The sequence below is a fragment of the Mytilus galloprovincialis genome, chromosome 11, assembly GCF_965363235.1.
Source record: "Mytilus galloprovincialis chromosome 11, xbMytGall1.hap1.1, whole genome shotgun sequence".
In the NCBI taxonomy this organism is placed as follows: Eukaryota; Metazoa; Mollusca; class Bivalvia; order Mytilida; family Mytilidae; genus Mytilus; species Mytilus galloprovincialis.
Genome location: NC_134848.1, coordinates 58373893 through 58445981, shown reverse-complemented (window position 1 = coordinate 58445981; position 72089 = coordinate 58373893). Strand labels below are relative to the sequence as shown.

The window sequence follows — 72089 nt, the reverse complement described above, 5'->3', positions numbered from 1 at the left end:
TTTTAACTCCCTCAGGCAAAGATGGCTTTAAATGAATTTGGCTATTTACTTTAGGTATTTTTGACATATAGCTCTTTAACGGTTTCGATTCTTATACATCTTCGGATTTCGAATGTTTGGTCTTGAGCGTTCCTGATGAAGGTAAATCCAGAAAAGCGCTTCGGATGCACGAAATTTTTAAACGTGTTGTTTTCAATTTTCAAGCATTAAGGATTAATTCACCTTGGCAATCGTAATTAAAATGGTCATGCAAAAATTAGTACAGTCAAATACTTACTTACACTGCTACTTTCAGACGTTTTTCCAATTTATAGTGTTATTAACATTGAAGGATGCTAGAATCAACCATTCAACTAATCAAAATGTCAATAATTTGCAACTTCGATTCTTTTTCTTACTCTACAACCGAACTTTATTAGGTCTTTTTAGCATTTTTTATTTGTGCGTTACTGACGAGCCTTATGTAGACGAAACGATGGCGAAAATATAAAATTTCAATCTTGGCATCTAAGATGATCAGTTGAAACTGACGTAAACACAATTAACTGTTAAAGCTTATTTTTCTTTTTAGTAATTGACTGTATTGTTGAACTCATTGTATAGCCGTACTCATGGTTTAGTCATACTCATGGTGTAGCCATAATCATGGTGTAGCCATACTCATGTTGTAGCCATATGTAAACAAACCTCATCAGGGTGACATGTTATTGTCTCTCTGCACATAAAAGGGTTAGATATACCGTTACATGACAGACACTGTTGTCCACAATCTAAATGAATATAAACAAAATTGCATTTGTAATCACAATCTAAGCAAAATCATTAAGTATGTACTTAGGTGAAGTTTTGGAATTTGTGTCAAATGTTCGGACTCCTTGTGTTTTTTTCTATATAAGACAATGTAAAGTATTTTGTCTCACAACACCCGTTTATCTTTTCCTATAAGACTTTATAGCTCATAGAGGGCCAAAATTTAAGCATAGTTTTTTTTCTTTTGATTTGAGATCCAAATAATACAATTCCAAATATAAGGTAAACGTCCGAATCAGCTTTTTCTCGCCATAGATCTCGAAAAGCAGCTCAATGATCTATCAATATTTTAAGCTGATGTTGTGTCTTAACAAATGCTCTTCTGACTTAAAGTATCAATTTCAAATTCTAGATATTTTGTATTTCACAAACTCTCACGTAAGTACATCATTAATGTCACATGTTGTCCGAAATCTAGACTAAGACATTGATATGTACTAACAGACATTGCTATCCCTTATCTGAATAAATCATGTATTCGCATAGTCTAATTGTATAGTTGTATAGATAACAACTATTTTTAACATTATAATGTACATTTCATGTGTGAAAGAATGATGTAAGTTTACCTGGAGGATTTTCAAATTAACACCTTTGAAATACCAACATTACTATTTTTGAATTTATATATTACTTGGAGAAAACAGTTTATATAAGTGTAATATATTTGCAAACGTTCAGCATAATTCTAGAAAGTGTTTTTTCGTTCATATTTTTGAAAGGAAATTATAGTGATTCTCATCATCGATATTAGCTGACTTGCCCTGTCTCCACACGTATATGGGGATTACTACATAACATATGCTGGTACAATAACTTTACCATAAATCAAATTGAATTAAAAAAAAATACTTTAGGTTACACTTTACTCTCTTTTACTTTCAGACGTATTTCTTATACTGTCAAGAATATTTTTGTTAGGTTGAGATGTTCACATCACCCCAAATACATAAAATAATTCTAAAGTATCACGTTACTGAGTTTAATTGGTTTTTTTGATGAATGGACATATCTAAGAGGTGCAGTTCGAGTATTAAGATCGCCATGAAAACAAACATAATCACTGTCTTAAATAAAATTTAGATTTTTTTTATATCGCATTGATTAATTTTAGTAGGTTTACGTCCACTTGTATTTTTTTCTATCTGATGAGTTATAAACCTTTTTCAACTGATTATTTTTTAGCTCGTTCTTATGTTGTACTGTTATACCACTGTTAAGGGTAAGGGGAGGGTTGGGATCCGGCTAACATGTTTAACCGCGCCACATTCTGCATGTATGTACCTGTCCAAAGTCAGGAGCCTGTAATTCAGTTGTTGTCGTTTATTTATGTGTTACATATTTGTTTTTCGTTCATTTTTGTACATAAATAAGGCCATTATTTTTATCGTTTGAATTGTTTTACATTGTCATTTTGGGGCCTTTTATAGCTGACTATGCAGTATGTACTTTGCTTATTGTTGAAGGCCGTACGCTGACCTATAGTTGTTAATTACTATGTCATTTTAGTCTATTGTGGAGAGTTGTTTCATTGGCAATCATACCTTGTCTTCTTTTTTATATTGTTGTACACGTGCTACTCAAATACGAACAAAACATACATTGTTGGCCCAATTATCAAAGAAAACATAAACACGGCGTATATTTCCGTTCTTAGCCCTGACAAACATAGTGCATAGTGTACATACAAAAGGCCGTTAAACAAACACAAACATAGTGTATAGTGTACATAAATAAGGCAGTTGTATCGTTTGAATTGTTTTACATTGTCATTTCGGGGCCTTTTATAGCTGACTATGCACTATGGGCTTTGCTCATTCTTGACGGTCACCTATAGTTATTAATGTCTGTGTTAATTTGGTCTTTAGAGGACAGTTGTCTCATTGGCAATCATACCACATCTTCTTTTTATATTATCCATATTATAACAAACATAAACAAACAGACATCGTTGTCCACGGCATGAAGACACATAAACAAAGACATTGTTGTGGACAGCTTAAATAAACTTTATACTTCATATTCTTTTTTTTTTTTTTTGTTATATTTTCAAACAAGATATTGATGCCCACACCAGAAGAAACTTAATCACAGCATACATGTCATAAACAAACATAAGCAAAACAGACGTTGTTGTCCACAGCCTGAACAAGCATAATTATAACATACAGTGCTGACCATAGCTATAACAAACTTAAACATAGATATCGTAGACAGTCTAAAACACGAATGTTTATCTGAAACATGTAATTATTTAAATAAATTCGTTAAAAATACGAAAAGGAAACTGTGCAATAACAATTCCGAAAATATATTAAGTGTGGCAAATGCACTAAAATGTATTCAGGCTTTGAGTGCAGCTAACCTTCGTAGCTTTATGATGTGTTTGATACAATACAAATCAACTCCGTATTTTAAAACGTGAATGGGAATCGATATTAATACATTATCAATTGGTTTGTTGATTCAGGATTGCAAAAAACTTATCTATAAAAAATGCTAAAAAAGTAAGTTTAAAGATTTTTCAATGGCACACCTACCTAAATATATTGAACGATAAATCAAAGTAACAAAAATATTCAGATATGAGAAAAACATTTTCAATATATAAATATAGACATGTTACTGTAGTTGCTTCTGTTCATCCTTTAATGGTATCAAAGCTCCGATTTCCCTAAATGTTTTCAAAAGTCTCATATTTAATAAACATGCGTCTGGCGTATTATATAATTAGTCTGTCACCTTTGATAACAACTAAGGCATGTTCAACATAAACATGACACCTCGAACATGACACTGATATTATTCTGTTTGATTTATTCCCTGGTGTTGTTTGTAGTAGTCTTGTGAGGGGACGATTTGCAAACGTCTGTGTAGTCTTTGCTCAATTGCTTTGTGCAGCTTAGTAAAGTTTTGATAACTCGACACAATAACGGTAATATGTATATCGATGATTATAAAATGGCGGAAATACAGCTTTAAGTGCTACATTTCATATAAAACCTTCACCATTTTCAGTATTTCAGTTTTTTGTTGTTTTTTTTACTTTTTTCATACTTTATGACTGATTAATAAAGAAAATTCCGGAGGAGGAGGAGGAGTTTAAACTTGAATTGATAAGGTTACAGTATTTAAAACAAACATAACTAATGGGTTTGATGTAAGAGTGACCAATGATGAAATTAAAGCTGATAACATTTCGATATTCAGATGCTTGGTCTGTTTCTGTGTGTGTAACATTTTAATGTTATGTCGTTGTTCTCCTCTTATATTTAATGCGTTTCCCTCAGTTTTGGTTTGTTACCCTGATTTTGTTTTTTGTCCATATATTTACGAGTTTTGAACAGCGGTTTACAACTGTTGCCTGTATTTAACATTGTCATGTAAGAGCGAAAGTATGATCATGATCGATTGCATGTTCATTGGCCAGACTGTTTACATTTGTTAAACATATCTTTTTTTCGTAGTTAACATACAAATGTGTCGATCAACCTTATGCAGTTATTGCCCCCTAATGGAGGCTTATACATAAATAAGTAAATAAATTATAAATTCTCACTAAGTTGATTTTAAGTCTTTTTAAATATGAGAAATCGTTAAAAGTTATAACATTTGATATTAGAAATATTACAAAATACCACAATAGGCCACATAAAACAACTGACACCTCACTCCTTCAACATTAACATGACGACAAGGAAAAACGAAAAACACTTAAAAGAGATAGAATGATTCGATGAAGTCACGAACTATGATGGAGTTAAACAAGTTTTATATTTCTGAATTCCAGAATCCGAACGCACGAACTTAACATCGATTACAATGTAAGTACCAAGGATTTACCCGAGATATTTAATTTTATGAAATACACAACACATTGTGGTTCATACACTTAATATGTTTACAATGCAGTTTTTTAAACGTCCAGCATGTTAGCAAACGCTGTACATAAAAGTCAAATTGCTTTGTTTTATAATTATACATTTTCCTCAGTGTGCTACTGATCCTAAATGGTATCATTATTTATAGATGACCAGTTCAAACTTGTAATCTAACACTTTCCTGTTGAACATTTTTTCAGAGAGGTGTGTTTTATCTTCACGAATCAAATCAGGTCAAGTAATTGTCAAATTGAAGTCTGTATCTGATTTTACGATATTACAACCTAGCTTTCAAAGTAAGGGAAATATACTTATGTTCATTTGCATAGAGTTATCCATAGTATTATATATATTTCTCTGATTTGCAAAAGCTAGTTCAAAACTTTGTTTTCATGGATATATCTTCTTGTACATTTTTTTTTTATATAAGTTATTACGAAAAAAGTGAAATCACAAAAATACTGAACTGTGAGCAAAATTCAAAACAGAAGGTCCCCATTCAAATGACAAAATCAAAAGTTTCAACACGTGCACATCAAACGAGTGGATAACAACTGTCATTTTCCTAACTTGGTACAGAATGCACATTTTCTTATGTAAAACAACGTTAGATTTAACGCATTATTTGTATAATTAATCATTAATAAGCGCAGTTACTTAAAGAGATTTCTAGCCTCAATAAATGTATTGTCGGTAAAAATTCTTTGTTATACATTGTTAAGTACCAATTGCAATTTGTCATAGCAAGTATAATTGCGTGAGTAACAACATTATCAAGGAAAACATTTATTCTGAAAATAAATCTACCATTTACAAACTTACGAATATATCCCACCAGACTGGCGATAAATAAAAACAAACTTCCTACAATTTATATAGAACATTTAATGAAAAAGGATAGATATGTATTATTAAATTATTTCGGATGATATATTGTACATAATCGACTCTGAATCTTAAAGTTCTAAAAGCTGATTGATGTTAGTGTATATATATTATTGACTATATACTACATATGCAGAAAGACGTTTGTTTAAAATGATATAACTGTGCTTAAAAATATATTACTTTTCAAATACATGTACTTTAAAATGAAAACAAATCTATATATCTATCTATAAGAATAAATGAAGTTCAAGGAAACACTGTCTGGTTATGTATGTGGACCAAGGAAGACACTTTCACTGTCTAGCATGACTAATCAACTTCATACATTTTATTTGACATACTTAAATCTGTGGTATACCATAATAGATCAATAAGTGGTGATATACATGTACTAAATATCATTTAGTATGATATAATGATCGTAGAAAACATCTGGAACTTAAGTGCCAGTCTTTGTAAGAATCAGGCAATTTAGGTAAAAATTAAAACATGATTAAAAAAAAACCACCGAGTTAATCATGCTACTTAATACTAACCATCATCTTGAGTGAAAAAGTATTTGTCTTTTGTTTGTGTGTGTCTGGTAATATCAAATAACTTGGTTGGAAAATTGGTTAGAATGATAGCAAATTACAGAGTTATCTCTCCTTATTCATTAATTTCTAGTGCATTTCAACCAAATTGTATCTTCTATTACCAGAACAGAAAATGGAAATGAATGTTATTTTTGTGCATAACTACATATAATGAACTGAAATCAATGCCAAATAGGGCGGGGTTTTTTTTTGTCATGTTTTCACCACTGCCTGATTCTTAGGCAGACTGGCACTTAAAGAAAAAAAATGTATTCCCCATATCCTATGTTTTTTCTATTACTTAACTAGGCCTCGGTGGCCGAATGGTCTAAGTAGTTACTAGCCAGTCAACACTGAGGTTGTGAGTTCGTACCCTGCTCGGGTGCACTCGATTCAAATCTTAATTGACTGGGATAGTCAGTGGTTTTCGCCGGGCACCCCGGCTTCAACCAAGCATCAAATATATTACTTAACTTGCTGTGAATGCGATACTTGTGTAGGTTTTATTTCTTTTGTGAGCTTTAGTTGAACATTTCATCAGATTAAAACAACATATTTCATTGATACATTGAATCTCCATTGAGTTTAATTCGTGTTAATCAATTGGATCCAAATTCTTATATTGGATTGATAACATATTGAAACATATATTTAAGGTCCACAAATTTCAAACGAAACGATGACCAATGTATATGGACTCTCTATAACATGTTAAATGTATCAGTATTTTGTGCATATTTTAGACTAGACGCTGAAAAGATTTGTTACAGTCATTTAAAATAAACAGACGAACAGATGTAATCTTTTTATTATGATGGTTCTGGTACTGGGTCTGTTTTATTATATGTTATAAATTAAAAATATTTGTATATCATCGTTTTAACTGTATAAGGATGATTTTGTTGGCAGGATTAGACAAATAAATGTGTATTGCTGGTGTCTTCCTTTTGTCATTTTTGATTTCTTTTTATGAATAACATATGCATAACCCATCTCCACTGAATGTCAAACTAAACGTTTTATAGCCACGGAATTTAATGAAGTCAAATTATTGACTTTGTGAATAATACACCAGCGATGTTCGAGCTTATTGTTTCGAGATTGAACGAAATAGACTGATAATAACTACACATTATTTTTATTCACTGCTTTTATAAATGTTGAAAAACTCACAAATCTTATTTCAATTGTTTATCTCATTCGTAGCTAATGCCCCTTTAATGAGGGTTAGAATGTTTTTTTAGTCAGATTTTAAACTCCGCAAATTCGCTATAGAAACATCAACCTAGACTGAATGTGGTGTCATCATTTATTAGATAGTTTCGTTTTGATCGATTTTTAGCGTTAACGTCAATTGATTTAGATACGATACAAAAATGTAGGAATGACACCAAGATAACGCAATAAGTGTACCGGTCCATTAAAACAAGTGAGCTACACATTCGAATAATGTTATTTTTATCCTTTCGTATGCATCAAGTCAATACTAATTAACAGTACTTTGTGTTTATTTATTGATTGGTTGGTTGATGTTCAAAATCTCTTTCAACCCTTTAATGCTAACTCGTGATGGTCGGTTTTTATAAGTGGAGACAGCAGGACGGCCCGGAGAGAACTACATGTAACTAACTTCGGTAGAAAAACTAACAATCCTAATCAATTTAAATTGGAGTTGAGTGCACCTTCACCGTGAGGGATTCGAGCTCAAAACCTCAGTGTCGACTTGCTAGGGATATGGTACTTGAAATGTTTAGAGCTTTCGACCACCAAGACCCCAACACTACTGTTCGTCTCAAGAAAGTTACATAAAAAAACGCCATGAGTGGTTAATGCAATATTATTGTAAAATAATTAGTCCATAGAAAATAAGATGATGAGTTATGATTGTCAATGAGACACGCTTTACAGGAGACTTAATGACAAAGAATTCAATATCCATGTGTCCCTGCACGGCCTTTAATCATAAGCAAAACCCATACTAGATATATTTAAATTGTGCATTATGTTACTATTGGACATAAAGTTATGAGACGATATCATGGCTAGCATGAACAATACGATGTTGTTATATGTACATTGTAATAGATATATCAACATGCAAGTATAATAAATTCTAAGATATTCAGGCGACATTCCTTTTGAATATAAAGACATTTTCAGAAGAAAAACAAACATTATTTGTTTACTTAAAAAGTCATCACAAACCAATACAAACTTGTATTTAAAAAATTGAGAGATCAACTACTACATTTGTATCCTAAGTTTAAAGAAAATATAAAATTTCTTACCCATCATTTTCATTTTAACAAACGTATTCCTATTTTGAAATCACTAGATTCCTCTGATATTAATCTGTTCAAAACCTTATCATTAAAGTCTGCACTACTTCGTGTTATATAAGGTGCTAACGTGTAACTTTTAAGCCAAGTTCGAGAGAAATAGTGAGACAAAGTGCGATCTTATGTTCAGTATATATAATATATATATATAACTCGTCTAAACATCAACCCAACAATGTTAGATCTGGTTTTTCCCTCGCCGGGATTCGAACCCATGTTACTGTGAAATATATATATATATAAATGCGGGTTCTTTTTATATGGCCTTCCAAATACCGTTTCGATCCCTAACATCACTGAAGAGACATTTATTGTCGAAATCCGGATCTGGTGTACTAAACAAATATTGACACCGTATGTTTATGGCATAACATCGTGGCCACAAGTTAAAAAAAAATATTTCTGTTTAGTATTAAATTTATATTAAGATCCATTTTGTTACATGTTGTGATCAATTTTATTTGGCAATCGCCGATGGCAGTCAGCAGGGTTAAAGAACATCAGTTGTTCGACCTGTTAGTCAAATGCGTTTTGTTTAAATATACTTTTTCAATTTTTTGGTCTTTTGGAAAATGTTGTTTGTGCTGTTTTTAGACCCTTCTACAACGAAATTTGTTTTACATGCACACGTATAGAAATTGCGGTTTTTATCCAACGCAATCATAGGTTTGAACGTAGTTTTCAATTTAGACTCGTTTATATATATATATTGACTTTCATCTCCGACCACACGTAGAAAATTTACCATCATATATACAAGACACAACACATTATCTTAAAAAAATTGAATCTTTGAACCCTCTCCCACCTGAAACGATCCTTGTCTCGCTTGATGTTACCTCCCTCTATACTAATATCCCCCATGACGATGGTATTGAAGCCTGTATGGAAGTCTGGAACTCTCGTAACACCTTACATCCACCAACTGAATGTCTCATCCAGCTTCTAACTTTGGTATTAAAATGCAATAACTTCAAATTCAATGGTGAACACTTTCTCCAAGTTAATGGAACAGCAATGGGAACAAAGATGACCCCGTCTTATGCCAATATTTTTATGGGGAAATTAGAACAGAGAATTCTCAATTCTTTTCTTTATCAACCCCTCTCTTGGTTCCGATTTATTGACGATATTGACATGAAGTGGGACAATACTGAACAAGAACTAGATTTGTTTATTCAACATGCCAACGATGCCCATCCCTCAATAAAATTCACATATGAAATCTCTGACTCTAAGATCACATTTCTTGACACTACAACGCAAGTGAGGGATGGAAACATATTTACAGATCTGTATTGCAAGCCCACAGACAAACATCAATATCTGTCTCCTTCAAGTTGTCACCCTAAACATTGCACCAAGAACATTCCCTACAGCCAGCCAGGCCATACGCATAAAAAGGATTTGCTTCACCAACGATGTTGCCAAAAAACGACTACAAGAACTTCGCGGTCACCTAAAACATCGAGGCTACAAAAGGAAATACATTGATAACGGTTTTTCTCGTGCTAGCAACATCAGCCGAGATGAACTTTTACAATATAAAGTCCAAAAGGTCAACAGGAGGGTGCCTTTTGTGTTAACTTACCATCAAAAATTTGACAACTTGTCTCACCTTATCCGCGAAAGTTGGAAAGATATCGAAAAACATCCTAAACTATCCAAGATCTTTCCCCAGCCGCCTGTACTTGCTTTCCGCAGGCCCAAAAGCCTTAAAGACTTGCTGGTGAGAGCTGAGTTATCCTCTCAAGCAGGCTCTTCGTCAGTGGGCTCTTGTAAGGGTTGTGGAAACAAACGATGTCTGACTTGCAAACAAATACTGGATACCCAGACTTTTAACAGTCACTCCACTGGTACAGAATACACCATATTTTGCAATGTTAATTGCAAGACTACAAATGTTGTGTATCTCCTACAGTGTAAATGAGGTAAACAGTATGTAGGCGAGTCAGAACAGCCGTTTCACAAACGAATGAACGGTCATCGTAGTGACTACCAATGCAAGCCAGACCTCCCTCTTAGTCGACATTTGAGATCCCCTGGTCACACTAAGGCAGATCTCAATCGACTGACCATTACTATCATTGACCACAACTCTGCTTGGTCTAGGGAGGATAGACTTACTCGGGAAAGATTTTGGATAAGAAAATTAACAACTTTGGCACCAAATGGGATAAATGAAAAGATGTAGTTCTACACCATGCAGGGCTTCACATCTGGGTTATATTACTTATTATTACAGTCTCCGTTTCTATTTCTTTACCTTACTCATCTCTAAAATAAATCTGTTGAATATAACAATTTAAATTGCTTAATTTTTTTAGGGATGTATAAGTACCAAGCAACGTCCAACTATTATACTTTAGTCAAAATTTGTTATTATATTTTAACGGCCGTTTGTTTTAAACATCGCAGACTCTAATGTAACTACACTACAGTTGTCAAATCTGAAATATTTAGAAATTTAGACCGTTCAGTGCTGTTTATTTGGAAGTCTTATTGACGCAATCTTTCTTGTAACATCATAATATCGACACCGTTAAAGCTTTAAAATTGTGCTAGTTCACATCGCACATTATTATTTTTATTTAAAGCATATATTTGAACTCTCTGATGTAATTAGTCATATAACCTATGTCATATTCAACGAATTTTTAGAATGGTGCAAGCGTCTTAACTGATGTTCGGTTTGCCTTTTTTATTGTATAAATTTCAAGATTTAGTAAAAGTTTAATCTAAGAAGACTTAAAGATGATTCATTTAACATCAGAATCTGACTGACGAAGGATATCTGTTATCCGAAATATTTAAAATAATTACATTTATAGTTCCTTTTTATATCATTGGTGTTGTTATGTACACTTTTTTAGGCGTTTATAAAATTTATTTTATTGTGTACATGTATCGTTACTTGTAACGATCCAGCTCCCACGTGGGGAAAATCGTTGACTATTATTCAGACGTTTGATATATATATATATATATATGGTGACCAAAGAACAATAAAAAGTAACGCTAGTGTTAAAGGTAACTCATATTTGTTCCTCCTGTTACTGAATTTTTGTCAGATCTTTCGGAATTCTCTAGTTTTATCCATGTAGTGCCTGTAATTAAAATTGCCGCTTACCCCAATTTTCCATTCATAAAATTTAATAACATATAGTTGAAAAAGCCTTTGTCTGAGTTCTTCTTACATCTTTGTTTTGTTTTCATATGTTTTGAAGGAAAAAAGCTCCAATGATCTATGAAAGATGATATAGAGAAAATCATTTCCTGAAAATGTTCAATTGCGTTTCTAGAAACAAGCACACGGATTCTTCATTTTTTTCTGCTTTTGAAATTCGTTTACTTATATAATGTCAACTTATAAATATGTTTTGCGTTTTATACATCAGAAATGGATTACATAGCAGTAGTTGGCTAACCATTGGGAAATTGGTGTCATCATCTTTTTTTAAATTCGTTATCTATTCGGGCTTTACAATAAAATTGAGAATGGAAATGGGGAATGTGTCAAAGAGACAACAACCCGCCCAAATAAAAAACAACAGCAGAGGGTCACCAACAGGTCTTCAATGTAGCGAGAAATTCCCGCACCCGGAGGCGTCCTTCAGCTGGCCCCTAAACAAATATATACTAGTCCAGTGATAATGAACGCCATACTAATTTCCAAATTGTACACAAGAAACTAAAATTAAAATAATACAAGACTAACAAAGGCCAGAGGCTCCTGACTTGGGACAGGCGCAAAAATGCGGCGGGGTTAAACATGTTTGTGAGATCTCAACCCTCCCCCTATACCTCTAACCAATGTAGTAAAGTAAACGCATAACAATACGCACATTAAAATTCAGTTCAAGAGAAATCCGAGTCTGATGTCAGAAGATGTAACCAAAGAAAATAAACAAAATGACAATAATACATAAATAACAACAGACTACTAGCAGTTAACTGACATGCCAGCTCCAGACTTCAACTAAACTGACTGAAAGATTATGATTTCATCATATGAACATCAGGCACAATCCTTCCCGTTAGGGGTTTAGTATCATACCATCATAACATATATGAGAAGAACATAACCCGTGTCATGCCAACAACTGTTTTTAGAATAAATGTGTTTAGTTCCGATGCAAAGACCTTATCAGTGACTCAATATTAACGCCAAAATATGCAATCTTTAATGACTTGACAACAGTATCGTAATTATAACTTTTTTTTTTCGAGCGTCTCTAAAGACGAAACGCGTTTTAAATTGTAATCCTGATGTATCTATATTGATTTTATTTTTTCGTTTTTTCATACTGATAAAAAGTTATTTCGCAACCTCAATCATTTATCTTTTTAGTTATCTGTGCAATTAAAAGAAATTATCGTTGTATACATCAATGACGTAACACCTAACGATTAAATAAAACAAAAGACATCTAGAAGGCAACACACATTGTTCAACAGTAGAAATACAATATGTCAAAGTTGTTCAGAGGGTATAAATATATACATCACCAAACGTAATAGTGCCATTAGCATAAAGTTTTCTTATTTCATTTATTTTTTGGATTCATTTGATTATTGCCTATAAAAAGCTTAAATAAAGTATCGAGTTAACCGACAAACAGGACACATATTCTAAACTTTGTTGTATCAGTACTGTTCTTATCAGCTGAGCGATCAGATACACGTACATTGTACGTATACCTTGTATGTGTTGTTTCCACATTATGGCATTGAATCGTAGAATTGTATTTGTGTGGATCATACTTGTTTTAAAAACAGAATCACAAATTATCAATGAGAAGCGAATTTTACTGACTGACCCCGATTATGCTGATAATCAACAGATACATCGGGATATTCAGTTACTGAAGGCCACTGTGAGTCAGTTACAAACTACAGTCAATACGCTGAATAATAAGGTCATAAGTCAGGATACACAAATTCAGAGTCAGGATCGAAAAATTCAGAGTCAGGCTTCAGTTATAACAACTTTTCAAAACAGTAAGTTTGCATTCATCTTAAATTTACATATTTATTGATCATATCTTCAACAATAATGAAAAAATCGGAAATGTATCTAGTGCATTCCATGTAGCATATTTGTATTATGTTATACAAATTATGACAGGTATTAACACAAAAAGACTCACCTTCCCATTCATGTTGGTTGTTTGTATACAAACTAACATCACTGTCCAGAAATTTCTTATTTCACTGCTCGTCAGGTCCATTACAGATGATGGACGTATGTTTTAATGGCATGCGCTTGAAGCTAATTGCTTTAAATCATGAAGTTCGAAACTTTGAAAGATTTCCATTATCTATTTTCTATTAGTCTGAACCTGTTAACACCTATGAAACCTTGAAACATTTCATTCTGATGATTTTTGGTTGAAGCGTTCCTATACATGTAGTACACGTTTAAAAGTCGGCCGTTTTGTTGATATGCAATCATCGAATAAAAATAGTTCTCTTTTGAACATGTTCTATAGATCCGCTTCCACTGAACAAAAAGCTTAAAATTCGTTATACGATTGCAATAATTCTTCTGTGGCTTTAAAATGGATAAATTTTTTTGTCGACATTTTCTGTTAATTTCCTGTTAACTTATAGCATTTGTTTTATGGTGAAGAGCAGTCACAAAATCAGGATAAGGTCTTCTCTTACGCCATAAATGATTACTTAAGATAAACTTAGATAGTTAAAAAAAATAGCCAAAACGTCTGCTTAGGTGTTCATCTGTATATTTGTAGATCCATCCGGAAGTATTTACGTCAGATGGGGAAGAAAGGAATGCCCAACAAATACAACCGAAATTGTTTACACTGGTAAGATGTAATACCAAAGCATTTATCAAATGACATTCACATCCCCCAAAAGTATACATTACACGATTCAGCTCAGTTTTCCATGGTAGATATAACAAAATATATCGAAATTGGGACTTTAAGTTCAATGCCTAGTGCAGAGATATTTGCAAAATGGGATCAGTTGTTTGTCAAACTTTGAAAACTAAAAAGATGCACCTATCCAAATAATCCTTATTTCAAGTGGATCCGTTTCACAAGACTGAGTTCATTACAGTGAAACGTTTTGTAGAACATCTGTATTTCATTTATTGTTATTTTTTTCTTGTCTTAAATTTGCTTGAATCATTTGCAACTTTAAGGAAAGCAAACAACGGCCAATGAATAAATATGTAGATAATTTTCTCCAAAGTTACATTTGATACGTTCATATGGGATCAATGCAGATGTAACCGTAGAGAAGAAGAAACAAACAAGCTGTATTTCGACTGATAATTGATCATAATTGAATATCCAAATGTATTTCGATATTCATATTTATGAATTATTCTACTAGACGACTTACTGTTATTATTAGATACATATTGTGTAAGTCACCTTATACGATATATAAGGGGTCAGTAAATTCCATATGGAGTGAGAGCGAATATATCGTATATATCGTATTAGGTCACTAGCACACTATGTAACGAATTTATCTTACCGACTATAATTTTTTTGTAGAATTTAGATTAGAGTTGTCTCATTTGCAATCATACCACATCTTCTTATTCCTATATTAGAGTATTCAAGTGTTCCATTTTAAGAACCTATTTCCATTTGTTTGAACACAAAAAACTAAGGTCAACAAAAATAATTTAATATCAACAACCTTGATATAACAATATTAAACAGAACTTTCAATCAAAAAGAGCCAAATTTGTAACTCCACTACTAACCGTGTATTGAAATAAGCCCGCCTCCCTACAAACCTAGTATGGATTATACACGGTTTCCACGCGGACGCTTTTAACTAATCATATTCCTAGAAATGTATAGGATGTTAGATAAAATATAATGCCTCTAACCTACAGACTGCTTTGATTATATCAAGGGGGGAATATAATTCTATAATGTATATTTTAGTCTCGAAGTATCTTTTTAAAAACAAGAAGAGTAGTAGGACGGAATTCGAAATGTTTAATTCGTACAAGTGATGAATTTGCAGGTATTGCTGCAGGCGGCCATTACAATAATCCTGGACGAAGTAGTAATCCAATTTGTGTTCCACACGACCCTGATCTTGGACAAGTTAGTCACGAATCAACATTTGGGGCAGTATTTGGGATGGAGTACGAAACCAATGATTTTGGTAGTAACCTACAAGACAAGGATGTACCATGCGCTGTCTGTCGTGTAAGTCATGCGTCGACAGTATTAATGATTCCCGGGAAATCACATTGTTACTCTGGCTGGAAAACCGAATATGGTGGAAATCTGATGTCAGGATATCATGCCCATGCCGGTGCATCTAAGTACCTATGTGTTGATAGTATTCCAGACGTATTGGAGGCTGGTTCCCGTCATGACAATGGATACCTTCTGTATGGAGTCAAGGCGTATTGTGGATCGCTCAAATGCCCTCCCTATGTACAAGACACCCTGTTCAAGTGTGTGGTTTGTTCGAAGTAGAAGAATCTGTCATTAAAGGTTATTGGTTCTAATTAAAAATAACAACCACATCACTGTGTCTTTTCTAATCAGTTGTCAAATATGCCAATATATCTTGACGTTATATGCCAATGTTATGATAATCCATTCACAAAATATGAAAACATATCTTTTGCATTTTAAATATCTGTGCTTTGGTATGAAATACCATTTCCGCCGTTGTTGATTCGTCCACTTTATTTATGTAATCTTTATAATATACACAGGAACAAGATTTTCAGATATGTCGATATACACTGTAATGTGGTGGTTGTCGATTGTTGATGTGTACATGTTTTTTTTTCACTGTCCAGAAATTTCTTATTTCCACTGCTCGTCAGGTCCATTACAGATGATGGACGTATGTTTTAATCGCATGCGCTTGAAGCTAATTGCTTTAAATCATGAAGTTCGAAACTTTGAAAGATTTCCATTATCTATTTTCTATTAGTCTGAACCTGTTAACACCTATGAAACCTTGAAACATTTCATTCTGATGATTTTTGGTTGAAGCGTTCTATGCCTTTTTCTAACGCTCATAAATAAATAAATCGTCTATTTTCCGACAATGTACATATATTGTTTATTTGTTTAGGACAGATAAAATAAGCATCTCTGTATCTCTTTGTTATTCTTTTTAGTCATGTATGTTGAACATTCTAATTTATCTATTAGTTATCACGATGCAATGATTGATTTTTGTGTACTTGTATTTGATTGCTCAAAACCATTTCAACAAAGAACGGTTGTATTATTTTAGGTCAATAGTGGATATTCACTCTGGAATAAGTTTGTGTCTGCTGTGGCCCTTGTGAAGATTATCTTTCTTCTTTTTCTTGACATGCCTCGTCGTTGTGGACACAAACATGATGGTAGTCTCACATATACAAAAATCAGGTGCAAATCTGGAGGCGTATAGAAATAAAGTCTGTATAACTGTGATTTTTTTCAACAATTTATCAAAGTCCAAAGCCTGTAATTTCGGCAAAAATTAGCGGAGAGGAACAAAACTTACACTTGATCTGTAACTCATCATGGTTAACTCACATACTAAAAATCAGCCTTATATCTGCAGGCTTTTAGAACAAAACTCTGTATAATTGTTTTGCGGGTGACGGAATGACGGAATTACTCAATTTCGGAATTTCGGAATTTCGGAATTACGGACAAGGGTAAAACTATATGGCACCGACAACTTCGTTGCGGGGCCATAAAAAATTCACAGCCAACCTACTAAATCCACTGTAAAACAAGAGCGAGATGATGACAAAACTTAACAAAATCAAAGGCAGTAAGAACATGTTTGAACATTTATTTCTTGCTCATTTATTTAATGAAAATAATAAAAAATTATTGACAGTTACAATATCTGTCGTTGAAACTATTTAAAAATCATAATAAACACTAAATGATCAATTCTTCCAGGATTGGATTTTTTTTAATATAAACATGAGGGTTTCTCATTAATCAAATACATGTACTATAAATTGCATTTAGCACTATCAAATTCATATGTTGTATATAGTTATTTGTGTCGATACATACTTCAGTAAATTCACCAAAACGATGTTTAGCTAGACAATGCGATGCCCTCGTACTCCACTCTGAAGTAACTGTGTTTTTTTTAAGTCAATGTAGGACTTTCTTTGAAATATTTTAGTATATCCGAGACAAAAATGATGACCCCATGCATACCTTTAATAATTGAACAAACAGACAGCAAAAGGAAAACTGCTTATCATTCAAACTGTAATCGGAGTTATCCAGAAATGATATGCAGCTCTTAAGAAAGTGTATATTCTAAAAATACAAAATTCAGCCATCTCCAAAAAGATAAAATATGAACAAAAGGAAAAACCCTAACTGCATGCACACCTTCAATGAATGTACAAACAGCCAGCAAAGAAAACAATTGCCAGCATTAAACCCGTAGCATGAGTTTATATCTGGAAACGCTATATATTCTTATACAGGTATATACTCGACAAATGACAAAATCACGTTAAACACAAATCTTCTAATAGGCAATTTACAAACTACAACGTGCTGTATTCGGTTATATAATATGACCAATTAACAAAGTGCGAGTAGTATTAACGCTTGTATGCATAATTTGCTAGTTAAATATTAAAAGAACATGATTTTTCAAACAAAATTTGATTCTTACAAATAAATGAATCCATATTTTATGGATAACCTAAGTATTACAATAAATAGCTTGACATTGCATAGTGCTGAGTGTGAAGTAAAATACTAAAGAAACAAACAATGATTTTAAAATGTTGTCATCAAGTAGTCCAAACTTATATAAAAAAAAGGAGCGTAAAACCCTTCTTCAACAACGGAACGGTCTATTCCATGGCTTTCTCAAAACCAATTCCAGATGAAGACCATTGGAAGTAACATTATAACAAATGATCTAAATCTGATATATTAAACCAGCAGAAGCAACCTTTTGGTCCTCACATCTTGACTCGCTGAATGATAAAGAGAACTGTTTTTTATCAATATAACGATATAGTTAATACGAAAAATGAATCTTCAACTCAACAAATAGAAAAGTTCAAATTAATATGTATATCAGTTATTATCGCTATTTTGTGAATTTTTCCTTTGATCTTTTTTTGTGATAATTTTTCATATCATTCTACTTGCTTGAGATGGAAAATTATCGCTAGAAACTAAGCAGGCACGTGACGTTGCTAACAAAATTGACATGAAATTGACAACGTCGTCATAGGTAAAATAGCGATAAACAGATTATCATTGGTCATCTCAACTCGATTGCCTTTCTCGCTTTCGCCGTCCCGGCTCAAGCGAGAAAACCAATCTCGTTGAAATGATTAACGATAATCTATAATTATCTGTCATCTATAGTACACAAAAACATTGTGTTTATAAGAAAACATATTGTATCACAGATATCTCGTGGACGGCAATTGAGCAAATCGTCCAATCATATAACACTGTATTGAAGATGCAGCATGTCGGCACGGTATCAGTTAAGGAATACAGTTAATATCGGGTACGTGATGGTTCCACAGACACACGTCGTGGTGCTGGTTGTACTTTGCCCTTTGTACTTTTTGAGCAGCATTTTATCATCATAACCTATAAAACAATCACAAAATGCATTCATCATCTACTGTTTAAATTAGACATGTCTTGGATAATATCATAAACGGTTAAATGTTGAAAAAAGTAAAAACACAAAAATACTGAACTCCGAGGAAAATTCAAAAAGGAAAATCAAAAATCAAAAGGCAAAATCAAAAGTCCAAACACATCAAACGAATGGATAACAACTGTCATATTCCTGACTTGGTACAGGCATTTTCTAATGTAGAAAATGGTGGATTGAACCTGGTTTTATAGCTAGCTAAACCTCTCACTTGTATGACAGTCGCATCAAATTCCATTACATTGTCAACGATGCATGAACAAGACAAACATGCATTGTCTGCGCGTTTGAAACTTATTATAGCCAATAGACATTAATTTTAATATCATTTTTACTTTCCTCGAGAGTATCACCAGCTTCGGTGTTGACATGAATATCAATAATGTGGTCATTTTTATAAATTTCCTGTTTACAAAACTTTGAATTTTTCGAAAAACTAAGAATTTTCTTATCCCAGGCATAGATTAATTTAGCCAAATTTGGCACAACTTTTTGGAATTGTTGATCCTCAATGCTCTTCAACTTTGTATACTTGTTTAGCTTTATAAATATTTTGATATGAGCATCAGTAATGAGTCTTTTGTAGACGAAACGCGCGTCTGGCGTACTAAATTATAATCCTGGTACCTTTTATAATTATTTACACTGTACAAGAAATTTAAAATAAGTATATCTTGATTTGAAACTAGACAGTTTAGGTTTACCAACCAAATCATTGTTAACAATTGACATAAAAATTATACACGTGATTTCGTGTTTATGATATTTGCCATCACCAAGGCTTTAACCAACAACATTATTTAGCAGAGCAACGATTACATGTACCATCAATCATTCAAAAAGTAATATCAAAAATACCAAACTCTGAGGAAAATTCAAAACAGAAAGTCCCGAATCAAATGGCAAATGGCAAATTCAAAAGCTGAAACACATCAAATAAATGGAAAGCAACTGTTATATTTTTTAATTGGTACTGGCATAAAAATGGTGGATTTAACCTACCTTTAAAGCTAGCTAAACCTTTCACTTGTATGACAAAAACAGTTACTACTTACAAGCAGTATAATGAGTCCCACACCTCTTGCTATTGCAACATACCAGTACTCTGTTAAAAATTCCTTAACTTTATCGATTATTTCTCCGTTCAGAAAGAAATTCTTCAGACCTGATGGATCAACCTGCATTTAAAAACAAAACGGGTTATTCACAAAAATTGAAAAACACATTTTCCAGAATACTATTCACTTCCTTGTTGAATTGTCTTTGTATATGAAAATACATTAAAAACTTATAATATATTAATTGAAAAATCAACTCGTGTTAATCAAATAATCATGTATCAGGGAATTTTGCGCATGTGTATAACGTTCTATTTTTGACGGAAAGTATACCTTAGCATGCGTCGTTCTGATATCTGTCATTCATACCGTTTAAACTTTTGCAAAACAGAAACTAAATTCACATTGTTTATAACTATCTTATTATCATGAAACAAGTACTCATGACGTCAACATTGTTTGAGCAAACCAAAACAATTCATACAGAATTACGAAACATCTAAGGGCATACTTAAAGCTACAATGATTATGTTGGGGGTGATTAATCATTAACAAAGGTTATAAGGCTTGTAGTACACTCGTATATTTTAAGTCTGCCATTGACGTGGAATATTCGAAGTTTCTTATTAACACTGGTTATATTACTTCAATTTTTACTGCATGCTCTGCAAACTGCCGATTTCTAACTATGATGATGACATGTGCCTTTGATAAAAGAACTATGACTTGTTTAGAGTCAATAAAAATGCTGAACCATCTTAGTTTTTTTTTCTTGGATGCAACATTGAGACTTGTACACCATTTCATTTTCGACTGTTCTTTCTATACTCATCAGAAAGAAGATGGATTCCTTATAATCTTATACTGAATGTTTAGTTAATAACATCGGTAGTCCGAACCTCTCGTATGAACATATGTCCATATATCTAAACATGTATTCGAATTTATTAAAAGGTCTGAGAGATTTCTTGTTATGTACAAATAGTGTATTTGCGGTAAATTCACGTCATTATCATCATGACCATTACCAACTTTTACTTTATTACAGTTTAATCTTTTTCAATCGTAAAGTTTATTTTGAATTAATATTGCATGGTCATATTAATATTGTATTGTAATTTATTGTTATTCGGAGCGGACTTCATGTATAGTTTACTTGTGTCCAATCCATTTAACTTTGAGTTAATAAAAATATGTTTGAAATGGATATAATAATTAATTTGGGCGTTCGAAGAGCTTTTACCAGATATAACTTCATCAGGAACGATCATACCAAATCATTTGAAAGACCGGGATGAATATTTACGCAGAATCTTTGTTAGGAGCTCTGGATTCAAAACGAGACCTTAACATAAATAAGCCTCCAAATATATCTCTCTATACTTAGCAACTATACTGACCTCTCTACAAATATGAAAGACATCACAGTATCCAAGAAATTTATTACATGGGGTGCCTGGCACAGCCTTATTAAACGCTACATTTATGTTAGAAAGTTGATCGGCAGTTCTGAAATAAAACAAACATTTGGCATTTTAGTTCTGAATTTAGATACTCGTGCTGTGTGACTTGAAAATAAAACTTATACAACAAAACATAATAAATCAGGTTAACATCGGTTCTTTTCGACAAGTCTATTGGAATTTTCAACCCAATACATTCGAGTCTCAGAATGATATAATATTAATTAGACAAGTATCCTAACACTAATCTGCACATGGTCAACATTTCATTTGGTGGAATTGATGTTTTGTGATAATGTGGCTTTAAGTTTAAGGATATTATTCAAATAACACTGTTTTTAGTATTTCTTAAAAAATAATTAAAAGACAGTTCATTGATTGATTAATATTTGCTTTATTTTGGGCACTTTATTCTGTATATGCAATTCATTTTTGTCAAAATCTGACTTTAGTTTAAAATGCTATTATGTTTAATTGAACAGTTGCACCTAAAGACATCCTTTTTAAAAATCATTCTGCACATGCTGAAGGTAAACATCAATATGCATTCGATGTGTTATTAATTGTCTCATTTATTGCTTCTTATTTTTTAAGCTTTTGATTTTGCCTTTGCCTTGGCTGTACAAATTCTTATGCAGGTCAACATATTTTGGGTATTAATATGAAATAACCTAAAACATAGTGATCTCTGTTATTGTCCGAGTGATATGAAATAAAGGAATGCATCAAATGAAATGAATAAAAGAAATTTCGAAAGTATTTGCTTAACGAAAGTATTTGCTAAACATACTTGCAAGTGTTGTCAAATGAATCAGTACAACACAACGAACACAGTAGTTCATCCTTCCATTTGCCTGATGTAGTGGGTTCACACTGGCACGGTTGATATCCATGAGTTTCACACACCTGGCCTGAACATTGCTTGAAAGATAAATTAACGAAGTTGTTGGGTTTTTTTTTATTTTTATACAGTCATGTAAGCATACTTTTTTTCTGGTATTTTCTACATACGGTCTTAACAAATTATAATGTTAGTCATAATCTTCAATACGAATAAGTATTAGATAAAATACAAAGGTAACAAAGAAACAGGCCGGTAACAACCGTTGCCGGATAGTTTTTCTGCACGAGTAGTCAGGTCAAGGTCCGAGGCGATAGCCGAGGACCTTGACCTGATTACAAGTGCAGAAAAACTATTCGGCTGGTTGTAACCGGCCTGTTTCTTTTGTTACTTTTGTTTTTTATCTGACTTGTACGACATTTCAAGAAAGTAATAATACTTTTAGCAAGACTAAACATTTGAGAAACTTAGATAGCCATAAAGCAGTAAATGTAAGTTATAGTATAAACACATTTTTTTTCATTTCCCTTCAACCGAGATTTTTTTTCAAGAAAAAAAATCAGGAATCTAATAATTTGATAAAAAAAAAAGAACCATTTCAAGTAAAAGATAAATGTTGTACGCATTTAAAACTTTTTAAAATGCAACTTTGTAAAAAAATAATATATTAAAGAAATATTTTAGTGGTAAGTAAGATAACGTTTGATTTTTATGAATGAAACGGAAAGCGGAGAGGGGGAGGTCTAATTCATTTAAAAATAAACAGGCTGAGATCTTTATTTTTGATAAAAAAAAATGTAGGATGTGCCATTCCATCCCCTCATAAAAAAAATCGTAAAAATCGCGCGTTTGTTGCCAAATACACGAATTTAGTATTCAGTGGACGATCAATGCATTTAAATGGGGACATAAAGTTGGACCCCCCCCCCCCCCCCCCCCACCTGTTTTGTCCTGTATTTGGACCTGAATCCGCCATTGATGTAAATTCGATAACAATATAAATGTATCAAAAGAATGGATTTCCTACTTCATTAGTGAATGAAATGTTTATGAAAAAATGGATTTTGTCTTAATATTATATATATTCAGGCATATACTTTGATTTTTTTTAAAATTCATGCTCGTCTCTAGATCTGCAAGTGTTGATCGGGATTAAACACGTGTTAATATATGATCCAATCGCAGCTTACCGCCCAAAATTGATGACATAAGTTGAATGGTTTTCTTCTGGATTTGCTGCTTATTTGGACGTGTATTACATGAACACTTTTTGTTTATAGGATCAATCGTGCATTGGTGAGTTGATAGGGACTTTATCTTCTGATATTAGATTTGATTTTTATTTACTTATTTCCTGTCTAATTTTTATTGAAATATACACGTCAGTATCATCATTTCTTTACTTTCAGCATTGCCCAAAATACTATTCATGTCCATATATTGAAGAAAACATTTATTGACCGCATATTTTTCTTCATAAAGGGGGTGGTATGTTCTTTTTTCAGTATATTAACTATTTACTTTTTAACGCCATCACCCAAATGTTTTTGTTTAAATTAGCACTATTAACGGTATTCGGAAAATCAGGAATCATGCAAAACATTAATTTGTCATGCTTGACCATAATAATTTTTTTCTCATAAAATTTGGGATCAAAATATCTATTTTAGGAGAAAACCATCCCCCCCTCTTTTGAAGTTAAGTGTCTAATCCCTTAGTGTACTGATATGAATAGTATTTAACTGGAAATGTTTGAAAAAAGATATTGATGCTAACGTAAATATTTTGTTCAATAAAAAGACAGGAAATAAGTCGGTGAACCAAAAAGTTCAAATCTAATTGAAAGTTAAAGTGCCCATGAACTCACTGATCATGCACGAGTGATTCTATTCATAAAAAGTGTCCGTGTAACAACTAAAAAGAGTCCGTGTATCGTCTAAAAAGAGTCCGTGTAACACCCGTTAATGTACTGTTTTTCTATAGCTCTGCGGGAGGCAAAGTCGTACAAAATGTGATGTTCGGTATGCTTCCGTGAAACAACAACCCAGTAATAGCAAAATGTCATTATCATGTACTTTTAAATAACTAGCGGCTCTAAATAACCTATGTTGCTCAACTTTCTCTATGTGCATATTCAATGAAGGACATTCTTCAACATTGAACATGTTGTAGATGAGAAAAGAATTTATGTCATAAATATCTGGTTTGCTGATCTTGAATTGCTGACATTACTCTGACATGTTTTTTCTCCATCGTTTTTAGTTTTGCTTCAAACTTTACCGGCAAAATTTTACATATTAGTAAATCTTGAATTACTGATTATTTCTTTGATTTAACGTATTTATCTGTCAATTAGTATTTATGTCATATAAGACAAAACCCAATAAAGGCTATTGGTTTAAATCATCATTTATCGGCAATAATTTCAACGAGGAGTCGTCGGTCGATTTCCTCCCTGTTGTCTAAATATTTAAATGTAAATATTGTCTAGTTTGTCAATTTTGCTTATTTAAGTTTCATTCTTTCTCTTACAAAATGTATGATTTGTCGTGTACGAGGAATAACTCCTGAAGGAAATCATTTGTCATCTCACAGTTTTATCAAACGTCCCCGGATACATTTTTATAGACTTAATATCACAATGATTTCTAAGTATGGTTATTTAACAATAGGCTCAGCATGCTCAGAGAAGATGACTTTAGAACAGATCACGACGACGGAGGCTGAGGGAGAACAAAATAACAATAATTGGTCCTTCGGCCTATGTCAGCTAAAAATAAAAGATACAATGTATGATATGATTGTCATTGAAACTATTCTCAACCAGAATTCATGTCAAAGACGTTAGACATTACAAGGTGTATAGGTCACAAGACGGCCTTCAACATTGAACAAAGTCTATACCTTTTCCATTTCTATTGATATTGAAGATGGAATTTAAAAATTATTGACTTACCCCAAAGTAGCAAACTTTTTCATTATCACAGACGGTACCATTGGCTGATTCCGTTGAATCCGGACAGGTCAGGCCGCCAGTTTACGTGTTAAGGATCTTTATTATAAAATTCAGAATAAATTTAATATCAACATCAACCAAATAGAGTCTAGAATTATGTTTCACAATAAAAGTTTTTAAGGGTTACTTTTCTTTCAATTTGGGTTATTTTGGAGTCGAAAGCAAATTCATTTTACATATTTTAGATGGTACGTTGTATAATGCAACTAAATGTATTTAAGGGCCCTTTTTAATAAAAGATTAATGGATGGATAGTTCAATATGATTGAATTTGCAAAAACGTCCACCACAAATGTTAGCTCTAGATTTCGAGTCTTGCTGGAAAAAACGTCTTTCATTTGGAAGGAACAAAGGAACGTGGATTTTTTCGGCAATCAAACAAAAATATACAATAACATCAAGCAAGTAAAAGAATCAGATAATTGTTTGAGGAAATTCAATATTGAAATTCTGAAAACATAGTTTTTCCTTTAAACTTAGAATAATTCCTTTAATGTGTTGATATAAAGCTCCCAAATAAAGATTTTACATTTAAAAATCTAACATTAGGCAAACATAAATTGCAAACTATTTGATATCGCATTATTGTTTTTATGCAAGCACAAATTTGAAGAGGAGCAAGTACGCTAATATTCATCATTGGTTTGCCTCTTTGAAATATAAGTTATATGTATTTGATAGGCAGATGATCCGAAAGTGCCATTGTAGATAACATAAAGTTTTTTTCCTTTATGCAAGATGGTTGAAGGCAAACTATTAATACCATTGTTATCTTTGTAAGAATGCTTTTTGATCTACTACCTTTTCCGTTTTCTACATAAGGCACAAAACGTAGGCTTTAACGTGATATCTCGTCTTTATCAAGTGTAGTTTTAAACAAGCATGCTCGGAAAAAGTTGAAGTTTACGTTAATCAAGAGATCTGACTTAACTGAACATACACACTCATAGCTTAATGTAACGCTGGCAACGCCATGGCACGAAACGGAAGACCGACAAAAAGAGAAGAAAGGCAACAGAACACTATACATCAATAATCAAAGACTGAGTAGCATGTACCCAACACAATATTGGTGATTACAGGTGCTTCCAAATGGTAAACAGATCCAGCTTCGCTAGTATAATATTAAAGGATATTTACAGATTGCTTCATCAAGACAAGAAGAGTTGGTCCTACACACTTATTGATAGATGATGGATAATTAGAACAAGTTTTTGGATTACAGCACACTCCTTCACTCGGACTACAAGGAAAAAATCAGTCTTTACAACGATTTAACACATTATGGTATAATGGAAAAAAAACTCATTCAATCAGAATATAATGTACATATACCTTCATTTAAAGTTTTGAAATTGAATTGAATGAAAAACCTCGATACTTTACGAAAACATATAACACATCGATAGAAAAATAAAATCTTATAATAACATAATGCTATTATCCAATAATGAATTGTTTCCAGTAATTTAAAAAGCTTTTTAAACCAATAATAATAACCGATTTTCTGAAAGCATGTAAAATATTTCAATAGTTTCTTTCAAACCTTAGGTAATTATGCTTTAAGAAAATTGTAGATTTAAGTATTTTAATAATTTTTCAATATAAATATATAATACCAAAGCAAGACTTTATTTTTTTTTTACTTTGTTTATTTTAGTATCGACCACTGATAAGTGTTCTGAAGTTGAAATATCCGTCTGGCACACAGGCTTTAAATCCTAGTATCTGTAATGAGTTTAAACTCTGGTTTACCTTATTTTAATGATGCACTATTTCCCATGGATGTTTTATATGATAGTCATTTTTTCGATTTTAACTCAAATATGCAACACAAAGCATACTTTGAGTTTATAGCAGCATATTTGTGTATTTCGAAACACTGAACTAAATGAAAATATCTAAATTGGCACACAACTTCAATACTAATGGGAATTTTGTGTCTAACAAATTAGCGGCTTAGCCAAAACAAATACTTGATCAAAAGTTAAAATATGTCATCTTTTTAAAACAAATAAACATTTTTTTTTAATATGTTAACGGTGAACCGTTTTGATTCGTTTTGATTTAATGTTTTATACAAAATTGTTTGTTATAGATACAAGTGGAATGTTTCCTACATTGTTTAACCTTGCGTAATAAATGCACACAATGTGAACCGTTTTGATTTAATGTTTTATACAAAATTGTTTGTTATAGATACAAGTGGAATGTTTCCTACATTGTTTAACCTTGCATAATAAATGCACACAATGTCGTTGCCGTCCTCAATTGCACATGCGCATACCTTATAAAATGCACTCACCTACACGTGGCCCCGGTTCTATACTGACAAGCCTTAGCTGAGTCTGAACCAGTAGCTGACAACGTAGGATAACAACAAGTATCTGTGCAATCGTCGTCCCAACCACAATCATAATCCTCGCCACTTTCTACTACTTTGTTACCACATGTGGGTGACGAATATTCTGGAAATACAAAAAGATAATAACTTCGACTATATTTTGAGGAATTTGTCACTCAAACAGGAGAAAAAAACAAGTACATCATGGCTTAAACTTTCATTTCCATGTTAAACCTTTCTGCAAAAGACTCCAGTGATGATCCAGTATCTCAGAAGACTATTCTACTGTTGCACGTGATGTATCATTCCCGTACTTTTGGAGGGACAAATCGAGTAGAAGTTAACAGTATGATATTTTGACATCAAATTCAATTTTCGTGTAGAAGTATATTTAACTCATCAAAGGCGATTGTAAAAGTGATATAAGATCCACAACGTATTCCAAGTAATATGAAAATATGACAGAAATATTGATATGCTTGGATATAGAATGACCTTTAACACGTATTTGGTGGAGGTACAAAAGGTGCCGATTGTCTCATAAATTGCTCATGTTAGGTCAGTGGTCTATTTGTCCCCTGTGAACAATACTTTCATTTTATTCATTTGAATAATTCTTACCCACGAAACATCCATTAGCTGTATTGCGTCCTCGTGTGGCAACCATTGTCGCCATAGATGATATACTACATGACGAAAATAGTATATTGTTAGATTTAGTTCCAGCAGTTGCTTGGGCGAACATGATATAGTTACCACTACTCCCACAAGGGGCACATGTTGGGTTAGAGGACTCACCATGCTGAAACATAAATAAATGTCTATCGATAACAGACAAAGCGGTTTTTGGCAGATTCTTACATCTTGGTTTTTATAAATAAAGAAATAATAACATATTAAACGGTTCTAGTTTTGATGCACCAGATCCGCTGTTTATGGGCATACGATACAGTTTTGATCCCGTATTTACATTTTGATAAAAATTTCCATATAGACTTTTTTTTACCTGATTAAATCAAATATGTAATCCAAAAAAAATGCCTTCATGTGCTACTTTTTGAGTAAAATGAGGTCAAAATTTTGTATATTTGCTCAAAATTCGGATTTGTGGTCGTATTTTCCCTTTAGAAAGAAAGAAATAACTTTTTTGTTTTAAAAGATAAACACAAATTGTTTTTGTTAAATAATTTGTACTTTCTGTATTTTATAAGTATCTTAAAAATTTATACATTTTTTATTCAGAAATAACTCATATTTATCAAATGTTCATGAATGTAGAAAAAAACATAATTTTTTGCTGTATATTTATCAAATTTTTAAAAAATTGCACTATTTACGTTTTCATGAAACTTGGCACACATAATCTTCTCGCGTAATCAAACCAAATGGCATTTTAAAAAGAGGGGTCCATGAACTCGTTTTCAAGTTAGATAAGTTTGAATGATAAAAATCAGTCGAAAACTGAATCTTTTCCCGATAAGTCATAGTTTGACGTCGCGAAAATAACAATTTACGTTAGCAACGTCATTACCTCCCCTGTAACTGTATCGTATGCCCTTAATACTTAATGTCTCTTCAGTGATGCTCGCAGCCAAAATGTTTGATAATCTCAAACCTAATACAAATGTTAAATTGCTAATGAAACCAAAAAAAAACTAGTTAAATCCTTTTGGACAATTGTCGAGAAATTACTATTTACATATCATAGACAAGAAGAAACACCAAACGTTAGATAACAACGTTTAATCAGATTCACTAGAATATTTTGATCTAGATCATGTCTACGTCTAATTTATATCACGGATGTTTCGACAATACCATGCAGGCCCTGAATACATATAACACATTTATAAACTATAGATTGTGGAACGTGTGTAGGTAAACTATGTGGAGAGAAGGTTTTTGACTCTTTTATGGTCATTTTATTTGTCATTGTGTTTGATGTTTTTTCTTGGCTCTTCAATCTCTTTGTCTTGACCATACCTTATTAAATGTATTTAAGACGCAAGAGTTTTCGATCCGTGCTACAATTGTATGCATCTTATGTTAAAGTTATTCATCAGATCAGATTTTTATGTATTGTGGGTAGCATTTTCGATTATTTTCAAAAGTGGAAACACAAACCATGAAACGTCGTGATTTGATAACACTGTCCCAAACAATGGAAGTTAACCCATGATGTGACGCTATTATTTTGTTTTTTTGGTTTGTACAATTTGATTACAAATAATGCTTCAGATACTGAAACACAATGTAGTAGATACTGTACCGGCAAATTCAACTGAATATGCAGTATATACCTGTAACTACCGAACGAAATTTGATTTAAACATAGTTACCAACGATCCAAAATTATGACCAATCTCATGTGCAAAAGTTACGTATGAAACAGCTGTAGTGACGTCATTTCTGTAATTTAGATCTGTCACTATGCCCGTGTTTAGACTAAGCCGTCCATCTGTGTACAGCTGAAAGGTATGTAACATAATATCGTGATAAAAATAAATTAAAACGTAGCAATATTACATTGTTTGCAAATAATTACATTGAATTCACAGTGAAATAAAAATCGATAGTTTCACATGTGAAACAAACGTGGTTTTCTTACTCCTATGACGTCATTTACAACAATTGACGTTGTCAAGACGTCGACAACGTCGGATCAAATTAAATTGCGAATGCGTAAAATAAACCCACGAATTTAACATCAAAACATCAACTCGTCTCCAAACAACAGAGATAATTATCAAATTCATAGATTTTATATTTTATTTTTGATGTCCTAAGCCGATGGTTACACGAAAATTAATAAACAAAACTAAATTAACTTTTATTTGAAAGAGTCCTCATTTATTTTCAAGAGTATATAAACATGAATAACAACAAAATATCAATGAAAGACTAACGATTAATTTACGAACAAACGAATCATACAGTATAACTCAAACACACGAATCTTACCGTTTACCTCGAACTAATTAATCTTACCGTTTACCTCGAACTAATGAATCTTACCATTTACCTCGAACTAATGAATCTTACCGTATACTCGAACTAACTGTCTCTAACAGTATACCTCGAACTAATGAATCTAACTGTTTACCCCTTACTAACGACTCTAACCGTATAGCTAGAACTAACGATTTTTAATATATACATCGAACAACGATAGTTTACAGTATATCTCGAACTATCGAATCATTGTCCAACAGTATAACTTAAACTAACGAATCTTACCGTGTACCTCGAACAGAGTCCACCAGACGTTCCTGGCTCTGCTGTCCAAGCTAGACCAAGAATACCATTATCAAAGTCTCTATGTGTAAAAATGTAAGATAAACAAAACTGGTCATAGTTTTCTTCTGAATTGAGAAAGAGCATTGAATTCACGCCATGATTGCCAGAATAATTATATCCGGCAACTGTAGGATCATCATGAGTTTTTATTCGTTAAATTGAAAACCCTATACTATCTGCTGAGGAATTACTATCAAAATTTGTAAAAAAAAAAAAAAAATTTAAAAGCAACAGTAGTAAAATTAAAGCCTACGTGTGATATGTCTTACTTAATAAATTTTAATATTACTGAAATAAATATTATTGAATGTATGAATTAATAAAAAAAAAAAAAATAGAACACAGATTTGGGGTATGTTTAGCTAACAACAGAAAAACAGAAAAATGTTGCAGTTTTTCCAAATGTTTAAAGTTCAGTTCTACATTGAGTAAATCATTTTGAAAAAACGCTGATGACGTTACCGCCAAAATGACAAATTATGTCCATGAGCTGATAAACAAAAAACGTGTATTTGGGCATTTATATCTTGAAATCGTGTACTTACCAACAGCATTAAAAATAGAATTGACTGCCATCACGTGATTATTTATATTGGCTTTCACGTCATCTGTTACATAATTATATCTAAAGAAAAGTGTATGATCTACTTGAATATACAATTCACATATCTTTTTCTTAGCATCCACGGCTCTTCTATATCGTCTTTGCTTGTCGATTAATCCAGATGTATATCGAAGTTTGAACTCATCCATACAGTCATGCGTATTTATGCTTTCTTTTAGATCCGGTTTTAGCTGTGTACTTTTTGCGTTCAAGCCACAAAAATGTGATTCTTTAGGAATATTTACATCTTTAACATTATAAATGACTGTATGGATGTCTTCATCTGTAATGTTATGACGAGATGCTTTTTCAATAACAAATGAGTCATTATGAAGCTGAATTTGACCTTCAAAATGTCCAGTTGTAGTAATTGTTCCAAACACATGTGACTTTTTGCCTATGGAGAGAAAAGAAATGTCAAATGTGTTGTTTGTTCTAGCAATTCAATGATGATTTGTTTTCAAACTACTCAAGCTACAAGGAAATATCTAAGCTATGATAAACATTACAACGGAGCATTTGTAAAATCGATAATTATCAATATGACGGCTTACCATAAAAAGAAATTGTACAATGATACCGCACTAGATATGTCAATGAACTTTTATCTTCAACGTATGTGTAGAATATAAGCCCTCTATTAACATACTAGATAGGGAACTAGCATAAAACTATAACCAAAACGTTTTTGTATGTAGATTCAAAATGCAAAAGCAGACGGTTAACAGAACTCATCTTCAATGAACAAGATATTTGTAGAGTCAAAGTCCTCCTTCAACAGCCTAAAGATGGAACTGCTCTATCTGCATCTTACTAGAGGCAAAGTCAGAGAACAGCCCAAGGGTGAACTAGCCTATCTTGAATCTTACCAGTACATCTATACTATTAAACGAGAAGACCTCATTTTGTGTGTCGCTTCTCTTCCTTCCACAATGAATTATTCATGATGCCTCTGTGTTCTATAGGTACCATGCATAGTCGCATTTGTAATCTATTCTTATGATTATTCAGTTTGTGTTATTTTGGGAGAAAAAAAGAAAATAAAGGCGTCCGGATGTTGTTTCTGTCATCAGACCAAACTTTTATACAAGACTTCCGGTTTTAAACTTTCACATAATTTTCATAAGAGTACTCAGGGACAGGACAATAATTTTCGCATTGATAGAGACTCTCTATATAATATAGCAGTGATTGCCGTGGAGAAGAAACTTGGAATTGATAGTTAATAGCAAATACACTTTATTTATAATATACGTATGGTCATGGTATACAACAAATGTAACGAAGGAGCACAAAAGGCATACATCAAATTAACATTCTCATTTTGATTATAGTATACGATTTTATTTGTCTATGTAAAATGCACCCATCACGGAAGGAGGGTTTTGAGTACTGGTGTAAAATTGTGCGTTTGTCGCATATGTCCTGTAACACGGGTGTCATTCGGTTTATCGAGAGAAATGATCGTGAAAGAATATCTAACGGCGGTCAAGTATTGCGAGACGATCGTGAAAGTTCTGGTAACGGATCGTGAAAGACATTTAATCGAGAAGACATATGAAAGGTCAATACATATTCTTATTTAATAAATTACACAGACAAATTTACGACAAAATAAAACTGTCTGTCAAAATGGTTCAACATTATGATCAGTATGTGAGAATATCCAGTTTTAAAAGTACATAGTTATTACAAAACAACAAAAGGCAGATTGCTTCTCGACATTTCAGTGACAGAAAAAATGTAAACAAACATGATTTTTTTCACAAATTCAACTAGAAAAACTACTTTAATACGAACAAGGGCATTCTGTTTGAATTAATCAAATGGTTCTCATAGTTATTTTGTATAAACATAATCTGAAACTTGGTAAATAAAGAACTATTTCCACAAAAACAGATTTTTCGGATCGTGAAAGATCACGTACCGCATTTTTGAAGATCGTGAAAGTGATCGTGAAAGGTCTGATGCTACGAAGACGTTCAAATTATTCTTCAATTATATCATAATTAATATTTGTTATTTTTATTGAGAAAAGCTATATGGGTCAACATCCTCAATATGTTTAAGCTTTTCAATGTATTAAAATATTTTCAGAAAATGAAATGTAAAATAGTTGGATGATTGTAGGATGAAGCTTTTTATTGTTATGTGAAGTACTTACTTTTTACGAGTTATAGGATACCCACATTTTGTATATTGGATCCTATAAACTACATGTCCGTCAGACAGGATTCACCCGACCCCGAATTTGCCTTATTTCATGGATGAAGATTCATGTTTGTGATCAAGTCCGTATCGCGGATTCGTTAAGCTTTAGGATAGCTGTCTGTTGTTATGATTGTGAGGTGTACATTTTCGACTTCTGCAAGGTTTCAAATAACATCGAACTCATTATCATGCATCATTCGGCAATGCTCGTTTTATGTTGTCTAGCCTTTTGGATATATACCTGTATGCTATAGCGCCATGGTATTTCGTGTATGGTGTACATGTCTCTGTCTACATGTTTTATATATGACCATGATGACGTCAATTGTATTTGATATATTGAATAATAGCAAGATGTCTATGTCTGGCTGTCGGTCAGGGTTCATACACTTTTGACCTTATGTTTCGAATTAATTTGCCAAGTATCACTTTTGTCAGTTTCTAAGGCACTGTAACGATCGGAACACATTTATTTGGTCTACGGGATATTTGTAGAGATCTGTATGTCATGGTTCATCTGACCTTGCACTCTTTTTATGAACCATTGACAATCATAATTTTAAAAAAAGAAGATGTGATATGATTGCCAAAGAGACAACTATCCACAAAAAAAAAACAAAATGACACAGACATTAACAATTATAGCCTTCAACAATTAGCAAAGCCCATACCGCATAGTCAGCTATAAAAGGCCCCGATATGACAATGTAAAACAATTCAAACGAGAAAACTAACGGCCTTATTTGTATAAAAAAAAAAATAAACGAAAAACAAATATGTAACACATAAACAAACGACAACCACTGAATTACAGGCTCCTGACTTTGGACAGACACATTAATAAATAATGTGGCGGGGTTAGACATGTGAGCGGGATCCCAACCCTCCCCTAACCTGAGACAGTGGTATAACAGTACAACATAAGAACGAACTATAAAAATCAATTGAAAAGGCGTAACTCATCAGATGGACAAAAATGCATTAAGTGCATTAATCGCATTTGACACTTCTAGTAAAACCCTTGATATTATAGACGTTCCAAAAATTAACTATCATAAGTAAAGCAGACGAGACATTACAGCATTTGCGCTCTGGTATTCTATAGTCTGTAGTATATAGTTAAATCAATCCACATCTGCGTTGTATATATATACAGAACTTAAGAAAGTACTGTTGCACAAAATGTTGGTTATCGTTCAATCTCAAATTACTCATGAAAGATGCTGTTTTGATGTAATTTTTTGTTTGATGGATATTATTTTGGTTTAAACGTTGCATATCCATATTATTGGCTAATTAGTGTCGATCTGCCTGAATTGCACTTGACCGATTCTCAGAGTTAAATCTTTCAAACTTATTTAGAGACGTTTTTAGTTGTTTTTTTTTAACTTTCGAGGTAAAGTGTTGAATAAAAAAAAATAGCTTTAATGTTCATCCTTATTAAAATAGTTACAGGCTTCAAAAAGTTGCAGGTGTATCAAATGGTAAAAGAAGTACTGATTTCTGATTACTAGTAATAAGTCTGGTCACGCATTATCTTTCACGATCAAAATAATGCGTTGCCTGAGCTTTCACGATCAAGTTTGATGGATATTCAACAAATTCAAGGTTTTCATATACAAACTAATGCTTTTAAGAGAGGAACATACCTTAATTATACTGTACTATCAGATACACCAAAGATTAAATTTCAAATATTTCCCGATAAACTGAAAAATCACCATTATAGGTACAAAAAGCGTGTTATTTGTAATTAATTTCATAGACACGCATTGCGCCTGTTGTGTTTTTTCAAAAAGTACTTCATATTTTCTTTATCTTCTTTCACAGTTATGTTGAGGAAGTTAAACTATTTTGACAGACATATTTTTTTGTTCTGATTTGTTCCGCGTTTTGAAAATTAAGCGATTTTTTCAAAGATTCTGAACTAGAATGTACATTAAATGTCTTTCACGATCCGTTACAAGAACTTTCACGATCGTCTCTCAATACTTGACCGCCGTTAGATATTCTTTCACGATCATTTCTCTCGATAAACCGAATGACACCCGTGTGTAAGAGGAAAGTCCGGGATCTTCAACTTTATACTTTTGATTTTCTATACAAGATGCGCGTCTGACGCATCAAATTATAAACCTAGTACATAATTACTATGTGGCAGCGCAACTGGCGATTAATGCATTCCAATTTAATACAAATGTTTGTTTCTCAGAGTATTGATTCCAAGAAATTAAATTGTATCATGCAAAGAGTATATGTTTTCCTTTTGATTTATTGTGCTCGTTATTCATACATGAGGTGGATGTATATGCTTGTTAAATCAACCGTGGATTATGACGTTTGTGCAAGTCAACATATACAGTAACTAAATAAAAAGGTAGATTGATCTCTTCAGAAACATGATCATGATTTAAGGATATGTCGACATATGCAGGCCACATGTGTGGGTATGTCAACAATAACAGTAACAAAGTGTGACATTCACATCAATGAGATGTATTGGCAGCATATACAGGAACAATATGTGTAGGTATGTCGACATACACAGGAACAAAATGGTATGTCGACATACAAAGGAACCACATGTGTAGGCATTTCGCAATACTTAGGAATAAAATGTGTAGGTATGACGACATACACAAGAACAAAATGTATGGAAGCTTATAATAGTCACGAGTTGATCAGTTCTCAGTTCAACTTGTTGACATAAATCAGTGGTAAAGTTGCATTATATCCAACCTTGTGAACTTGATAGTGTGTACTTGTTTAGTTTTTTTCTAAACTTTCCGACTTCCAGAAAGTATACTTGTTAACCTCTTCTGAACAAGTTTACTTTTACAAAGTGAACAAAACGTATAGACTCGCCTTGTGTACATGGTCTTTGTTCACTTGTAACATACAACTAGTCTGATAGTAGCATTGAAACACATCTTGTATACTTAATTTTGTGTACTTGTTTAGTTGTTTTCTAAACTTTCCGACTTTCCGAAAGTGCACTTGTTAACTTCTCCTGAACAAGTTTATATCAACAAAGTGAACAAAGTGTTTATTCTCATCTTGTGGTGTTGTTTTTGTTGACTTTTCTTGCTAAGAAGGTTTACTTGTCGAGTTGTTTCTCACCTTTCTCCTTTACTGAAAGTATACTTGTATTGTTTGTATGTAACTAAGTGTGCTTTTCACAAATGCACTTGCTTTGGAAATGTTGCAAGTTTACTTGTTGAAAGTCAACTTGGTCTTAAATCTGTCGGTAGGGCTAGATACTTTAACCACGTGGTCTCAGTGGATATTTTGCGTACAACTCTATCCTGTCTGGAAGCATGGCAAATAATTAAATTTTAAATTTCAGGCAATAACTTAATGCTTAGGCGTTAGCCTATTGCCTAGGATATGTAAACAAGTCTAAATTGAAGACAACATTCAAATTTACGAGGGCGTTTGATAAAAACTCTCAGTTTTTTTAAATGTGCATGCAAAACATATTTCTTGTGAGAGGGTCTAAATACAAAACAAACAACACTTTCCAAAAGACTAAACAGTGAAAGAATATATTTTAACAAAACGCATTTGACTAGCAGTTCAAACAACTGATGTTCTTTAACACTGCCAACTGCCATGGTTATCGCAAATTAAACAGATCATCCAACGAAACAAAGACGATATTAATAATTAATTTAATACCAAACAGAAAACAATAACGTGCGGAAAATATGGTATGTTCCGCAAATATAATGTGCAAAAGTTTGGTACACCCTATCCGGATTTCGACAAATAATGTCTCTTCAGTGATGTTAGGAAGCAAAACGGTTATTGGAAGGCAATTAATTCGGGGTCGAAATAGGATAAACATATATATATATATATGTATAGTATTTTTTTGGATAGAAATTTAATTGACAGTATACTCATTTTAAAATAAGATGTGACACATTGCCAATGAGACAACTCTCCATCCAAGACCCTCGATAGTACGAATGTAGGACAAAAAGTTAGACAAAAAGTCACAATTCAGTGTTGAGATTTTTTTCTTTGAACAAGAAAACAAATAATGTTCTTGAACTATTACATATAAAGTAATTTAGTTATTAAAATGTATTCAATAAATATTATGAATTATCAAATATTATGAAAACGAAATGTTAAAGTGGCTTGGTATTTAATTCTGTCGCACCTTTTATAACTTGCTTAAATGTATGGTTTTGCTCATTGTCGAAGGCTTTATGGTGACATCTACGTCGTTTGATCTCGGGTGGATAGTTGTCTCATTGGCAATCATTACAGTTGTCTGCATCTACTTATAACATATTGCTACATTGTAAGTGCGTTCATATGTCCTTTTGTGTTTCAAAAGAAACTACAGTGTGGGAACGGAACTGTACGGTTTTCTAATATTTTGGTCATTCGTGAGACTGTCAAGCGGGGCTCCGACATTTAAAAAATAACAAGTTGCTTGATGAAAACTTTGATGAACTCTAATGTTACTATTTAACGTTTCTGCTTCAAGTTTTTGGTAGCTAAAACATTCTATATAGAAATATGAACCAAATAAATTATAAAAAAATATATATGCATCCAAACGTTTTCCGTTGAATGGAGGAGCTCTGAGTAAAATGATCAAAACTGTCACAGAGCAGCGATCAAAAATGTCAAATAACTATCGGCAAACCAATCCTTGCTACCAGAATTTACACATGTACACTCTGATATATAGTCTTACCTGTCTGAAAGATTCAAAGCCGTTGTCTTAGTAGAAATTGAACAATTTAACGTTTTCTTAATGTCGAATATTTAAGTTGACTGTACAAACGCTTGCGCATTTACTGTACACTCACTTGGAGCTTTCCTGTGTAATTGATAGGCCCATTTTTACTGTAACACCACTGTCCAAGGTTAGGAGAGGGTTTGGATCCCGTTCACATGTTTAACCCAGCCACATTCAGTATGTGTTTGTCTGTCTTAAGTCATGAGCCTGTAAATCAGTGGTTGTCGTTTGTTGTTGTATTTGTTTTTCGTTATTTTTTTACATGAAATAATCCGTTTGTTTTCTTGTTTGAAATTTTTTACTAGTTTCATTTCGGGGCCTTTTACAGCTGACTATGAAATATGGGCTTTGCTTATTGTTGAAGGCCTACGGTGACCTATAGTTGATAAGTTCTGTGTCATTTGGTTTCTTGTGGAGAGTTGTCTCACGGGCAATCATAACATATCATCTTTTTTTATATTGATCATGCATTTCATTAGTTCTTTCTTGACTGTTTTGTAATATTCATCTATGGTATTTGAAATGAAAATGAGCACAAACTCAGTCATTTTGACAAATAAGATTATATAAAGGTGTCTATATTAGATACAAAAACAAAATTCGTACAATAAGTATACAAGACAAAATAAAGGGACAGTACAAATGTAAAACAATCATTAAATGGGTCATTTTTAAAAAATGTCGAATTTTGAAATTGAAAAATTTATTAAAAGTTACTTATTTAAATAACCCTCTACATAAGCAAATCAAAACAAACAGTACTTTTAGAACAACATATTAAAAGATGCAATCTTAATGATGTCATATATATCTTGAAACATTTTTTGATCGGTTGTACAATATCTTGTCTATCTTGTTACCATTTTCAAAAGAAACTTTGGGTTATTAAGAAAAGGTTTAGATAAAATGTTAAGCTTGTTTTACATAGCCAATTAGATGGTTTGCAAGAGAATAAACTTCTATATATTTTCATTCTGTAAAATAATAGATTGTTTACCAATTTTCTACGTTGTACTGAAAAATGCCTCTAAAAATTGGTTTTCAAAGGTTGTAAAAATTACCACCACTAATGCAAGTCTAAGATAGCAATTTATATTGTTCGGTATATTTTCACCCATTCAAATCAACCCAACATCAATTAAATCCCTCATAAGTTAGTTTACTTTTCTCTTTATTTCGTTGGTAACAGGAAAGTACGTTTCTGATATATCACTATATAAAAGTCTATACTGTTACCTTTTTGTCTATCCTGTTACCGATATCAGTATTGCACCTGCAAATGCTTAATTGGGAAGATTAAACGTTATAACCTTAAGATGAGTTCAAACAATTAAATATTTCATTCGTATTGCACCTATATGTTAAGATAAAAATTGTAACGACGTTTTTGTTTACAATTGTCTATCCTGTTACTGTAACCATAGCAACCACAGTAACAGGATAGACATAACAGGATAGACAAATTTCTTCGTTTGTGATTGCTGCTGTGAAATAACTACTCCCTTTGGTGAAGTGATTATGGTTTTCTATTGTGAATTTGGTTTCCATCACGTTATTGCACTTTTCACAAGCATACTGTTGGTGTAATTAATTAAAACTGTTGGTAACAACATAGACATGAAAAGTACGCTCTATTTTTTTCACTAAATGTGTTGAGATTTCTTTCTCTATACACTGTCGTTCAAGAAACGGGGCATTTAAAATGTAAAGATTACTTTGCACTTTTGAAATATTTTGACTGATTCAATATTCATAGGGAGAATAATTGAACGACTGATTTAAGTAGTGGTAACAAGATAGACATGAACCTCCCGTAAGCAGATTGAATTTAGTTTGTAGATAACATGTTACATACAATGATAAAGAAGCTACGATTTTTCATTAGAGTAATAATTAACGTTCTTAAAAAGTTCCTTTTGCAGATATCAAGGCGATCAAAAAATCAGAAAAAAAATCATTTGAAATGTGTTTTTCTGACACTGTACGCACGCAAATACCCCAAGAATCGGACTTAAATGCACTTTAATCTTATCAAAAAAGATGTAAGGTGTGTTTTATTAATGTTCTGAATCACGAATCCGACAAGCTTTCATTTAAACCATTACAACTGAAATTTCCATTAGAAATTAAAAAAAAATAGCATGGGTGCACTGAAAATTCGACATTTTTTTAAAATGATCCAAATGAGAATAATCCTTGTACAAAATAAATATCTATATATACCAAAAAGGTGACTAGAGGTTCTGAAAGGTCAAGCATATTTGAAGTTAACATAAATAATAATTATTTACCAGCATGTTTTTTAATATATACGTATTTGATCAATACAACAAAGAATGTTTCAGAACGGGATCGGGATATTCTTTCTTGGTGAAGGAATTCGTGGTAGTTATTCACGGAACAAAAAAAAAGAGACACGTATAGATCAATACACATGATATTAAAATATGAAGATATGGTATAATTGCAAATGAGATATCTGTTTATTACAAGCTATATCTACTGATGGAAAAAAGCTCCCGTAAAATATTTGTTTTATGTACGCTCATTCCTCTCCGAAACTGGGACTGGTATAACAGCACAACACAACTCACAAGACCAAACTATAAAAATCAGTTGAATGATCGGGTCATCTTCTAAAACGATCATGGACAATATTAGAAGAGGTGTTTAACTGCCATTTTGACATATGTTGCATTGGATTGTAGTAGTATTATTAAATATTTATATGACAGAAGTCTCATTGAAAATATAAGATGATCATGAATGTGGTAAAAGAGAAAGCAGTAAGAATTTCCTACTTGAGTGTTATAATTATATATGAAACAAAAACACAAAAAAAAAACGTAAACACTAGAAACTATAACAGCAAAATGCATTGAGTGTGTAGGTAAAGGCAATATATTTGACTATCTTGCTTGTTAGTTCAACCATGTAGTCATTATAAGTAAAGATATACTACCATCCTTTCGTAGTAGTCTACTTGGCCAACCGATTTTACAGGAAAGCTCCAGGTGATTGTACAGGAAAGCTCCAAGTGATTGTACAGTAAATTAGCAAGCGATTGTACAGTCAAGAAAAATATCCGGCATGGAGAAAATGAACATATTTTGATTTCTACTGGGACAATGGCTTTGAAACTTTCATACAAGCAAAACTAAATATCAAAAAGGTACATGTGAAAATTCTGGTAGCAATGAATGGGTTTTCAATGGTTATTTGACATTTTTGATCGCTGCTCTGTTACAGTTTTGATCGTTCTACTCGGAGCTCCTCCATTCTACGGAAAACGTTTGATGCATATATATTTTTTATTATTTATTTGGTTCATATTTCCATATACAATGTTTTAGCTACTAAAAACTTGAAGCAGAAACGGTATATAGTAACATAAGTGTTTATCAGAGTTTTCATAAAGCAACTTGTTATTTTTCAAATGTCGGAGCCCCGCTTGACAGTCTCACGAATGGCCAAAAGTTCCGTTCCCACACTGTAGTTTCTTTTGAAACACAAAAGGACATATGAACGCACATACAATGTAGCAATATGTTATAAGTAGATGCAGACAACTGTACTGGTTGCCAATGAGACAACTATCCACCAGAGATCAAACGACGTAGATGTCACCATAAAGCCTTCGACAATGAGCAAAACCATACATTTAAGCAAGTTATAAAAGGTGCGACAGAATTAAATACCAAGCCACTTTAACATTTCGTTTTCATAATATTTGATAATTTATAATATTTATTGAATACATTTTAATAACTAAATTGCTTTATACATTTGTTATATATAATAGTTCAAGAACATTATTTGTTTTCTTGTTCTAAGAAAAAAAATCTCAACACTGATTTGTGACTTTTTGTCTAACTTTTTGTCCTACATTCGTACTATCGAGGGTCTTGGATAGAAAGTTGTCTCATTGGCAATGTGCCACATCTTATTTTAAAATGGGTATACTGTCACTTAAAATTCTATCCAAAAAATTACTATACATATATATATATATGTTCATCCTATTTCGACCTCCATATTAAATTACATTGCCTTCCAATTACCGTTTTGATTCCTAACATCACTGAAGAGACATTATTTGTCGAAATCCGGATAGGGTGTACCAAACTTTTGCACATTATATTTGCGGAATATACCATATTTTCCGCACGTTATTGTTTTCTGTTTGGTATTAAATTGATTTTTAAGATCGTCTTTGTTCCATTGGATGATCTGTTTATTTTGCAATAACCATGCCAGTCAGCAGTGTTAAAGAACATTAGTTTTTCGAACTGCTAGTATAATGCGTTTTGTTAAAATATATTCTTATACTGTTTAGTCTTTTGAAAAGTGTTGTTTGTTTTGTATTTAGACCCTCTCCCAAGAAATATGTTTTGCATGCACACGTATAACAACTGAGAGTTTTTATCCAACGCCCTCGTAAATTTGAACGTTGTCTTCAATTTAGACTTGTTTACAAATCCTAGGCAATAGGCTAACGCCTAAGCATTAAGTTATTGCCTGAAATTTAAAATTTAATTATTTGCCATGCTTCCAGACAGGATAGAGTTGTACGCAAAATATCCACTGATACCACGTGGTTAAAGTATCAAGCCCTACCGACAGATTTCAGACCAAGTTGACTTTCAACAAGTAAACTTGCAACATTTCCAAAGCAAGTGCATTTGTGAAAAGCACACTTAGTTACATACAAACAATACAAGTATACCTTCAGTAAAGGGAAAAGGTGAGAAACAACTGGAAAAGTAAACCTTCTTAGTAAGAAAAGTCAACAAAACAACACCACAAGATGAGAATAAACATTTTGTTCACTTTGTTGATATAAACTTGTTCAGAAGAAGTTAACAAGTGCACTTTAGGAAAGTCGAAAAGTTTAGAAAACAACTAAACAAGTACACAAAATGAAGTATAAAAGATGTGTTGCAATGCTACTGTCAGACTAGTTGTATGTTACAAGTGAACAAAGACCATGTACACAAGGCGAGTCTACACTTTTTGTTCACTTTGTCAAAGTCAACTTGATCAGAAGAAGTTAACAAGTATACTTTCTGGAAGCCGGAAAGTTTAGAAAAAAACTAAACAAGTACACACTATCAAGTTCACAAGGTTGGATATAATGCAACTTTACCACTGATTTATGTCAACAAGTTGAACTGAGAACTGATCAACTAGTGACTATTATAATCTTCCATAAAAATGTGTCGGTATGTCGACATACACAGAAACAAGATGTGTAATCATGTCGACATACACAGTAGCATGATGTAAAGGTTTGGCAGGATATACAGTAATTAAATAAAAAGGTATGACGACATACACAGAAACATGATATGAATGTATGTCAACATACACAGTAACAGGAAGTGTAGTTATTTCGATATACAAAGTAACACAACCAACTTAAAATATAGTCAGATTTTTATTGCAATTGTTTCCATAGATCTTAACAGAAATTATAGTTACGATACTAAGTGTACTGCACGAGAGGTTGATATTGGCAAATAATTTCTTTTTTCTGTCATGTTCGTAGTTTATTGTAGGTGTGGTGTTTGAATATATGTTACTGTTTTTAGTGTTCAGATATATTTTCACGGACAGAACATTTCGAAATTTAATATTAAAACCTTTTTTCCTTAATGCTTGTTTATTCTATTCTTCGTTCTGTTCTTCTTTTAAACAAGGCATATATTTATAACCTTGTCATATCGTATGTTGTTATCATTTATATACAGTGTAAGTACACGTTGTTTGTGAGATTTCTACAGTATGGGATTGATTTTGACCTTTTTTATTGTGTGGTGCATGCTTGCTACATGTATCAACACTGAATCACAAAATTTCAACGATAAGCGACTTTTAATCACTGACCCTGATTATGCTGATAACCAACAAATAAAGAGGGATATACAGTTGATGAAGGCAACAATGAGTCAGTTACAAACAACTGTTAATACCCTCAATGCTAAGGTCATAGGTCAGGATAAACAGATTCAGAGTCAGAACATACATATTCAGAATCAGGATAGACAGATACAGAGTCAGCATACACAAATTCTGAGTCAGGATGGACAGATTCAGAGTCAGAAAATGCAGATTCAGAATCAGGATAGACAGATACAGAAGCACAATTCAGTAATAACAAGTTTTCAAAATAGTAATAATTATTCACATTACCTATTTATTCATCCATATCGAAAAGAATCTTATTTCTTCACATCATTCTTAAAAATTACAAAATTACAAAATTTCTCAAATAATAATTGCTCGATTGATCCATGATTATAGAACTATTGTTGCATTTTAGAATGGAAATGTCATAAGCGAACATTGATGTCATAAACATGACACAAGTGTAAAAATTGATAAACCCTCTATGCTAAGGTCATATGTCATACGTGACGCTTCACTTCTACTTTGAAAACAATCAGTATAACTCAATAAAGGTTTGTTTGTACATGCTTTAAGTAAGGACGTCTAATAAATTTATGTCATCGATACTGTTGATAGATTGCATGAATAATCATTTCGCATTCCATGCTTTTTTATTTCTACAAATATTCTATGTATATTTTATAAAATACATAAAATAAGTGATGTGGTTTGTATCATAAAGATCTAGGACAGTAATTAAAACGAATAATTGTGTTATATCATAAAGAATAAATGAATAGATCTAATGTCTACTCGGGTTTTGATTGTGTTAATCTTCCTATTTTATAGATCCACCTGGAAGTGTTTATGTCAGATGGGGAAGAAAAGAATGCCCAAATAATTCAACCGAAATGGTTTACTCTGGTAAGATTAAATACAATAGAATTTCTTCCAGGTCGACTTGTGTTACTTCTATGTATTAAGTGTTGTTTTATTCACGATATCCCTGCAAACTACACGTCTTTACGAGGCACGCTCAATACTAAAAGTACAAAAAACCTTGACCCGCCAAACGAAAATAAAAAAAATATTTGGTCAACCAAATACGCTGTTGTGCATAATTAGGAGACGACCATTTTGTAATCAGTCGTTTTTTCCGTAGAAATATTAATTTTCACCAGTTGCTAATATTTCACTCTCTCTTTATTCCATTTTGAAATAAAAATAAATAAATCACTCTTTGTGGGGAGCACTGTTTGCTTCTCAGCAGCTTTTTAGGGGAAATGATGTCCCCTTCCTAAATATTCTATTTTCCAAGTGTCTGGCCAAATTTTATTTGCTCTAACCAGTCGATCACTTTGCCTATTTGATTTATTATTATTGTGAAGTTTATATGTTTTGGTTTTATTTTGTTTCTTATTCTAAATATTTGATTCGAACGACTTAACATTTGCAGGTATTGGCGCAGGCGGCCATTACACTAATCCAGGACGACCTACTAATCAAGTATGCGTTCCACATGACCCAGATCTTGGACAAGTTAGTCATGGATCATATTTTGGAACAGTTTATGGGATGGAGTACGATACCAATGATTTTGGTAGTAATTTAATAGACAAAGATGTACCATGCGCAGTTTGTAGAGTAAGTCATGCATCGACAATACTAATGATTCCCGGGAAATCGCAGTGTTACGCTGGCTGGAAAACCGAGTATAGTGGGGATTTGATGTCAGGACACCATGACCATGCTGGTGGGTCTCAGTACATATGCGTTGATAATAGTCTTGACGTATTGGAGGCTGGTTCATGCAATGATAATGGATATCTTTTGTATGGGACCAAGGCATACTGTGGGTCGCTCAAATGTCCTCCCTATGTACAAGACACTTATTTTAAATGTGTGGTTTGTTCGAGGTAGAAGAATTCGTCATTAGAAGATTAATGTTTTTAAGATGATACCAACCAAAACAATTTTTTTTAGTAATTTTAAAAACTTTAAAAATTGCCAAATTGAATATTGTTAGACCTTAACTGCAAAATTAAAACATATATATTTTACATTTTAAATATTTGGGGCTTTTTTTCGGATAAAGAATAGTTTTCCATAGAAACGGCCACCTAAATTCATAATGATCATAACATAAATACACGCATTCAGTGATATAACAGAAGTTTATTTTAAAAAGAAATATCATTTAATAAATAGTTATCAAAGATACCAGGCATATAATTTAAAAGGACACACGAGCGTTTCGTATACATAAGACTCATCCGTGACGATCAGATCAGAATACTAGTAGTTATAAAGCCAGACAGGCACACAGCTGAAGAGCATGGAGGACCCAAAATTCATACAAATTATGCCAAATACGAATGGTAATCTATGCCTTGGATAAGAACATCCTTAGTATTTCGAAAAATTCAAAATTTTGTAAACAGGAAATTTATAAAATGACCATATAATTGATATTCATGTCAACACCGAAGTGCTGACTAATGGGCTGATGATATCTCGGGGACGAAACGTTCAACAGCAGTAGCATGGACCAAGTATGATAAAATGTGCATTTTCTGTGAATCAAGGTGTCAACCGACTTTTTCGTGCGATATACATGTTATATTGGGTTTCCATAAAAAAATTACATAATTGTAAATGATAAACTAAAGATAACATTGCATTTGGTTTTTTATAAGACACATGGCTTCACCCATACTAAGCTAAAGTAATACATGTTTATTGATTTCTGCATATTTTAAACTAAACATGCCATGTTCCGTATATAAAGAACAACACCATTTTTCTAATAAAAAATCCTCTTTAAACCAATTTTTTAATCGGTAATACATACGTTGATTGATTGATTGTTAATTTGCTGTTTAACGTTCAGTGGCAAATATTTCATGCATATTCAGGACAAGAACAGATAAAATAAAACAATGCAATAGGTGGTCATGAAATAGAGGACACTTAGAATATAAATGTTGTCCTGCAACAGGCTACGTACATGTACCATCCCGGAATCTCTAACATATTGAAACTCAGTGAAAATGTTTGTTTTTGAGAGTAAATGTAAACAATGAAAGTAAATGCTTTCATGTAAACAATATCTGTTTCTTTGTACACTTACTATGCTCGTTTTGTGAACGTATGTCAAATAAGACTGGAACTGTGATGTATAGGCATATGAACATTCACAGGAACAAGATAATCGGCTATAAAAGTGATGGGTTTTTTCTCATTGTTGAAGGCAATATAATTGCTTATATCCACTACTTTCAGCTCGGTAGATAATTGTTTCATTGACAATCATCTTGTTATTTTAAATTTACAGGAACAAAATGTGTAGGCATGTCGACATGCACAGAAACAAGAAAACGTTTGGTGACCTATAGTAACTCGTGTTCGTGTTTATGTCTTCTGGTTTCTTGTGAAGAGTTGTCTAACTGGCAATCATACCACATCTTCTCTTAAAAACATATTATCTATATTCCGACAATCCCCATATATTGTGTATTTATTCATTGCCCTTGGACAGATAAAATAAATACAACGCGAGGGACATTTGAACTTTTTCTTTCTTTTTGTTTTCTTCCTTTTTTGTTATATATGTTACTATTTAAATATATCTCTTGGTTTTCATGTTTCAATGTTTGTTAGTGTTGCACTTGTTGTATTTGATTTCTCAAAACCATCTCAACAAAGTACGGTTGGTAAATTTCTGTTATTTTTCCGGTCATGTAAATGTTCGCGCTGGAATTGCTTTATGTCTACTGCAGCCCACATGGGGAATATCCTTCTTGTTTTTCTTGACATTCCTTTTCATCAGTGTATTTTTACAAACATTTTACACAACCAACCTACCAAATACATTGCAAACCCAAAAAAAAGATCATGACAAAACTTACCAAATTAAAAGTCAGTAGGAACATGTTTGAAAGTTCATTTATTGCTCATTTATATTATCAAAATAATACAAATTTATATGACATTGATCAAAATGATTTAGAATGACAATGAAGACTAAATAATAACTTCTTTCAGGACTAAATTGTTTCTTAATATAAAACATGAGGGTTTGTCTACTACTGAAAGCATTCATGTTTCTTATTACTCAGATAAATGTACTCTAAATTGCATTTGGAGAATATCAAATTCACATGTTGTAAACAGTTAGTATTGGAGAGACATATTTGAGTAAAAACACCAAACAAAATTTAATAACACAATCTGAAGTAACGGAATTATAACAAAGTCAATGTAGGACTTTCTGTGAATAATTATTGTTTATCGGAAAATATGATGACACAACGATGGTAAGCGTTATTCTAAAATAAATATAAAGTTGGGCATTGGCTCACATAGTTTTAGGGTTCATTGAAGGAGGAGTTATCCGGAAATGGTATGTACCTCTTATGTAAGTAAATTATTAAAAAAATGACAAAATTCAACTATTTCCCAAAAGAGCAAATATTAATAAAAAAAATCATAACCCTGACCACACGAACACTTTCAAAAAACACTGATCACAGGCACACTTCAATATATAGAGTGGGGAATGGAAATAGGGAATATGTCACAGAGACAACAACCCAACAAATGAGCAGAAAATAGCCGATGTCTATAAATGGGTATTCAACGCACAGAGGGCGGACCACAGCTGGCCTTTCACTGAACATGTGTTCTAGTTAAGTGAAAAAAAATCCAAAACATATAAATGAGCTAAAATTTTAAAAAAAACATACAAGAGTAATAAAGACCAGAGGCTCGTAAATTAGGACAGACGCAAGCATGCAGCAGGGTTAAACATGTTATGTGATATCGCAACCGTCCCCGCTTCCTCTAGCCATTGTAGAAAAAAGAAACACACAGCAATACGCACAGTAAAATTCAGTTTAAAGGAAGTTGGAGTCCGAGGTCAGAATAGGTAACAAAATATACTAACCAAAATGGCATTGATGCATGTGATATGAAAGGACCAAGCAGTTACTGACATGCCAGTTCTAGACCTCAAATAAAAGTATTGAAAGATAATGTCTTCATCATATGAAAATCAAACACAATCCCTCCCGTTAGGGGTTGAGTAATATACCATCATAAAATATATGAGAAGAACATAGCCCGTATTATGCCAATATCTGTTTTTAGAATAAATGTGTTTATTTTCAAAGCAAAGACCCTATGAATGAATCAATATGTATACCGAATTATGCCATCTGTAATGACCTGGTGAATGGACAACAACGTGAAAACTTTCTAACATTTAAACTGTAGGAGGAGTGATCAGGAATATATTCATAATGGGAGGGACATACGGACGGGTGGGCAGATGAACAGAGACATGGGTATTTCACAGTGACAAATTAAACTGTTATTTAGAGACGAATTGATAAGTAGCCGAAATCCCTCACATTCCCAATATGAAGCTGTTTAACAGTTGCATTTCAATACGTTCGTTATTTCACTATTCATGCTATACATAAATCTCCTAATTTACAAGTTAACAAACTACATATAATACAACGAAAAGTTTAACCAATTAACGAATTGCAAGTAGTAATAACCTTGTATGCATAATTTGTTAGTTAGAAATAAAGAAAAAAACATAGATTTTAAAAACTACGAAATTTGGTTCGCACAAAATAAATGTTACCATACTTTATGGATAACCTAAGTATTACAATAAATAGCTTGACATTGCATAGTGCTAAATGTTAAGTAAAAAACAAACAAAATACAACACCAACGTTTTTTAGATGCTATAATTTAAAAGTCCAAAATACAGGAGGGTAAAAAACCTTCTTCTACAATGGAACGGTCTATTCCATGTCTTTCTCAAAACCAATTCCGGATGAAGACCACAGGAAGATAAATTATAACAAATGATCTATAGCTGATATGTTAAACCAGCAGAAGCAACCTTTCGGTCGTCACATCTGGTCTCGCTAAATATTAAAGAAAACTTTTTTTTTTTTAAATAACGATATACAAAAAAAAGTAGTTAATAGAAGAAATTAATATTCTAATTTTACATGTAAAATAATGAACTCAACACATACAGAAGCTTCTAAATAATATGTATATCAGTTATTAACTCTCATCTATAGTACACACAAACATGTAAATGTTAATAAGAAAACATATTGTATCACAGAAATCTCCTTGACGACAATTGAGCTAATCGTCCAATCAAATAGCACTGTGTTCAAGATGCACCATGCCAGCATGGTACAAGTTAAGGAAAACAGTTAATATCGGGTACGTGATGGTTCCACAGACACACGTCGTGGTGCTGGTTGTACTTTGCCCTTTGTACTTTTTGAGCAGCATTTTATCATCATAACCTATAAAACGATCACAAAATACAATCATCATCTACTGTTAAAAAGCAGAAATGTCTTCGATGATATTATAAACGGTTAAATGTTGAAACTTATAATAGCCAATTGACATTAATTTTAATATCCTTTTTACTTTTACAGTGTACAAGAAATTTGAAATAACTATATCTTGATTCGAAATGAGATTGTTAAGGTTAACCGACCAAATCATTGTTAGCAATTGGAATATAAAATATGCACGTAATTTTGTGTTTATGATATTTGCCATCATCAAGGCTTTCATCAACAACATTATTTAGAAGAGCCTCAATCACCATAAATCATTCAAAAAGTAATAACAAAAATACCAAACTCCGAGGAAAATTCAAAACAGAAAGTCCTGTAGCAAATGGCAAACTCAAAAGCTATAAACACATCAAATAAATGGATAGCAACTGTCATATTTTTGAATTGGTACAGACATTTCTTATGTAAAAATGGGGGATTAAACTTACCTTTAAAGGTAACTAAACCTCTCACTTGTATGTTAAAAGCAGTTGATACTTACAAGTAGTATAATGAGTCCAACACCTCCTGCTATTGCAACATACCAGTACTCTGTTAAAAATTCCTTCACTTTATCGATTATTTCTCCGTTCAGAAAGAAATTCTTCAGTTTACTGAGAGGACCTGATGGATCAACCTGCATTTAAAAAATCAAAACGGGTTATTCACAGAAATTGAAAAACATATTTTCCAGAATACCATTCACTTCTTTACTAAGAGGTCTTTGTATATCAACCTACATAAAAACAATTGCAATATATATTGTCAAAATTTAACACACAACTCGTTTGAATCAAATTACCATGCATCAGGGAATTTTGTGTATGTGTCTAATGTTCCATGTTTTACGGAAAATATACCCAACCATGATTCGTTATGACAGCTGTTATTTATACAGTTGACACTTTTGCAAAACAGAAAATAAAGTCGCATTGTTTATTAATGTATCATTATGCACCAAACAATTTTCTGAAATAAATTCAGTAAGTACCTTTGAGGTCAAAAATGTTTGAGCCTTTGATAAAAAAAAAACTATGACTTGTTTAGAGTCAATAAAATTGCTGAACCATCTTGTTTTTTAAATTTGATGGACTCGTAAAGTATATTTTGAATTATTGCATGCTCATATTAATATTGTATTGTAATTTATTGTTATTCGGAGCGGACTTCATAAGTATGGTTTACTTGTGTCCAATCCATTTCACTTTGAGTTAATAAAAACATGTTTAAAGTAAATAAATGAAAATAATATTTGATTTGGGCGGTCGAAGAGCTTTTTCCGGATCTACCTTCATCAGGAACGATCCCATCAAATCATTTGAAAGACAGGGATGAACATTTACGCAGAGACAACGAGACCTTAACATAAACAACCTTCCAAATTGATCTCTCTGTATTTAGAATCTATACTTACCTCTCTGCAAATATGAAAGACATCACAGTATCCAAGAAATTTGTTACATGGGGTTCCTGGCACAGCTTTAGTAAACGCTACATTTATGTTCGAAAGTTGATCAGCAGTTCTAAAATAAAACAAACATTTGCCATTTCAGTTCTGAATTAAAAAGGTGATACGATACTCGAACTGCGTGACTGAAAAAAAAAACATACACAACAAAACATAATAAATTAGGTTAACGTCGGTTCTTTTCGACAAGTATATTGCAATTTTCAACCAAATATATTTGAGACACAACTATAACCTTGATGAGACAATAATTCTAACACTAATCTTCACAGAATCAATATTTCATTTGGTTTAGTTAACATGTTGTGATAATGTTTTATGTTTAAGGATATTATTCATTACATACAACACTGTAATTAGTATTTTTTTTAAGATAATTCACGATACAGCTGGTTCATTTTTTTTAAATATCTTTATTTTGGTCACTTAATTCTGGATACGAAAATTGTCGTTTTTCACAGCAATCTTCTAGAGTTAAAAATAGCTAGTATGTCACAAATATGTTTAATTGTACCTTTGCGCTTTTATATTACCTTTAACTGTTATTACGATAAACATCAATATGCATTCGAAGTGTTTTTAGTTGTTCTAATGACTATGCTCATGTATTGCTTCATCTTCTATTTTATTTGTTTTTCTGGGGCTTTTGCTTTGACGTTTGCAATGGCTGTAACAATTAGAGTAGTCTTATTCAGGTCAACATATTTGTAATGTTAATGTGAAACAACCTAATACATGGTAACCCCTATTATTGGCCAAGGGATAAGAAATAAAGGAATAATTTCTATGATGTCAATAAAAGGAATTTATAAAATATTTTCTTTACGTACTTGCAAGTGTTGTCAGCTGGATCAGTACAACACAACGAGCACAGCAGTTCGTCTTTCCAGTTACCTGCTGTAGTGGGTTCACACTGGCACGATTGATATCCATGAGCTTGACAAACCTGGCCTGAACATTGCTTAAACGATAAATTTACGAAGTCGTTTGTAAATTGTGTCATATATGCGTGTATACTTACATGGGAAGTATCAGTGTTCTGTCTTTTCTACATAAGGTATTCAAACATTAAACTGTTAGTCAGAATATCAATTATAAATAAAAGTAAATGTTGGGTATACTGCAGTGAAACAAGAAGGCAGGTACAGCATAACTTATGTTCTGTGTTGTTTTAAGTTTATTTTTTTATTGAAGATATAATTTTAAATTATTAACTTACCCCAAAGTAACAAACTTTTTCATCATCACAGACAGTTCCATTAGCCGATTCTGTGGAATCTGGACAGGTCAGGCCGCCAGTTTTTCGATTTAAGGACCGTAATTGTTACAATCAGAAGTAATTCAAAGGTTTAAGCAAATAAAGTCCAATAATTAAAACAAATTTCACGATAGGGGCCTCGAAATATTTTGGGAACAACCTGAAAAAAATATATAAAGGATAATGTTTCGGAACTAGATATTTTTGCGGACATTTAAATTATTTTCTCACTTTTCACAACCCTTTTAAAAAAAACAGTTTTACGAATCTAATATTTAATTTATCAAAAAGACCTTCTTTAATGATAAATCGTCGATGCATATTATACCTCTTTTAAAACATAATTTAAAAAATGCAATACTTGATAGCGTAATTTATTGGTTCATACAAGCAAATTTTGAAGAGAAGCAAATAAGATAAGAGCAACTCTGTTTATTTGTTTGACAGGTTATATTGTTGACATTTGCTGGTAATAAAAGTGCATAGTTTTGTGTGCAAATGTTAGAAAACATGGCAATGTATATTGTATTTTGTACGAACGAAACTGCTTTACCAAACAGACATCGTCGTCTTAAACATTTTGTAAGGTTCAGGCACATTTCAAATATCTAAACCTTGTCAATCTTAAAAGCTCAAATATGACATTATAGACATTATTATTATCCCGATTCAGGTTAAAGTTTTTGGTAATGGTAGTTTAAGATGAAGTAGAATTCCGAACAACTTGAAACTTAGTACACGTGTTCCCTATCATATGATCTTTCTAATTTTAATGCCAAATAAGAGATTTTTTCCGATTTCACGGTCCTTTTTTTTCCTATATGCCAGATGGATAAATGTCAATGATCCAAGGCATATTTTAATACTGATATCTGAAACATTCAATTATATATTTTGTTTCTACAAAAGGCGCCAAACAGAAGCGTTATCGTTGGTATTCATTGTCTAAATCAAGTGCAGTTTGAAACAAGTTTTCAAAAAGTGCTAGATTTTAATATAATAACTTTTTAAAATACTTCTTCTTTCACTGAACATAAAAACTGGAGGTAAATTTTACATCACCTGACATGAAAGGAAAGACAACTAAAAGCAAACAAAATCAACAAAATACTTCATAGAAAACCAAAAACTGAGCAACACGCGTATAAACCCCGCCAAAACTGAAAGTGATCACAACCGCTTCAAAAGGGTAAGCAGATCCTTCTCCGATAGGATATTTGTAAAAGGATATTTGCAGATTGCCTCATCAAGACAGGAAGAGTTGGTCCTACAGACTTTATTATCTGATGATTGATACTTAGAACAAAGTGAGGGATTACAGCATACTCCTTCACTGGGACTGCAATGGAAAAAAGAGTCAGTCTTCATAACGCGATTTAACATATTAAAAACTCATTAAATCAGAATATAATGTATATATACTTGCACTTAAAGTTTTGAAATGGAATTGAATGAAAAATCTCGATTGTTTACGAAAACATATAACACATTGAAAAAAAGGTTCTTATAATAACATAATGCTATTATCCAACAATGAACTGTTTCCAGTAATTTAAAAAGCTTTTTAAACCAATAATAATAACCGATTTTCTGAAAGCATGTAAAATATTTCAATAGTTTCTTTCAAACCTTAGGTAATTATGCTTTTAAGAAAATTGAAGATTGACCCATTTAAGTATCTTAATAATTTTTCAATATAAATATATAATACCAAAGCAAGACTTAAAAAAAATTTTGTTCACTTTTTTTATTTTAGTATCGACCACTGATAAGTATTTTGAAATTGAAATACCCGTCTGGCAAACAAGCTTAAAATCCTTGTACCTGTAATGAGTTTAAACTATGGTTTACCTTATTTTAATGATACACTTTTTCTTATGGATGTTTTACATAATAGTCATTTTTCGATTTTAACTCGAATATGCAACACAAAGGATACTTTGAGTTTATAACAGCATATTTGTGTATTTCGGAACACTGAACTAAATGAAAATATCTAAATTGGCACACAACTTCAATACTAATGGGAATTTTGTGTCTAACAAATTAGCAGCTTAGCCAAAACAAACACTTGATCGAAAGTACAACTAGGTCGTTGTTCGAAAAGCATATTAAGTTTTTATTTCTTAGCGGTGAACCTTAATGATTCAATTTATTATATAAAACTGTATCATAAAATGCCAATACTTTCCTGAATTGCACATGTACATTTCCTATAAAATGAACTCACCTACACGTGGCCGCAGGTCTATACTGACAAGCTTGAGCCGAGTCCGGACCAGTAGCTGACAGCGTAGGATAACAACAAGGATCTGTGCAATCGTCGTCCCAGCCACAATCACAATCCTCGCCACTTTCGACTACTTTATTACCACATGTGGCTGACGCATATTCTGTAAATACAAAAATAAAATAACTTCCGCCATGTTTGGTGAATTTTCCTCGCAGACAGGAAAAAACGAACACCTCATCATACATGGTTGTTAGTTTCAATTCTCTATTAAGCATTTCTGCGAAAGACTCCAGTGATGATCCAGTATCCCAGAATGACTAGTCTACTGGCACACGTGCTGTATCATTCCTGTACTTTGGAAGGGACAAAACGAGTGTCTGGTCTTGTGATAACACAGCAATAAGCAGTTTACAGTCAGATATGTTGACATCAAAGTAAATGTTTGCTTGGAAATATAGTAAACACATCAAATGCGTTTGTAAGAGGGATATGAGACTCACAACGTATTACGAGTGAGATGACAATATGATAGAAATATTGATATGCTTAAATATAGACTGACCTTTAACAGTCTGCGTACTACGTATTTGGGTGTAGGTACAAATATAGAGAACTATGATCGTACATGTATAATTTTGACAAGATACATTATAGGATGGAACACATTCCCATTAAGGGGTATTAGTGTAAAAAAAGGTGCTGATTGACTCATAAACTGTTCATGTTAAATCGGTGGCCTATTTGTCCCCTGTGAACAATTATACTTTCATTTTATTCATTTGAATAATTCTTACCCACGAAACATCCATTAGCTGTATCGCGTCCTCTTGATTCAACCATTGGTGCCATAGAAGATATACTACATGACGAGAATAGAACATTATTAGATTTAGTTCCAGCAGTAGCTTGGGCGAACATAATATAGTTACCACTACTCCCGCCAGGTGCACATGTTAGATTAGAGGACTCATCATGCTGAAATACAGATGAATGTCTATCGATAAAAAAAGACAAAGCAGTTGAAGGCAGATTCTTACATCTTGGTTTATTTTATTACAAATTAAAGTAGTAACAGTTTCAATTTTGATACACCAGATCCTCTTTTCGATAAATTATGTCTCTTGATGAACGTTAATAATGCATGGATACAGGTGGTCCCCTCTATGTGGTAAATGACGTCATAATTGACGATTTTTTTTCCGGTGACGGACAAACTCCAAAGTGATCTATTGGGTACGAACAATGAAATTACTCATAATACGTAAGATGCGACACACAACAGAAGAAGATACTTAAAAATAACTGATTATGCAGGAGATAACTAACAAAAAAAATAATATTTAAACATAGTTACCAATGATCCAAAATTATGACCAATCTCATGTGCAAACGTGACGTATGATACAGCTGTAGTAACATCATTTCCATAATTAATATCTGTCACTATACCAGTGTTTAGACTAAGACGCCCATCGGTGTAAAGCTGAAAGGAATAATTGCTATTGTAAAAAACATATCGTGACAAAAATCAATTATAACGTAGGTCGTACAATCAATTATCGTAATTTCAAATAAAAAAAAATTGATAAATTCAAATTTGATATCAATCACAAAATTTCACCCTCTGACGTCTACAAAAAAATTGTTGTTGCCAATGGCGTAACATATAAAGCGTAAAAAATACATAATTCTTTGTACAATCTGTTGAATATTCATCAAAAATAATAACCCAATAATGTAATACTAAAACATGTTAAAGTCCTCACCGGACAACAAAGATAATTCGCCCATAGACTTATCATAACATAAGGTGACGGATACAAGAAAAATTAATAAACAAAACTAAATTTACTTTTATTTAAAAAAGACTTGCTTCATTCACTTATTTTCAACAGTACATTAATACGTAGTACACCCAAGTTAAAGTAGTGAAAGACTAATGATTCCATTACGAATAAAAATGCTGCACTATTTCTCGAATGAATAGTTTATAACTTATTTCAAAAGGAAGCTCATTATAATCGTCATAATTTTAGAAATGAACAATTGACATTGAAGACATTTTAAAAACTTGCAAATATTGATGGAATACAGCATTTGCACAGGGAAACTTATGTTAATACACTTCCCTCAATTACTAACCAAAACTATCGAATACCTCTAACTAACGAATCTGACAGTTTATCTCGAACTAAAGACTCATATCGTATCTCTCGAACTAACGAGTCCTATCTTTTACCTCGAACTGACATATCTCATCATATACCTCGAACAAACAAATCGTTCAGTATAAATCAAACTAACGAATCTGACTTTTTACCGCGAACTAACGACGCTAACCTCATAGCTAGACCTAGGGAATTTTAATATATACATCGAACAAAAATATTTTATAGTATATCTCGAATTAACGAATCTTACAGTATAATTTAATCAAATGAATCTTACCGTATACCTCGAACAGAGTCCACCAGACGTTCCTGGCTCCGCTGTCCAGGCAAGACCAAGAATACCATTATCGAAGTCTCTATGTGTAAAAATGTAAGATAAGCAAAACTGGTCATGGTTTTCTTCTGAATGGAGAAAGAGCATTGAATTCACGCCGTGATTGCCAGAATATTTATATTCAGACGCTGAAGGATCGTCATGAATTTTTATTCGTTTAATTGAAAACCCTATACTATCTGGTGAAGTGTCACTATCAAAATCTGTAAAAAGAAAGAATTTAAAGCACAAGTAGTAAAACTAAAGCCTATGTGTGATATGTCTTACTTAATACATTTATTATTGAAAATTTAGTCTGTTAATTCATTGAACGTATGAATGAATAAAAAATAGAATACAGATATCGGGTATGTTTAGCTAACAACAGAAAAAACAGGAAAATGTTGCAGTTCTTCTGATTGCTTATAATTCAGTTCTACGTTGAGTAAATGATTTTTTTAGAACGCTGATGACGTTACCTCAAAAATGACAAAAGTATGTCCATGAGTTGATAGACAAAAAACTCGTAATTGGCATTATTTCTTGAGATCTTGTACTTACCAACAGCATTAAAAATGGAATTAACTGCCATCACGTGATTATTTATGTTAGCTATCACGTCATCTGTCACATTGTTATATCTAAAGAAAAGTGTATGATCAACTTGAATATATAGTTCACATATCTTTTTCTTAGGATCCACCGCTCTTCGATATCTTCTGTGTTTGTCGGTTAATCCAGATGTATATCGAAGTTTGAAATCATCCATACTGTCATGCGTATTTATGTTATCTTTTACTTCCGGTTTTAGCTGTTTATTTTTTACGTTCAAGCCACAAAAATGTGATTCTGTAGGTACATTTACATCTTTAATATTATAAATAACTGTATGGATATCTTCATCTTTTATATTATGACGAGATGCTTTTTCAATAACAAATGAGTCCTTATGAAGCTGAATTTGACCTTCAAAATGTCCAGTTTTCGTTACTGTTCCAAATACATGTGACTTTTCGCCTAAAGAGAGAAAAGAATTTTAAATCAGGTTTTTCACATCATTTCAATCATGACTTTGTGTTCAAATTATTAAAGCAACAAGGACATATAACATGTAATAAAGCTATGATAAACATTACTACGGAGCATTTGTAGAATTGATAATTATCAATAGGTCCAAATACCAGAAACGAAATTGTACACGATTCCGCACCATATTTGACAATAATGAGCAACACAGTGGGTTTCACATGATAAGAAGAATAGTCTTTACAGTTTCTAAATAATTTTTAGATCAATCCCAGTTTTTTATATTGAGTTTGTGTTGCTCAGTCAGTCATGGGTTTTCTATGCCATGTTTATATATTATATTTAATCAAAGCGCGCCGCAGGTCAACAGACTAAAAGAGGCTACTGATATTCTGTTTCCCTACTGAATGGAGAATGTATGATGGCATTACTAAGGTGGGAATAGAAACTATTAAACTTTTACATTCCCAATGTATACAAAATCATTCACAAACAAAAGCACCAGCTTTCTACCTTCCCTGTATATACAAAAACATATGTTCCTAACAATAGAGTCTACATTCGCCTTTCATTGTATAATGAAAATGCAATGTATATGACGTCGGTGCATAGCAGCTATACTTACCTTCAATTTTTCCTGTATACGCAGAATCAAAGTCATACGTCACCGGGCCTTTGCTGTTCTCTATGATGATATTGTTATGAAATATATTTGCATCTCTTTTCAGTTTTACAGACCATTTCCTGAAAGGAAATATACTTTTATTAATCTGAAAATCAATCAACATAATTCTTCGACAATGTACAGACCTTATAAAACTTAAACTGACCTATTGTCCGTGCAATCATCATTCCTAGTTTATTCACTGTACGTGCAATCATCGTTAATCATTCCGTGTGTTTTCCATTTTACGTACACTCAACTTTCCATATCGTGAATTGTGTAAAGTGCACTCATTTTGTGTTCATCTTCAATCGTGTAATGTACACTCCATATGAGATACACTCCATGTGAGATGCACTTCATGTGAGATACACTCCATGTGAGATGCACTCCATGTGAGATGCACTCCATGTGAGATACACTCCATGTGAGATACACTCCATGTGAGATGCACTTCATGTGCGATACACTCCATATGACATACACTCCATGTGAGATGCACTTCATGTGAGATACACTCCATGTGAGATGCACTTCATGTGAGATACACTCCGTGTGAGATACACTCCATGTGAGATACACTCTATTTGAGATACACTTCATGTGAGATACACTCCTTGTGAGATACACTCCATGTGAGATAATACTAAATCAGGTGATAATTATTCATTGTGTTTCTAGTTTATTTACTATCAGTATTATTATATAGTCATAACCACGTACTAATATGAAGACATCTTTAACTACGAGATATTCTTAGAGTATCAATTTTTACATACTTGTTATATGGATATAAAAATGGGTTAGCTATATTGTGTTAACACTATCCATGTATCTGGTTGTGCCTACAATTTTTTTTAGTTGTTTCGAATTTGTTGTTTTGAACAGGCAAATCTCTGTAGATTCACTACCCATCAACGAACAAAAGATGCCGACGTGTGCCGAATGGAGTTAATTAAACATACCTTGAGAAAGCTTCAAACTGAAGATGAACTAATTCTTCTGTAGACCTTTTTGTTCGATGTTGATGATGGAGTGACTCTCTGTCATAATGGACGGCTTCTAGATATGATACACTAGACGTGTGCAGGTGTCCTGAAGTTTACAATAAATATGTTAGCAACCTGTTGTTCAAATGTTGTCGTTTGTTCATGTGGTTAATAAATGTTTCTCGTTTTTGATATAGATTAGACTGTTGGTTTTCCTGTTTGAATTGATTTACAATATATTAATTTCGGGAACTTTTATAGCTTGCTGTTTGGTGTGACCCCAGGCTCCGTGTTGAAATCTGTACTTTGACCTATAATTGTTTACTTTTTATATTATGACTTGGATGAAAAGTTTGCTCAATGGCACTCATACCACAACTTCTTATTTCTATGAATACATTCTTAAAGGTTCAGCATGTTTAACGGTTCTTACAGAAAATTAAATGAGAACAGATCTAGAGCATTCTCCTACCATTCTCCGTTTTTTAACTCATTGTAAATTTTGAGTCCGCATCATATTTTTCATTAGTTAGGTATGGGTTCCTTTTTTCAGTTTAGAGAAGAAGTATGTCGCATCTTACACGAAAACATTCGTGTAAAATACAGGGGCGGATCCAGTCAGCTCTAAAAGGGGGTCACTTGAGAATAAAAGGGAGGGGGTCCAACCATATGTCCCTATTCAAAAGTATTAATCGTAAAAAGGGCGACACCATATATTTATTGTATAACATACAAAAAAAGACAATATGAAAGAAATAGGGAATAATGAAAAATTGCCTAAAATACAAAAATAATTGTGTACTAAAGCTAAGGTTTCAAACGTTGATCTTATAAGATAATCTGACTTTGATAAAGTTTTTTTTACGTCAAAGCTATAATGAGACAAATGAACCGGTTTATTTCATTTGTTTTATACACGACCTTTCATGAGGCCTTTACCAACAGTGAGACTGTTTGTAGACAATATTGTCGTATATAGGACTATTTTCTCACACCAAATTAAGACATGTGGGCACATTTATTTTAAAGTATGGAAATGGAGTTCCACCCTAATAATGCAATGTTCAAATAAAATTGAGAAAGGAAATTCGGAATGTGTCAAAGCGACAACAACCGGACCATAGAGCAGACAACAGGCGAATGCCACCAATGGGTCTTCAATGTAGCGAGAATCTCCCGCACCCGGAGGCGTCCTTCAGCTTGCCCGTTAAAAAATATGTATACTAGTTCAGTGATAATGGACGTCATACTAAACTCCGAGTTATACACAAGAAACTAAAATTAAAAATCATACAAGACTAGCAAAGGCCAGAGGCTCCTGACTTGGGACAGGCGCAAAATTGCAGCGGGGTTAAACATGTGTATGAGATCTCAACCCTCCCTCTATACCTCTAGCCAATTTAGAAAGGTAAACGCATAACAATACGCACATTAAAATTCAGTTATATAGGACCATTTTCTATTAAACGACGGAAATGTTCTATCAAAGAACGTAAACATCCGCCGCCAATTAAGTAGATCACCGTATATAAATTTAAATTAAAACGATATGAAAACAATATTTTAATCATGGCCCCAATTGTAATCACGAAAATTATTTGCAACCCCAAGTATATAACCATGCACATCCGTCCAAACAAACAGGATCCACAAGTGATCAACTAAACATGCATTTCAATATCTCCATTAACACTTCTAAAATAATATTTTTTTGAAAAGAGTTCAATTAACAAAATTCTATTTACAATATTCTATTTCCTCTGAGGAAGGGAAATTTACCAGCATAAATATTCTACCATTGATTTCGAATCCCCTTTTTGATTCGTTTCCGACGTTATGAAATAATGATTGATTTCGTTTGCTATTTAAGTTTGTTTTTTATTGATAGGTGCTGCCATTATGTTGTTACACATGCACATTCAATATTCAAGAATAAATCATTTATTTAGATAAATTTTACTTTTCCTATCCCGAACGATCTTCATTGTCGGATTATTCAATGGATTAACGGCAAAGTAACATTTATGAATTTGTTATTTTCAGAATAATGGCTTAGACGTGTCAACGGTTGAAAAGGGGACAAGAAAAACGCTTTTAGAATCAAAACAGTGCATAAGGTGCTATCGAATTTTCATTGTAAGTGCCTTGATACATGCATCCATTTACTTGCCAATAATTTTGTTTAGTTGTTTTTTCTTGTTTTCGATTTACTTTTAGCATCTTTTGTTTTACATTGTTCGTTATTTAAATGCATATCTTCCACCTAAATGTATTTACTTGCCAATAAACTTGTTTTGGGCTAATTAAGTAAATTACCATTTTTTAGGGAGTTCTTTTTCTTCTTCTCTATTTACTTTTAGTATCTTTTGTTTTACTTTGTTAGTTTTTCACTATTAACACATTTATTGTCCTTCTACCATACATTTACTTGCCAATAAATTTGATTTGGGCTAATTAAATACATTTTTTTTAAATTACTATATGAGGGGGATTTTTTTTCTTGTTTTTTTGGTTAACTTTTATTATCTTTTGTTTGGATTTGTTTGTAATTCTTCTTGTTTGTCATTTACGTGTCCATCTTTCATCCATTTACCTGCCAGTATGATCTTCGCAAGCACATTTATAAAAATCAGTTTTTTTCAGATTTTCTTTCCTTTTTTTTCGATTTATTTTAGAATCTTTTGATTTACTTTGTTCAATTGAAACAATGTAACTTTTTTATGTCCCGACTAAATATTGTATCAGAAGATGGATTAGTTTTCTTATTAGTGCGCATGCGTTCGCCCGTTACCTCGTCTCTGTCAGATTTTCCTATGCGGTGAAGGTAATTTAGCTTGAAGACCATATTTACGCATGCATTGTGACAAAATTCTTCCATGATTTACAGATCTATAAATACTATATAGGGATTGGGTCCGTTTTACCTTTCCTTGGTTATTACTTCGGATCTACGTTCGATACAAGTGTTTATTTCAAAGTGATTTAGTCAAGCGAATGGAATCCTAGGTTTCCTTCAAATGTGAAACTATATTCATGTTGTGAGTGCATTGGTCCAGTTTAAACATATTTTACATTTAGAAACGATGTGATTAATCAAAAAATAAACTTATCTTTTGCATGGCATTTAAATGTCAAAATTACATCAGCCTTATAAACATATAAATACTCAAGTCATTTGATAATAAAAATCTTTAATATTTTAAGTAATGTTTCAATTTCAAGGTCCAACATATGGTTTTATCATGCGTCCTATTTTGCTACTATCTGATATGATTATTGATTACACTAGAATGGAAGATAGATAAGGTAAAAAGGTAACAGGTCAATATTCCGTTCGGCAATCCTCGGTAGAATCCGCTACTCTCCTTCTATCAGGGTACGGAATCGACCGAGTTGAGACGAATGGTGAATATACTATTGGTATCGGTATCGGACTCGACCCGGAACTTCTTAATCATTGGCAATATTAATTACGTGGAAACAAATGGGTCTGGAGTGGTGTAATTTTTAATCAACATCATTGTACTAATTAGTTATATAAAAAGTTGAATTCTTTGATTCATCGTTTTTACGTGATGACGGCTGGCAAATTGGACCTCGGTATTTGAGTATTATAGATATTTGTTGAAAAGGATGCACTCTGCATGGATTTCATAAGGTTTTCATAAATGGCTAGTTAAACTATATATGCAATAAGAATATGAACAGAAAGTATGGGTTGAAAAGGGGGAGATATTGGTACTTCATGGATAAAACTAGAGGATGCCGAATTTCTGGCAAAAGGTCAAAAACAAGAGTATCGAACATCCTTAAGCAGACGAGACAAATCCGTATAATATGTGAAGTAATATAGTTCTTTAAAAATTAAACAATTAATAACTTGACAGTGACTATGTGTTTCTTATCACCATTGAATGATGTGTATTTTAAAGGGAACTTCGAAACCACGAAATATATCGGCTGCATCCTCCATAAAAATAGATAAGATAGAGAAAAGTGAAGATAATTTTAAACATAGATCTTTTAAAAAATTATATTTACAATCAATATGTGGAATAAATGAATGATTTTATCTTTTTCCAAATGTAAGTGGCTTTTTAGAATAATGATTTCTTTAAGTAGTATATTTACAGCTCCGGAAGAATGAACCGCTGTTTTATGTTTAATGCCAGAAACAAGAATCAATAATTATAAAGCCTTACATATGTTTTTATTATTATTTTTGCAAAGAGTTCATTTCTATGTAGGACACGTGGAAACATTGAATATTGAAAAAAAAAAATTACCGTCTTCGGAGGGGTTATAAAAAAATCCATACTAAATGTGCTAGATCTATGTGTAAATATCCGTTTTTTGAGAGCTTAACCTTATTTCACAGAAAAACGATCAAAAGGCAAACAAGTTCACAAAACCTTTAACGAAAAACTACAAATTGGGAAACACGAAACCTATCATACATACAACTTGGTAAGATCAATTGATTCAGTTCGGAAAGTGGTTTCTTCTCCAGAAACCGTTTTATATTAAATTTGAAAAATCTACTTCAAGATGAAAATAAAAGAAATAAATAGAACAAACGAGACAGGAATAAGCTCAAAGTCGTAACCAAAGAGATAACTGCACTAAACTCCAATCAGGTGAACCGACAAAGGAGTCAGTCATGTCAACTGATAAGCAAATAATATAATAATGTTAACAAACAAGACAGAAATTCTTACAAGCCAGAAAAGTATATTGACAAACATGACGGTTAAAACACATGGCAAACAGTACAGGAATACTGACAAACACGACAAGTGTATTGACAAACAAAACAATTATATCGATAGACTAGACAGAAATACTGATAAACAAGACAAGTGTATTGACAAAAAGACAAGTGTAATGACAAACAAAACAAGTAAATCGACAGACAAGAATAAATAATGCTAAATAAGACAAGTGTATTGACAAAAAGACAAGTGTGTTGACAAACAAAACAAGTATATCGACGGACAAGAAGGAATACTGACAAATTAGTAGACAGGTAAGTATACTGACAAACATTAATAAACATATATTTATACTGACAGAAAGAAGGCATGTGTATTTGTAAACAAAAAGAGACATACGATCGGACTTACAAACAGCACACACGTGTAGTGACAATAAACAGTTGCGAGAATTGACAAACAATGAACAACAAAATATAACAAGAGATACTCAAAACCAGGAACAGGAATGGTTATCGTAGCCTGTATTTCTAACCTAATGGTTTCTGCAGAATGTGCATTTTACGACACCCCACCCCCATTCTAATATTATTTATTATTTTTGTATTAATGATACGCTTTTAACTGTCATGTTTGCTGATAAAGGTAAATAGCTTTAAAATGTTTAATAAATAATGGTTGAGAAACATTAATAATATGTTTCACTCTTCAATTTAAATACAAATCGCCGGTTCTTTAGAAAAATTTTGTTAATTGGTTTTTCAATTCATCGATCATATATCTTATTATTAAACAAAGATAAAAGTCAATCAATTATTCATTGTAATGTTAATATGTATATAAGTTATAATTCATATTTTTAATCACTTGCTTATGAAAGTTTCCAAGGGAAATAAAGTGCTTTTAAAATATTGATCTGGTGTTGACATACTGTACTGTGTTCAAACTAGATCAAGACAAGATCCAAAGACACAAATTGAAAACAACTGTCATATACCTAACTTGGTACATGCATTTTCTTAAGACAATGGTAGGTTAAGCCAGCTTGGTATTATATGTTGTACAATTTACGTCTCGGGTTCAAAACAGCTATAACAGGACAGATACAGAAAAAGCCAGTTGATAACACTAAAAATACGTATTCATCTGAGTTCATTCAAAACATTTTGTTTACATAAAGAACAGTTAGTTTGAAAATACGTCACATTAATAGTTAGCCGGGCTCTTGTTTTCTTTTAAACGAACCAACGCTTATCCATTGTGTCTCTTTTACATGGAATTTCCGTTACAATATTATATTGATGCCAAGACATTATCATCCGATTTTATGGTATATAGTTAGTATTCCTTTGACAAAACATTCGTCGTTTCAATTCATCGAATTAACAAAATAAAATGCATAATCATTGTAAAGCTGGTGTTATCTGTGACAAGTTATCGCCATGGTTACAAAAATACAAACATAAAAAGTCAGAAGGGAGTAATATTACTTATTGATGTTCTTGTTTAAAAACAAATTGTCGTATGCGGTTTTATTTTTCATTTCAAAATGCATTAATATTACATTTTATATGTGTAGGATGAAATAGGAATTCTTTATAAAATCGAATTATTATTTATTCAGACATGTGTTGTTACTACATTAAGGATGTTCGCTTGTCATGGTTTGGAAATTTTGTCATGTTTTCGGAATCATCTAGTTTTATCCATTCGAATGCCTTAAAAAATTGGCCCCTTGACCCCCATTTTTCTTTTTATAAATCTTTTACATGTATAATTATAAGACATTTGTAAAACCTTATAAAATCTTTGTTATATTCTAATGGTTTTTGAGAACTTTAACTTAAAAATGTTATAGCTATGAAAAATCAAGATAGACAATTTTCCCGCCAAATTTTATTGGCTTATATCTCGAAAACAAGCAAATAGAGAGAGAGCGAGATCTTCAAATTACTATTTTATTCTTGTTTTTTTTTAAATGAGAGAGAGAGATATATATCACTTAATATTACTATTTCATTCTTGTTGTTTTGACACGTCATGCGCATTTAATTCGTGTTAATACTTGAGAAATATAAATGTATTAAAATATTTGAAAAAGCCCTGTAAACAAAACAGAAACAGTATAAAAAAGATATTCAGAATAATTAAGCGGCATAACTTTTCGGTATTATAAGTTTATATGGTAACAGTGGCGTTGACGGTTACACAACCTTTACCGTGTAATCCATATAAATAATTTTCAGTTTCATTGTGCAATGTTTGTTATATTTTATCAATTTCAAGTTTACATTTAAAAATTCAACGAAAATAGTTAAATAATGGTTAGTTTAATTTAAATACGTTATTTAAGGTTATGAAAATATTAGGAATTGATTTGGATGAAATTATTATTTACAAGAAAACTTTAATGCAAAATATTCTTTGTATATTGTTTTTTTTTAATGATTAGCACATAGTAGTTTACTTTAACAAACATGCAATTGGACTCGGGTGGATGTAAAATTGCATGGATTTACGTCTCTTGTAATTATTATTACATTCTGTTCGGAACGAGAAACAATTAACAATTGTATAATGTCGGTCATGAAAGGCAAAAAGTCGTCCTTGAGAAAAGGCGGGAAATTTAGACTGCCACTGGAAACAAGGGAATGTTGAACTGCCATCAAAAGAACCTGACAATTTTTTGATTTAATTGTGCTTTTCTCCGATTAAAATATCAGGATAATTGGAAATAGGTTTCTTAAATTGCTTTTAGTGAAATTTTATGGTGTCAGTTTTAAAAATAACTCTAATACAAATGTTCATCAAATTTCACACTCAGTTGAAGGTCTTCTTGTATTTCTTTCTTTCATGCAAGGCTTGACGCACTGTCAAAAGAATATCACAAGAGTCAGTGAGTCTGGTTGGGGTTAACAGAATAGAGAATGTGGAGAAAAGGTGCAAAATAAGGGCAAAAAACAAATACAAAATAAAAAGATTCAACATTCTTAATTTCTCAAACACCATAAAGTTACAATGGTACAAAGAAGTTCATCAAAAGTTATATAACATAACATAAACACACATGACAAGATGAGATGAAAATATAATATAAAGTATATTAAAAATAAACAGTAGTAGCAAAGAGTGGTGATTAACCAGGAAGACCACAAAAGACCCTGGCCCTTATAATTATGATCTATTTCTGGTCCTGAGGAATGTCATTATCCCCGTACCTCTTTCTTTTAATTTAAGGAAGTTGGCTACTCTGTTTCAAAATAACAAGCTTTTTAAAAGACTATTAAAAATTGATAGTATTTAAATAAAGTAACTAACAAAGTAGAAAATAATGATGGGTCTGTGTGCTTGTTTTCGAGATATGAGCGATTGAAAATTTGGCGGGAAATAATTCTCTCTAGACTTTTTTTACATTTAACATTTGCACCTTTTTCCTTTCAAAAGTTATGAAAAAATAACAAGAATTCTATAGGATTTTCAAATGTGGCTTATTAAACTATATGTAATTAAATTATGAAATGAAAAGTAGGGGTTAGCGGGGAAAATTTGTTAATGCCACTACATGGATAAAACCAGAGAATTCCGAACATCTGGTAAAAATTCAAAAACAACAGGAGCGAACATCCTTAAATTGTGTTTTAAGTATCATATATATTCAGTAATCTAAATCCTTGGTAAGAAAAAAGACTATTTTATATGTTTTGTTTTTTTTTTTATATATATATGTTACATACTTCGACCTGAAATAAGGAAAACATTGGCTTGTAGCCTGTCACTTCTTTCATGTTGTAAAGTAGCAGTCTTTGGAGATACTATATCCGATTAGAAAGTGAGGGGAAAGTAGGATTTTAATGAGTTACTTTTAATTTGATTTTATTGTAAATGCTTGAAACAAAATATCTATGAGACGACCTAAGTTTAAGCTAAAATGCACGTTGTAAAAGGACGTTAGTCTTTCGGATTTCAAAATATATATAGCGCTAACGAGACGAATAATATTTCGAAAAAAATGTTTATTCACCGTGTTTCGTGAAATCGGTAAAAAGATTAACGTGCAAGACATTGTTCGTTTATCTTGAAATGGCAATTTTATTTCGCGTTCTTCCGTGCAGATATCCTCCCCCCTTTTTTTACGCCCCTCAACAATGAACATATGTTACCAAGTGCACCAGCCAAGTTAAAATATACTAGTCAACAAAAGAAACGATACAAGACTTTGAAATACAATTTATCAAAAAGTATTAAATATAAAACAAAATGAAATACACTATTTTAAAAAGCTATCATTTGCAATGTATGCACATGTGATAATGAAAATCAAAACTTGTCGGTAAGAATCTAAATTCCCTGTAAACGACTATAGGGTGCAAATAAGTTTTGCGGAAAGTTGAATAAAAAATCGACACGTAATTTTCTAAGTACTAAATAAAATTTCAACTTTGTTTAAAAATATTCAATATGCTAATCAAGTTGTGTTTCATGTTGTAACTAATGGGTTGAAATATTGTTTTTTCAAATTTTTGGGAAAAAAAGTGTTTTTTTGAAATCTCAAAAAATGCAAAAAAAAAAAATATTTTTGTCTCAAATCAATGCTTTGGATATGAAAACAACACACAGTAAATTTGGAACATTTCGGATTAGTTTTAAGATTGTGACCGCTTTTTGAATATCACTTTACACATACTGTCTATGGTAAATCAGTTAATGTATACATTTTAACGATTTCTCGTGGGGCCGAACTTTGGTAAACAAATAAACGAAGAAACTGTATGATTTTTAAAAACAAATTGATGGCAAACATTGTCTTTACCTTTAAATGAGAGGTTGGCATCATTAGTTGAAACTTCTGTTAAATTGTCGTTTAATGTAAATTTTGTAAAAATCAAAAAAAATCGTCAAAAAAAATCACGAAAGCAAAAAAATATTTTTTTTAAACGGATTTATATTTCCATAATGATTAAGTAGTACTACCTTCTATATTGGTCCTATAAACGGAAAACTTTATCTTAAATTTGAAAAAAAAGTCTTGTATCGTTTCTTTTGTTGACTAGTATATTTGGGATGCATTATGCAATATATTATCGAATCTGCAAAGTGAAAAGATGTTTCAATTCCAGGGAAAGGTATAAATAGTTCGAACTTACGGTTAAATAATAAAATTTCTATTTAGCAGCTTACGTTCAAATTTTATATAAATATTAAAGTCAAATTAACGGTTCTTATAATTATATGGATGTATGGTACTATTATATTCAATCTAAAGGATTTGTCTGTATGTATCATTTTAGTTGGTTAAGACTATTTGTAGTTCAAAATATGCCTGCTTAAATCAAACATATATTTTCGATTCTCGTTGTTTTTTTTTTTATTTAGATTACTCCATTTATTTTTCTGTTTGGATTGTGTTGCACTAGTCATCGTGGGACCTTCTATAGCTTGATGTTCGGTGTGAGCAAAGTTTCTGTGTTGACGGCCGTACTTTGACCTACAATTGAGAGTTGTCTCATTGGCACTCATACAACCTTTTTTATTTCTATATATACTAACCGTAGACCAGTGGAATCAGAAAGTGACAAAACAGCAAACAAACTGGTCCAATGTCCACCATTTTTAAATATTATACCTTTGTACACACCATATAAAAATAATTCTGGTAACATCTGTCAGTTTCGTTGTGCTAATCATAATTAATTGCCTTATTAGATTAGTTAGATTTGTACAAACACAACAAGTCAAGTTTTAGCCAGTGTGTCGGCTAACTTTGTTTCTTTAAAACTTTACGGATGCTCTGCTTGTGCTCTGACTCGAAAATGTCTAAGTTTGTTCATTGGAACTTCTTGGTGAATGCACTATACTTATCTCAGTTCTTCATATCCAATAACAAAGAAATAAAAATATATCATTGTTTTTATTGTCCAGACTATTGCACACAACTATAGTGTTTCATTTCAATTGAATACAAAACATGAAACAGAAATGATGGTACTCAAAATATTAATTGCATTCGTCTTTTCAAATATTCATCGCCACTTATAATTATGTCAGATCATTTATTTGTCTTCCCAAAGTCAACTTAAATCCATCTTCCATATTTACGATATATTGAATAAAACTTTGACCGACATAAAGCATAGATAATATGTTCATCCAACCTTCTGCTTTGTCACACTTTAATTACAATATGTAACTAAATATATAGAACATGTAAAACTCCATT

General features: G+C 32.2%; 4 protein-coding genes across 4 annotated transcripts in view; 1 reads left to right on the top strand and 3 right to left on the bottom strand.

The window, feature by feature from the left end:
• LOC143052471 (microfibril-associated glycoprotein 4-like) overlaps positions 1–8470 on the bottom strand; it is a 24124-nt gene extending 15654 nt beyond the window's left edge. The window contains exons 1-3 of the mRNA XM_076225517.1: positions 8443–8470; positions 5514–5555; positions 688–770 (exon numbers count right to left, since the gene is read on the bottom strand). Coding sequence (XP_076081632.1) covers positions 688–770; positions 5514–5555; positions 8443–8455 — 138 coding nt within the window. The 5' untranslated portion in view covers positions 8456–8470. The remainder of the gene's footprint in view (positions 1–687; positions 771–5513; positions 5556–8442) is intronic.
• Positions 8471–19806: 11336 nt separating this feature from the next.
• LOC143050839 (disintegrin and metalloproteinase domain-containing protein 10-like) lies at positions 19807–41060 on the bottom strand. The gene is made up of 10 exons (XM_076223947.1): positions 41055–41060; positions 38719–38722; positions 32011–32190; positions 31130–31314; positions 30232–30360; positions 28514–28694; positions 27878–28016; positions 26689–26791; positions 20226–20348; positions 19807–19815 (listed from the first exon to the last, which is right to left on the bottom strand). Exons 1-10 carry the CDS (start codon positions 41058–41060, stop codon positions 19807–19809), a joined length of 1059 nt encoding a protein of 352 aa, XP_076080062.1.
• A 3457-nt stretch (positions 41061–44517) lies between these two features.
• Positions 44518–46868, top strand: LOC143051268 (uncharacterized). The gene is made up of 3 exons (XM_076224227.1): positions 44518–44935; positions 45502–45576; positions 46109–46868. The coding sequence occupies exons 1-3, from the start codon at positions 44548–44550 to the stop codon at positions 46570–46572; spliced, it is 927 nt and encodes a 308-aa protein (XP_076080342.1). The 5' UTR covers positions 44518–44547; the 3' UTR covers positions 46573–46868.
• A 1712-nt stretch (positions 46869–48580) lies between these two features.
• Positions 48581–71752, bottom strand: LOC143052470 (disintegrin and metalloproteinase domain-containing protein 10-like). Its single transcript, XM_076225516.1, has 14 exons — positions 71420–71752; positions 61137–61266; positions 60133–60251; positions 59043–59498; positions 58446–58705; positions 57352–57480; positions 56792–56972; positions 55995–56157; positions 54996–55103; positions 53726–53804; positions 53337–53467; positions 52453–52561; positions 51541–51675; positions 48581–50996 (listed from the first exon to the last, which is right to left on the bottom strand). Exons 1-14 carry the CDS (start codon positions 71478–71480, stop codon positions 50901–50903), a joined length of 2157 nt encoding a protein of 718 aa, XP_076081631.1. The 5' UTR covers positions 71481–71752; the 3' UTR covers positions 48581–50900.
• Between the last annotated feature and the right edge of the window lie 337 nt (positions 71753–72089).

Coding starts and splice junctions, on each gene's coding strand:
- LOC143050839 (XM_076223947.1), bottom strand. Junction 26,792..27,877: donor GACTCAGCTAAGGCTTGTCA/GTATAGAACCGG, acceptor TTTTCCTTGTAG/TCCGAGTGAAGGAGTGTGCT. Junction 20,349..26,688: donor TTGTCTTGATGAAGCAATCT/GTAAATATCCTT, acceptor TTTTAAATGCAG/GTTGATCCATCAGGTCTGAA.
- LOC143051268 (XM_076224227.1), top strand. CDS start 44,548: ATGGGATTGATTTTGACCTTTTTTATTGTGTGGTGCATGCTTGCTACA. Junction 44,936..45,501: donor AATAACAAGTTTTCAAAATA/GTAATAATTATT, acceptor CCTATTTTATAG/ATCCACCTGGAAGTGTTTAT. Junction 45,577..46,108: donor AACCGAAATGGTTTACTCTG/GTAAGATTAAAT, acceptor TAACATTTGCAG/GTATTGGCGCAGGCGGCCAT.
- LOC143052470 (XM_076225516.1), bottom strand. CDS start 71,480: ATGGTGGACATTGGACCAGTTTGTTTGCTGTTTTGTCACTTTCTGATT. Junction 61,267..71,419: donor TCTGATTCCACTGGTCTACG/GTTAGTATATAT, acceptor TGTAAACTTCAG/GACACCTGCACACGTCTAGT. Junction 52,562..53,336: donor CCAGCTGACAACACTTGCAA/GTACGTAAAGAA, acceptor GTTTTATTTTAG/AACTGCTGATCAACTTTCGA.